This window comes from Phacochoerus africanus, chromosome 5 (genome assembly GCF_016906955.1).
Source record: "Phacochoerus africanus isolate WHEZ1 chromosome 5, ROS_Pafr_v1, whole genome shotgun sequence".
Lineage (NCBI taxonomy): Eukaryota > Metazoa > Chordata > Mammalia > Artiodactyla > Suidae > Phacochoerus > Phacochoerus africanus.
The window spans coordinates 105063220-105135181 of NC_062548.1; the positions used below are offsets into that span (position 1 = coordinate 105063220).

Genomic DNA, 71962 nt, shown 5'->3' on the forward strand with positions numbered 1-71962 from the left:
TAAGGAGATCTACAAACCAGGGCCTGGGCTTCAGATGCCTCTCCTTGGGTACTCATTAAAAGTCAAGGTAGCAGATACTCAAAGGGGAATATAAGTTTAGAAGGAAAAATGGCATTTGAAGAACCTAAGTGCTGTAAAACAAAAGACAGTAAATAGTAACATACAGCAAACAAAGCTGAAGTAATGGATTAAAAATTTAAAGTAAGCATAACATCAAGTATTGGTGACATGACACAGAATGAAGAATTTTAAAGAACCCGTGAAGAACCATGAAAGGCAATTTGGATACAGTGAAAAACTAACTTAGCTGGAAGATCAAGGCAAAGAACCATCCCAGAATTCAGGGATGAATTAATAGATGGCATATATGTGGGATATTATGAATATATTTAAAAGATATCAAAAATAAACTGTTACCATCGGTACAACAGTATACAACTGACACTTAACGAAGAGGTTAGGGGCACTTACCCTCCACATAGTCGAAAATCTGCATATAACCTTAGCCTTCTCTCCACATCTGCAGTTCCGCACCTGCAGATTCAACCAACCACAGATCATGTAGTAATGTAGCACATATTTATTTTTTTAAAAACCCACATGTGAATGGATCCATGCAGTTCAAACCCATGTTGTTCAAGAGTCTACTGGAAAGAGAGAATAAACAAAAGGAAGTAAAGATTTGCAGAATTAATGACTGACAATTTCCCAGAATTAAAGATGAAAGCCCTCACATTAAGAAGGAACAGAGAGTACCAAGAGCCAATCGAAGAGGGAGAAGGAAAAGAAAATCCAAAAGCTAGGCATCAATGAAGGAAAACTAAAGGCCTTCAAAGTCCAAGAGAAAATTCTGAAAGCTTCCAGAAAGAAAGAGCAATTCAACTACAAAGAATATGATTCAGATGATTAGTCTTTTCAACAGCTATACTAGAGACAGTGAAAACAATATTTTTAAAGTATTTCAAGAGAAGAATATGAAGTTAATGGAGTTCCTGTTGTGGCTCAGTGGTAATGAACCTGACTACTATCCATGAAGACGCAGATTAGATCCGTGACCTCTTTCAGTGGGTTAAGGATCCAGCGTTGCTGTGAACTGTGGTGTAGGTCACAGATGCGACTCAGATCCTATTCTTGCTGTGATTGTGACGAAGGCTGGCAGCTGCAGCTCTGATTGGACCCTTAGCTTGGAAACTTCCATATGCCCACATGCAGCCCTCAAAAGGCAAAAAATAAATAAATATGTAAATTTTTAAAAAGAACATGAAGTTAAAATTTTATATCCAGTAATTGCTCATTTAAATATAAGAAAGCAATCAATATTCTTGGTATGCAAAGCTTCAGCAGGTTTACCACACAGATCTGCTGTGATACATTCTAACAGAAAGAAAAAATACAAAGTCTGATATACAGGAATTTAGGGTCAGTAAATAATTTACAAGTTTTATTTTGCCCAAAAAAGCAAAATATTAAAAAATTAATACACATAATAATCCAGAGTTAAAAGAGAATGATACTAAGTGGCCTTTCTTCAGAAAAGAAACAAGTAGAAAAGTAGATGTTGACATCAGAAGTTAGACATCATTTTACAGACAAGAAAACTGGGGCACAGAGAGGTTAAGGAAACTTGTACAAGGACACAAAGCCAGATTCAATACAAGCAGTATGGTTCATTTCAGTCTTCAAGGGGAAGGTATAGATACTGATTAAATCAAGATTTATGAAAGGGGAAAAAAATAAAAGCTGGTCTTAAATTTTAGGTAACCACCAGATGAATTAAAGTTAAAAATATATAACTCTCTAAGCAGCATAAGAAGATTTGATTTCCTGATTGAAAGGAAGTAAAGGAAAAATTAATTGACCAAATGAAAGTATGACAAAGAGATAAGATGAATTAGATGGTCTCAATAACTCTAAACATGATAATAACTAAAATAAATGTAAATCATTAAACTAACCACAACCCAAAAGAAATAGGGTATCAGATTGGCTTAACAACAAAAAATTAGATGCAAAAATAAGTTGTCTACAGAACACGCAGATACAGAAAAGTTGAAAATGAAAGAAAAAGATGTAATAGTCAAGTGTGAGCCAAAGGAAAGCCAGACAAGCAATTTTAATGTCAGCTGAAAGTGAATACCAGGCCAATATAACAGGGAAAATATGAATATTACATACATATTAAAAGATATAGCTCAAAAGATAAAATGATTATATTCTTAAATGTACTTAACAACATCTCAAATAACAGTTTATCTACATTTAGTGCTCATCATATTCCAAGCAATATTCTAAGATCTTTACATGGATTAACACATTCAATCCTCCACAACCCTATAGAATAAATGCTATTATTTATTTTACAGAGGAAAGAACTGAGACACAGAGGTTTAAGAGTTTTACACAAGGACAAGCTCAGACTGACTCTGAGTTTACATTCTCAACCTCTATTTTTTGCTAACATTTTAACTTACAAAGTAACAACTGACAGATTTTTAAGGAAATAAATCAAGAATATCATGAACTTATTTGGAAATTTTAACAAACCCTACAGAAATGATAGATTGGGTCAATAACAAAGTCATAGAACATGGATCAACAAATTATGGTTTGCAGGCTGGCAGCCTATTTTTGCAAATAAAATTTTATTGGAAAACCGTTATACTCATTCATTTACATAAATTCTATGGCTGCTTTTGAATTACAACAGCAGAACTGAGTAGTTATGGTAGAGCCTATACAATCTGCAATGCCCAAAGTATTTACTATCTGTCCTTTTTTTTTTTTTTTTTGGTCTTTTTAGGGCCACACTGACAGCATAGGGCAGTTTCCAAGCTCGCTGTCAAATCAGAGCTATAGCTGCCAGCCTACACCATAGCCAGAGCAATGCAGGATCCAAGGCTTATCTGCCACCTGCACCACAGCTCACTGCAACACCAGATCCCAGACCCACTGAGCAAGGCCAGGGATCGAACCTGCATACTCATGCGTACTAGTCAGATTTGCTTCTGCTGAGCCACAATGGGAACTCCTACTAACTATCTGCCCTTTAAGGAAAGTTTATCAGCACCTGCCATAGAAGATATAAACAACAAAATTAACTAGTTCAAACAGTGATATACAGAACATTGTATACAGGGAGAAGAGACTCTACACATCTCCCAAACAATGTATCAAATTCATTACCTTAAAGCTCTGATTCCACCCTCCTTGCACAAAAACACAGATGTTCAAAATATAACCCCAATTACAATATTAGAGAATAAAACAAACATAAAGACCAGGTAAATAAGATGAAAATCAACACCTTAAACAAAAGCATTTGGGAGTTCCCGTTGTGGCTCAGCAGAAACGAATCTGACGAGTACCCACGAGGATGCAGTTTCAATCCCTGGCCTTGCTCAGTGGGTTAAGTATCCAGCATTGCAGTGAGCTGTGGTATAGATCACAGATGCCGCTCTGATCTAGCATTGCTGTGGCTGGGGCATAGGCCAGTGGCTACAGCTCCAATTAGCCCCCTGGCCTGGGAACCTCTATATGCAGTGGGTGTGGCCCTTAAAGAAAAGAAAAGAAAAGGCATTTGAATTTAACAATCAAATGCACAGAACTTTAGTGCTAATTTAAATGAGTGTAGAGGAATAGATTAGTCAAATTTCTCAATGCAACGGTATTAGCCAATAAATTGAAAATAAGCATTATTGTACAGTTACTTGAATCATCCACTACACATCCCTTGAAGGAGAAAGAGTGAGGATAGAAGGTAAGAGCCTGGGCATTGAGTTCAAGCAGCACTAATTCCATTGTCAGCTCTTCCCCTGAGCACTGTGAGTCTTTGGGAAAGTCACTTAACCACTCTGGGCTTGATTTCCTGATGTGTAAGATGAGGTTAATAACAGTATCCACCTAAGCATAGAGTTATTGGAAGTAGTAAGTGAAATGATGTAAATGAAAAGGACTTAGCATAGTCCCTAGCACATAGGAAGTTTTCAATCTATTGGTAATTGGGATATCACTCGATTAGTAACTGGAAAACTGCTATGACTCCATAAACAATGTACTACGAAATTACTTTAAGTTTAAAACATTTTTTTTCCTGTTGTATCATCTGTTGGACTAGTCATATTTTGAGAATAGAGGTTGCTGCTATCATCTTCTTTCATTCACTAAGAATATCCAAGTTTAGAAATAAGAACATTGGGGAGGATGGGCAGGGGAAGACTCTGATATATGTACTAAAGGGAGAATAGATTAAACATGTAAGGAAATCCACGTTTAGAAGACTATGTTGTATTTAGTTCTGCGAATATTTCCTAATAATAAATGTCATGAACAATGGTCAAGCCAGAGATTTTTTTTTTAATTATCGGTACCCTAGAAAGCAAGAGGTTAGCACCAAGTTCCTCTCTGATAGGAAAACCAATATTTAAGAATAGAAATCCAGGAGTTCCCATCATGGCTCAGTGGTTAGCAAATCACACTAGGAACCACAAGGTTGTGGGTTCAATCCCTGGCCTTGATCAGTGGGTTAAGGATCCAGCATTGCCATGAACTGTGTGTAGGTCACAGATGCGGCTCGGATCCCCTGCTGCTGTGGCTTTGGTATAGGCCAGCAGGCCAGCAGCAATAGCGCCAATTAGACCCCTAGCCTGGGAACCTCCATATGCTGGGGGAGCAGCCCTAGAAAAGGCAAAAAGACAAACAAACAAACAAACAAAAAAAAAAAAGGACGGAAATCCAAAGGATATTTTCTCTTAGGTCTAACTATAACCATGATGCTGTAGGTCAAAAAACTATATATCTCATTCTGATTAGGGCTAAAAAGATATAGAAGGCAGTGGTATCAGACTTCAAGAGAAATGAAAGTTCACCAAAACTCAGGGGGATTAATTGCTTATTATACAGTCATCAGAAATAAAGACAGAGCCAGAGAAACCAGCAAAGCTCATGACTCAAAGATCTGGTTTCATAGCAGAATTTGGACCTAGAACATATAATTAATGATGCTTTGTGGAAATTTTTAACTTTGCATATTAGATAAACATTTTGAATATTCATTTTGTAGAATTTAAAAAACCTCAGCTGAGGGAGTTCCCGTCGTGGCGCAGTGGTTAACGAATCCGACTAGGAACCATGAGGTTGCGGGTTCGGTCCCTGCCCTTGCTCGGTGGGTTAACGATCCGGCGTTGCCGTGAGCTGTGGTGTAGGTTGCAGACGCGGCTCGGATCCTGCGTTGCTGTGGCTCTGGCGTAGGCCGGTGGCTACAGCTCTGATTCGACCCCTAGCCTAGGAACCTCCATATGCCGCGGGAGCGGCCCAAGAAATAGCAACAACAACAACAAAAGACAAAAGACAAAAATAAATAAATAAATAAATAAATAAATAAATAAATAAATAAATAAAAAAAATAAAAAACCTCAGCTGAAATTGGAGTTGATAGAGCCTGTAGGCAGAGCGCTCATGCACCGCCATGTATCATCAATTACTCCAAAGAGGAAGAGACTTATGCCTATATCTGGACAGAAAGGTGTTGCCTATTTTGCTGTCCAGCAGGAAAAAGAAAACTTCATTCAGCCCACCAACAGTCCAGCCAAAGACTGTAGCAGCTCAGTTTGCAGTTTCTTCCAATGGTCTCTTCAGTTACTGCAACCACTCCCTAACTCCTCCATTTTTCCTATAAAGGTAAGTTTGCCTTCCATGTTCTCCAAATGGTCTATGGTCCACCATAGTTCACATATCCCAGACTGTAATTCCTTTGGCTATTTCTGAAAGTAAACTCACTTTTGCTGGAAAAATAACTGGCTATTCTATTATTAACATTGACAACTCAAAGCATAACCATAACCTCTGTAACAAAATAAGCCTAGAGAGGAAGACTAGAGTACATTCACCATTTTAGGTGAAGTTTCCTACAAGATCATGAGTCTCTCTTGTGGGAAATCTCTAATTGGGAATATTATCATTTATATAAATAGGACTGTTGGACTAACAGCTGATATTGGGTAGCATGTACCTGATGTGATCTGAGATCCTGTATATAAAATGCAGGAATCTTTTAAGTGATAACTGGAAAACTTTAAACCAATCTTTTTTCTAAAGACTTATTTCCTCTTGAGCCCGTATAAGTCCTTTTAGTGAAGTAACTTACCCTATTATCATTTCACGCCTCACCAGTAATTAACACAATTGGTCATTTTCATCTAGACATTATTTAGAAATAAACCCAAACTAAAATTCTGAAAAATTAATAACTTGAGTTGTATCAAGTTGTTCTTTTCAAATGTTGGAGTGGCTGAATTAAAACTTATATTTAAAAAAATTATATTATCAATCACAAAGGAAAAATAATTAAAATAAATTCATTAACAATCCATCTACAGATCCGCCTCTTCCTAGGATATATAAGAACAAGATTTTCTTTGGTTTTCAAATATTTTTATTGAATTAGGCCTAACCACATGCAAAATATATAGCCATGTTTATTTTCAAATCATAGAAACACCACCAAGCAACTTAAAATTTGATACAGATTTTCTTCTGACATTCACTGAAATACCTGTTTTCAATCAGAACAGTTTTTTAAAAAAGGAAATAAGAATAATATCACACACATCAAAAAATCTCATTTCTGTAGGCAATACTGGTATTAATTCAATCAAGTGAGATAAACAGAAAAAGCTTATAAAAATTGTTTCTAAGTGATGATTACTATTTTTAAAATGTTTTCCTCAAGTTGTATCTTATCACACTTCTGTTTACACTTAATCCAAGGTGTAAGATTGGATGATTTGCCTCTGTTGGATATTGAAGCCTGGGTAAAATAAAGAGTTTTCATTTGATGCCATAAAACTTCAGCATAGAAGGCCATCACAATAACTCAGGAAGGTAAATAAAACAGAGCACTCCAAACAGAACATTTTTTTTTTTTTTTCTTCTCTCACTTCATAAAACCAAACTGGGCTAAAACCACACGGCTATAAAACATCAACCAACCCTGGATCTGCTTGCTCTGCAAAAATTTTTTAATAAGCAAAATCTTATGATTATCAGGTAACTTAAAAGAGACCATGAGAATCCTCATACATTGCTGCAATTTGGCTAAAGGTGAAGCTGTGTCCCTTTCCATGGATATTTTTGCAAAAGACAGCCTTCTCCTTGCTTTTCATTTCAGTAATTTCTCTATTCCCTAGCCACTGCCCCTGCCCACCCCCACACACATACTCTACCCCAAGTACATTGAAAAAGGCTTTTCTTTAGAAAAACAAGCCAAGAGGTAGCTAGCAAAGAATTTTCCCCACTGGGATCCCTGTAAGGACCCTTATATTTAGTTCATAAGAATTAAATACCAATAATATTCAAGCCCTACTCTATACAGATCTTGGTAGCATTTTTCCTTTCTTCTTTTTTTTTTTTTTTTTTTTTTGGCCACCCCACAGCATATGAAGTTCCCAGACCAGGGATCAGATCTGAGCCACAGTTGCAACCTAAGCCACAGCTGCAGCAAAGCCAGACCCTTAACCCACTGTGCCAGGTTGGGAATCAAACCTGTGTCCCAGGGTTCCCAAGTTGCCACAGATTCTATTGCACCACAGTGGGAACTCCTAGGTATTTCTTTAAATAACTAGTTTTCCATCATTGTCTCAGAAGTAATTTTTTAAAAGCTTTCTAAACTCTTTACATAAAAATTAATAATTTCTGTATCTGATTTTTATAAATATCTCTAACTGTTAATTGAGGTAAAATCTAAGGAAGACTCGTAGGAGAGATTAATTCCTATATCTGTTTCTTTCCCCCTCTTTGCGTTCCTGGTTGGTGGGGAATTAACTAAATTGCTACTAAATTGACCAAAACAAACTGGAGAGCAGAGAGTTGAAAAAAGTGGCACCTGCCATGGGTTAGAAAGGAATGCCCACAACTGGTTGCATCCCTTCCCCATTCCCAAATAGAGCAATGTGCTGCCATCATAACATCCTGCTAGGTCTAATCTTCCTAAAATAAACTGAACCCAAAAGGCACAGGGAAATCCCATATGCTTATTAACTGACAAATGAACTTCCTTCCTATTTTAGGAGGTGAAGTCCGTAGGCACAGGCCTTTTCAGGTTGGTTCATGGCCATATTCCCAGCCCCAAGTATAGACGTAATTATGATGTTTCAGAACCATCGTTTTTAATTCTGTAAATTCAAACTACAGAAAGTAATGCCAACTTTTGAGTTCCAAAGATTATACACCATAAGACATTTGATGAGAAGATGGACAGGAGGATGTACAATCTCCACAAAATCAAGGATCTACCCCTTTCCCCTGATCTGTGGCCACCAGGTATAAACATCACCAGCCCTTTGCAGAGTACACATTGGTTACAGTACATATTCAGAAAACAAATCTCATACTTAAGGTTGTATTTCATTCTCTGTAATGATGCTTTTATCTGAGTATTTAAAGATATATCATCTTGGCATTTCTGGTGGGCCTCAGCAGGTTAGGAACCCAACACAGTGTCCGCCAGGATGCAGGTTCCATCCCTGGCCTTATTCCGTGAGTTAAGGATCCAGCGTTGCCAGCAAGCTGTGGCTTAGACACGGTGTAGACACGGCTCAGATCCTGTGTTGCTGTGGCTGTTGCAGCTCTGATTCAACCCCTAGCCCAGGAACTTCCATATGCCACAGGTAGTATAGTAAAAAGAAAAAAAAGAAAAAAAAAAAAGATATGTTGTGTCAAAAGTAAAGTCAATGAGGGGTCTGCTTTCTTCACTGAAGTCTTGCTCTTTCCCACACTTCTGACCCACCTTAGCCTGTTTTATTTTTTGATAGCACTTCTCACTTTCTGACATTCCACATATCTTGTTTATTATGATGATGGTTTCTTTCCTTGCCTCTCTCAATCCCCGAGGAGAATATAAATGTCACAGGTGTATTGTTCAAGACAGTTCTTTGTTTTGTCCACTAATGTTTCCCATATGCTTAGCTAAAAAACATGCCTGGCATAGGGTCGATGCTCAATAAATATTTGTTTAATGAGTAAATGTGGTTTTTTTCATTAAAGATGCCATGCTAACATCAATAACTGGAAATAAAAAAACATAAATGGAATTAAAGTATACCCAACTTTGGTTTGTTTTTAATAGTCACACCAGGGGATGTTTTATGGGAAATATCACCAACTTTTTGGTAATAGTAGCTGTAAATTCAGGCTAATACTTTTAGAATGATTGTTGTTTTGTTTGCACCTACAGCATGTGGAAGTTCCTGGGCCAGGGATTGAACCCATGTCACAGCAGTGATGACCCTGAGTCCTTAACCAGTAGGCACTAGGGAACTCCAAATAGTTTTACACAGGTTTTCTGAAAAGCATTTTATCCTAGGGATTTATCTGTATCCAGTTAGTCTTTCATCTAAGGTACCCTTTGTTGCAACTGAGAATGCTTTTGTAATCAGGTAATGACAGAAGAGTCACTGTTTAGGGAGATTAAATTATAATGATATTTATTGTTTACTAAACAAGAAAGAGTAGAATTCCAGAGTTCAATAATGTTATTAAAGACCCAATTTCTTTCCAACTTTCTACTTCCCCATTCTCAATTTTTTGTTTTGGGGGGCTTTGTTTGTTTGGTTGGTTTGGTTTGGTTTTGTGGTTGTAAGATGACTACCATAGCATAAGGTAGATCCAAAAGAGAAAAGAGGAAGATGCCATACCACTGACTTCTCCAGTAACTTTCCTTTTTATCAGGAAAGCAAAAAGAATTCCAGAAGACACAGTAGAAATGCATTGGCTGGAACTAGGTCACATGGCCAAACGCAGAGATTAAAAAGCCAAGAAAAGCAAAGATCTGGCAAAAAACAGCATTGCCTGACAATGGTTCTCTACCCTAGTAAGAGATTTTTTTTTAATGCTTTATGCCTAGGCCCCACCACAAACTCATTAAATCAGAATCATGGAGAGGGGAACAGGAGTCTTTATTTTTAAAAGCAGTGTAAGTGATTGTCATGTGCATGCAGAAATGAGTATGACAGCCTGGACCATTCTAGAGTCATTGCTAGAATCAGCCACATTGTGATCAGGAATGAAAACTGGCTTTTGTTCGAAAGGGACGAAGTAAAGAGGATGGGTTAGGAAAGCAAAAAGTGTCAGCCACATCCATTAACTTAATGTTATTACCACAATTCTACTTGAAAAGACTTACTCTACTGTTCACTCTTGCTTTCATTGAGAAGACATTTATTAAGTTCCCTCTAAACGGAAGGCACAAGGGACAAAATATAAATAAATTCTTCACTTGGAGATGAATGAGGAAGATAAACGCGTAAGAGAAAAATAAAATCAATCCAATCCAATGTTCCCAGAGCTGGCAAGAGGGAGAAATGGGGAGTTGTTCAGTTTTACAAGATGAAAAATTCTAGAGATCTGTTGCTCAACAACATAAATATAATTACTACTGAACTGTACACTTAAAAATGGTTAAGGAGTTCCCATTGTGGTGCAACAGAATCAGTGGCATCTATGCAGTGCCAAGACACAAGTTCAATCCCCAGCCCAGCACAGTGGGTTAAAGGACCTGGTGTTGTGACAGCTGCAGAGTAGGTCACAACTGCAGCTTGGATCCTCCACATGCCGTAGGGCCACCAAAAAATTTTTTAATTTAATCTTAGGTTAAGATGCCTAAATTTTATTTATTGTGGTTTTTAATCACAATTTTAAAAACAAAAACAGGTTGTTACCTGCTAGCTCAGTGAGTTAAGGATCTGGTGTTGTCGCTTCTGTGGCTCGGGTTGCTGCTGGGCCATGAGTTTGATCTCTGGTCCAAGAGTGCCATGGATTCAGCAAAAAAATTAAAAAATAGCTTTTTAATAAAAATAAAAAACAAAGACTAAATGAAACAATCCTAATAGAGGGATAAGGCTAAAGAGCTTGTGGGAGAACAAAGGATTTTTTTTCACTTATCAAAATCTTCGGAAGTGAATAATTGCCCAACTATTCTTTTCAGTAACCATCTCTCTACTCGTCAACTTCACCCTGTATAACCTGATCTTGGGACACTTACCTTGTTTAGAATGTGATCAAAAAATAGTAAACTGCAAAGGCTAGACTTTGGACCATCTAGAAGACACCTTAATGGGAAAGGCATCAGTAGGTTAGAAAGCCAGAACATCAGACTATGCCACTTGAAGTCTCAAAGGGCTTTAAAGAGCTGAGTCCATGTGTTTTTCTCATTCCTTTTTATAAACAGACCAGTATCCCCCTAACGATCCCATTCATACATTTGAAGATACTTAAGGCCTTTCTTAAGCTTCCTTCATTTCAGCAAACAAAACCACTTCAACTCCTTATAACCTTCCATGTAAGATTTTCCTCTATTATTTTTTCCAAAACTTCTCTTCATATCCGTGTCAAAAATAAAGTTATTCTAACAAATGCCAGAAATGCTACATTAAATAAGTGTTAATGAATTCGCAGTTTGTTTATGGTTACCAAAGGGGAAATTGAGAGGAGGGATAAATTAGGCAGTTGGGATTAACATATACACACTACCATATATAAAATAGATAAGTAATAAGAACCTACTGTATAGCATAGGGAAAGCTACTCAATACTGAGTAATAATCTACATGGGAAAAGAATCTGAAAAGGAATGGATATATGTATAACTGGTTCCTTTGCTGTACCTCTGAAACTAACACAACATCGTAAGTCTGCCATACTCCAGTAAAATTAAAAAAAGAAAGAAAGAAGTGGAAACAAGTGACACTATGGCATGTGTCAATGTCACTTTCTCAATATTGATACAATAGAGATTACGAGCAAAACTTAAGGACACCTAGACCTCATTAGGAGAATTTAGAATATAATTGAATAGATGCTAAATGTACTACATGTGTGTGGGGAAGTCCACTGGTTGTTGTTGGAAACATAAAATTGTCATATTAACAATGAAAAAAATAAATAAATACACAGTTTGTGGTCAGTTTGGGGGTCCACTTTTAGGATTTAGGCTTATCACAGCTACATTTGGATTAAACTTGTGTCTAGCCAGTTGTTCCCCATTTTTTCCTTGCATTTGCCCCCATCAGATTTATCTTACTACTGAGTTTTTTTCTCAAGTTTTTGAACATCTCTGTCAGTGTCTGGGTAGAGAGACAACTATAATTTGAAGAAAAGCCAAGAATTTCCAAATCAAGTTATCACATAACACTGTTTTCAACAAGGTATGTATATAAATGTTTTTAATTCTGTCTATACCCATTTTAAAATAGCAAATGCCATTACTTATACACCTAGGCCATACATTTAAAACATATGGGTGTCAAGTTTATCTGGAATTGTTTGGCTTAACAATGGTTTTCGATATTCATTGTAGCTCTCTCTGTCTTCCAACTCCCCTCACTGGTACTCAGTATCCCAGGAAATCCATCTCTCCCAAACTGTGGCTGCTATTCTGAGCCCACAAAGAGTCTCAGGGTTCATAACAGCATTTCTACCCTCCCGCAACACACACACCCTCACACTCATACAACTTTAAGAACCTTTTTAAAAAAAAAAAATCCAAGCTCACAGTTAAGAAGAATGCTTCCAATTTAAAGAGTGTGTGTACCACAGAAGTCCAAAAATTCTGGAAAATCTGCATTACAATCTACATCCAATGTAAACAGCTAATACAAACATCCACTAAAAACCACATGTGATATCCAGATAACAAATCTGAGCAAGTCAGATTAACATGATTAATCCATGTGCTAGTGCAAAGCTAGCACTATTTTAAATTAAAAAAAAAAAACTAGAAGAAAATGATCATTCAAAAATACAAAATTGAGGGAGTGTCTGTCATGGCTCAGTGGTAATGGATCCGAATATTATCCATGAGTACCATGAGCTGTGGTGTAGGTTACGAACACAGCTCAGATCTGGCATTGCTGTGGCTGTGGTGTAGGCTGGCAGCAGTAGCTCCAATTTGACCCCTAGCCTGGGAACTTCCATATGCCATGGGTGCGGCCCTAAAAATATATGTATATATATTTATATTATATATAATATATAATATATAAATATTTATATATATATATAATAAATATATATATATAAATATTTATATATATATATATAATTGAGACTGTTGGGCCCAACTTTTGATTATAATCCCCATTAGTTAATCTGCCCTGGGTCACCCCAAGACTGCAATGTCTGCACCTGTCAATAATAAGAAATAAGCACTTAAGTATTAGACATTTGGTTTATGTAAAATCTATTGTTGCAGGTGAGGGATAAATTCAGACACTCTGGCTTTCTTTATGGGCTCTGCTCTGAGTTCTTGCTCCTGCTGACTTTACTCAATTAAGAGATTTCCACAATCCATGTTAAGGGCGCCACCCCTTTTCCACATCAAAACACCCTGATAACTTTGAATCCTAAAATACCTGAGGCAAAAAGCTGTTTTTGTCTATTTGTTTTACAGAAAGTTTGGGCCACTGGAGAGGGTTTAACACAGCACTAGAAACAAATTTAAGTTGAGTATTGAACATCCTTCTTTTTTTTTTTTTTTTTGTCTTTTTGCCATTTCTTGGGCCGCTCCCACGGCATATGGAGGTTCCCAGGCTAGGGGTCTAATCGGAGCTGTAGCCACTGGCCTACGCCAGAACCACTGCGCCACGACGGGAACTCCTGAACATCCTTCTTAAAAGTCCTTCAGCTTCCCACCATAGGCGATCTCTCACGGGCTGCTTCTCCCCACTGGCCTCGGCTTCCCCACTGCTATTCCACAATCCCCTTCTCTTATCTGATCTTTCCCCCTCACCATAGTGGCCACCTCCCTTTGACTTCTTAAGCAGAACAGTTTAATTTATCCCTATATTTCTCTGGTCAATGACATGAAGCCTCACTGAACTCCATCAAGGTATCTTCTTAAACAGACTGTTATGTACCTAGGATAAATGCTGAAGCCAGCTTTTAAGAGTACTTTTCCCAACCTGGCTACATGTAGCTTTTGAAGTTTGTGAGGCAGAAGATCTGTGTCATCCAAGTTGATCAGAGGGACATGGCAATAAAGCAACATATGTGTAGTGATTAAAGATACAAATATTATTGTCTGTACAGAATCTAGAAGCTCCTCCAAGTAATTTCTGGCATTACATCCTATTCTGAAGGTATTTTGTGAAAGAAACAAATGATTGCCTAAGTTGATGCTACAGATTGCATGTTTTATATTGTATCTATATTGTTTTTTCTGTTAAGCCAAGTAATTAACACCATTATTAAAAATTATAGCATTAAATGTAAATAGAATATTCTTAATTATTAAATTTTAAAGTTTTTTAAAGAAAATTATTGGAAGGCATGCCCAATAATATGTGCATATATATACCAGAAAGAACTTTCCAAAGTGCTAAAAAATGTGTTTTTCCAAACAGCATAAAAATGGCCATGGGCAGCAAAGAATTATCACACTTCAACAAAAAGAAAAATAGAAAGACACAAATACATAGTAAAGTTTGCTTGTTCTACAGTCCACTTTCAACTGTTCATACCAACAAGGGGAAAAAAATTGACTGAATTAAGCCTACATTTTAATAAAGTCTCCAGATTCTATTCTGCCAAATACCATCCACATTAAAACAGGATGAGTCTATTTTTGGAGGAAATAAAATCTGTCCCTTGGTTGTTTTTGTTATTTGCAGATCACATCTGCTTGAGTTTTAAGGTGAATTTTTAAATTACCACTGATAAAGCAGGCAAAAATAAAAGCCCATCTACTAAAAAGCAGGAAGACTTACAGGAAAATGAAAGGAGGAAATATCAAAATATGGGCATCCTAGCTAGTTTTAGACAATTCTGAAGCTTTCTTTGGACTATGAAAGATAGGAAATAGCAAATCTCTGAAGGAAAATAATTCATAGTAAACATACCCATAAATGCAATACAAGAAAAGGAATATTAAACCAGCAATCAGAGTGAGGTGAACTTAACTGCCAATAGAAAATGCATTTTATTTGGATAACACAGTTTATTCAAATAAATTGAAGACAATTATAGATTCAGTCATTCATTCAGTCAGCAAATATACAGAAGAAATAATTTCCATATTCTCTTCAAACTGGGGCATTATAAGGGTCTATCAGATATAAATACGGGTTTATGGGCTCAAAAAAACATTTAAACAAATAAAATCACATCAAATACCCTAGTGTTTTGGAATATCCATTAAACACTCGGCACGCTTTTCTGAAAAAGCACTGGATGCTCTAGGTTTATTTATATATCAAAATAATAATTTCATGCACTGCTTAACTAAAGGAAGGTAATGCCTATAAAAGAATTGTCTCTCTAGATCAAATCATCTTTGGTTGCATCTTTTGAATTCTGATGCTACGTTTAAACTGCAGTGATATAAACTTTAATGAATAAATAATGTTTTAAAGGCAGTATTTACATATACAATGCAACAATTTTCTGCTAAATTTCTTTTTTTGACTGTACATTCAAAAAAGCACCATTCAAAATGATTACTGTGTGCATGCAAGTGGTTCAGATGATCAGTATGTGACCAGTAGCTTTTTCCCAAATTGCTTTTGCAGTTGCAGACATACAAAATAGGTTGATTCTTTCACAACCTGCACTGACTTGGTTGGAATGTGTGTGTCCAATAGACTTCTGCATCTGTATCTGACATTTTACCACAATGCCGAAATTCAAATCAATTCTTAAAAAATTTTTAAAATCCTACTCCTTGTAAGTTATTGTGCTGGGCTGTGCAAACAGGAGTTCATCATACCTCCACGGTGCTTAGCAGCTCCCTATCTATCTTGAGAAGGTGAGCTCCCAAAGGCAGAGAATATCCCAACTTGGCAAAGATGCTCAAAAGGAGCTAAGGAGTCACAAATGCTCATTCAACTTCAGAACAAGTTCATCTGTTCAACCTTATTTTTTAAGTGCCTACAATAGGCCAGGCCCAGTTGATTTCCTTTCCTTCCTATATATCACATTGTATTGTCATTCTTTATATGTCTCTTGGCAATTCAGTGCCATCACATTAACTCCCATTAACCGGAAAGATTCTCAAAGGCTGGGACCTTGTCCTATCAACTGACACATTGCCAGGGACTCAATGAATGTTTATGAATGAATAAATAAATGATAAAGGGAGAAAATGTTATGTAGAAAAGGCAGAAAGAAGAGCATCATGGAAGAAGTGCCATTCTGGCTTAACCTTAAAGAAAAGAAATGGAAGAGAAGAGGGTTCTAGACAAAAGGAACAGTACAAGCAAAGGCCTGGGACAGGGGGAAAGAGTGAGCATTTTGGAGAAGTTAGCAGTTGCACTGGCTGGTGTAAAGTAATGGTTCCTTTCTGGAGAGAGGGGCCCTGGCTCGCCACCAACCCCACTCACCTGTACCAGACTATAGGAGAAAGGGGATGGCAAGCCCAACATATTGAAAAGACTCCCCAAGTCAGTCTGAGGCATGTTCCTGGTTAATAAACATTATTTTTAAAGTGTGTGTGGAGGACAGAGAGGATGAAGGAGGAAGGAAGAAGTAACAGGCAAAGTTGTGAAGAAGTTTGTCTTTGGGTCCTCCTGTGCCCTTAATTCCTTTCACTGGCATCAGTAATCTACCCTCACCCTGGTGTCTCACTCACAAAGACCCCTCCTGATATGGTGGTTATAGCAATCCTTCCTAGCTGAGGGGGACTTCCTAGCTGAGGGGGTCTCCCACTTAGTCACAATTCCATCCAATTTAGCAACCACTGACTGCGAGCCACCACACACAAGCCAGTGTGCTCACTGTGGATGCCCAGATGAATGCTGTCATCCTGTTTTAAAGGATCTCATAATCTAAAGCATTTGCATTAATATCTAAGTACATACATCAAATGCTTTTAAGAACTAAAGGAATTGCCAACAGCACCAAAATAGAGAGAGATCTTGAAGCAGAAAATCTTGCCCTAAATTTCTAAAATACCCCAATTAAAAGTGTATCTGTCCTCTAAAATTGCTCCTGCCAACTTTAAACTTCTTATATGTTGAATGTGCAACATTCAAATACCAAAACTCAACTGGATACTTATACAACTATAGGGATCTGCAGTTCTTTTTATTTTTTGAATTAAAAAAAATTTTTTTTTGTCTTTTTGTCTTTTTAGGGCCGCACCCCTGGCATATGGAGGTTCCTAGGCTAGAGGTCTAATCAGAGCTGTAGCCACCGGCCTACACCACAGCCACAGCAACATCAGATCCTCAACCCACTGAGCGAGGCCAGAGATCGAACCTGCAACTTCATGGTTCCTAGTCGGGTTCGTTTTCCGCTGAGCCATGATGAGAACTCCTGCAGTTCTTTTTCAGTAGAGACCTTTTTTTTTCTTCTAAAACAGAGAGACTGTTTTTTGTTGTTGTTGTTTTGTTTTGTTTTGTTTTTGTTTTGTATCCTCTGCAATTGGAAGTTCCAGGCTATGGTTCAAACTGGAGCTGCAGCTGCCAGCCTATGCCACAGCAACAGCAATGCTGGATCTGAGCCCCATTTGCAACCTATTCCATAGCCTGTGACAATGCCAGATACTTAACCCAATGAATGAGGCCAGAGATGGAACCCATATCCTCATGGACACTAGTGCGGTTCTTAACCCACTGAGCCACAGTGGGGTCTCTGAGACTTTTTTTTAATGAGAAGCAGAAATGATGGATGAAAGGGTATTTGCATAATAGGAGGAGAATTCCAGGCAAATGTTCTCTCAGAAAACCAGTCATTTTCTCCTTAAGGAGGCAACACTCCACCTATTTCATCTCAAGCGTGGTGTGAAAAGCATAGTTGGGAGGCCAGTGCTACAGCAGGGTCCAAAGGTGAGTAAATGCACTTGACTCCCCACTGGAACAAAAGTAGCCCCTCACCTTGCTGACCCAAGGCTCCTAGGGGGACCAAGACAACAGAAGAAGGGAAAAGTGAGGAGAGGTAAGAGGAATATTGGCTCTAGAGGACTGCAATCTCAACTCAGCCTTAGTTCTGTCCAGGAATTGGTGGCCAGCCCAAGGCTGGAGAAGTTATTTCTGAATCTGTCTTGAGCAGCACTGCCTTAATCTGCTCCTACCCACCTCTCTACCTTTACCTCTCATGACCTCATCTAATTTATGGTCTAATAATACCTAACTGCTATTATAGCCTTTCTGTCACACACACACACACACACACACACACACACACACACGCTCACATTTGCACCTGCTGCTCCATCTACCTAAAACACTACACCACTACTACACCGCCACCCCTACCATCCCCAGTAAGTCATTTCACTCACTTGCCAGAGAGATATACATTTGATAGTGTCTATATATCTGATTCATAAAACTACAGAGTTAATTCAATGCTGTTCATTTTATAATATTTATAAGAATTCTGTTCTCCCCAAGTAACATATTCATTGTCAATTTAAAATTCAGAGTTTTAAAAAATCCCTTTAAATACTGTAAAGAGAGTTAATCAAATTAGGTGGCCCAGACTGAATGTACATTCATTACCCTGATGGTTAATTTAGTGCATGAAATGTGACCTGTGAACATAAACACATTTTGTTGGAGAGCAGGAATTTCTGCTCTTTTGCCTGAGGATTCCCAGTTTGGGTGTAATGCTTGGTGAGGACAGAGCAGGGCTTCAAATGTGAGAAGAGTAGGGGAAATGGTGAAGGAGTAGAATGGAGGGAGTTGGGAAGAAGGAAATAAAGCTCAGTATATTAGATATAAAGATGGCTAGGCTCCAGTGTCAGCTGTGCCACTAACTCATGGTCCCTTGCCTTCTCTAGGTATCAATTTCCTCAATCTGAAAAACAAGACAGATGAATGAGATGATATTATACACCCTTTAAAAAAAATCTTTCATGACTATATATTTTTAAATATCAGAGATATAATGTGTTTTAAAGCTATGCTAATGCATAGCATGCTTGATTTCTATTGCTTGTTTTTATTATTATTATAGTCAAAGGGTAGAAATGAGAGCACATGTTATGATGCCATATTATTCAAGTTCTGACTTCTGATGAACTGTCTTCTCTGAGGTACAAGAAAAGGGCCTATTACTCAGGTATCTTGATTTTGTTATACTCCTTTTAAGTGTAGCAGTTACAGATGTTAATTTGAAAACATTTTTTAACAGGTTATTCTTTTCATTTGCCAGCACTTAATCAGTTGGAATAGGATTTCTTATTCATACATCTTGCTCTTAGCACGAATCATCTTATCTCCTACTCACTACAGGAAGGGAATTAGGGTGAAACCTATTGGATATTTTAAGTAATGCATCAGTCTTTGCGGTATTCCATATTCTATGTTGCTTCCCTACTGACATCATTCATTTTCTTAACACTGTGAGGCCCTGAGCATCTGCGGCAAAGTTATGTCATGATACCATTTGCCAAGTACCTAACAATCAATGGCAGGCTTTATTCATTCTAAAGTGAATTCAGCCACCCTCTGTGAATACATCCTTTTTATATAACACAATTATATAGCTCAATCATTTCCCTTTCACCTCTGATTCTAAATCATTCCAGATGCCTAATCAAGGAAGTTTCACGCAGTTAACCAAGGAGATCCAAAGACGCCCCTCCCAGCCAATCTGACCCTCCCGGGACCTTTCCCGGGTCTTTTTAGACGACATCTGACCTTCCGGCCCCTGCCGGCACTTCCGGGGCCTCGGGGACGCGCCGCGCGCTCCCGAGGCCACGTGACCTCCCCCCTCTTCCAAAGCCATGGCGGCAGTGACCGGAGATCTCCACTTCGGGCCCGCAGCGGGCACCCGCTTCTTCTGCACCGCGAGCCGCGGCCTGGAGCCCTTCCTGCTGCGGGAGGTGCGGACGCGGCTGAGGGCCACGCAGGTGAGTCGGCATCGACGCGTGCCCGGGCAGGAAGCAAGGCACCTCCCCGCCGGGTCCGTCTCAGATCCCGGAAAATGACGCGAAGAACCGCGCGCTCGGCTTCCGAACCCACCGAGGCGACGTCCCAGCCCTCGGAGTTCTACTGGCGTATAAATATCCAATGTGCTGTAGTATATAGTGTGTAGCGTACTTTAAGCAAATATATTGGGTAAAATTAAGCTTTACTTTGTAATAATGTTTAATATATTAAACACTGCTACTTATAATAAAGGTAGGAACAGTAATTTTTAAGATACAATTCAACATACTAGAGGTGTCCCTAATGCCAGCTGGACAGAGGCCCTGTCTGATTAGTTGACCTTTATCAACCCATCTAGAAAAGATAACATTAACTCAAGTCCTGATAAGCCACCCAATTTTTACTTTTTAGTGGGTCATGATGATAGAGGGTAGTGGGCTTCAGCTAGGAAGATAGTCACGTTCTTAGTTATTTCATTTAATGGGATGATTGCATAAGAGTTTATTTGGGGGGTTTTTTGTTTTGTTTTTTGAAGATTCTCTGCTCCTCGTAGATTGGATACCTTTTTAAGAATTAAAATATATTTTTTAATTCTCCTAAAATGAACCAAAAAAGCTCACACACCACCTCAACTCCACTTAGCACTTTAAAATTAATTCCGAAATTAAATGGCATCCGTAGAATAAGGAAAAATTTGGTATCTCCTTATGTTACTGTACATTACGATTTTGCCTGAGCTTAAGCTTTTCATCTTTGTGTTACACTTGAATCCCTGAACTTTAAAAGAAAGGCAAAATGCTAACTGCTTAGACATGTTAGCGGATAATAACGCTGTTTTTACTTTAATAAAGGCTGTTATTTTATCTTCTGAAGTGTTAGACATAAAATCAGCTGGCTTTAGACACTTTGTTATGGTTTAATTCCAAATGGAAAAAGCATATTGTATATATAAATAAATTTTCAAGTAATAAATTCTAGGATGAAATACTCTAAAATGCCACAGTTCTCCCCAAGTGTTGTAATTGAATATGCATCAGTTAAAAGCAATAAAGTGAAGAAAAACGGTATCAGTAGCTTCAGCAGTGTTTGAAATTATAAATACCAAAATTCATTTCTCTCTACTACTTCAAGATATGATACTTTATCTTCACAAAGGATTAACCTTTAAAGTGTGTTCTTATATATGATTTTCACAGTGGCTTTCTACAATTTGTAAACTACTTTTGATTACATGCTCATCACTTGTAAAAGGAATGTAGGCCTAATGATAATTTTTTTAATAAAGAGAATAATGATGCTTTTGATTTTGAGAGTGTATTTGGCAGTTTAATGCCCCAACCCATATTCTAATGATTGGGCACCCCAAATAAAGGACCTTTTGGGTCCTCTTAATTAACTTGATTTTTCAGTTGTTTGTTTTCTACCCTCCATAAAGATATTTTTAGAGGAAGTTCATTTTATAAACTTTCCTTTGATATTCGAGTGAGAAAAGATCTTTGTACAAATAGCTAATGTAATGTCTAGCTCACTGACTACTTATCACTGGTCTACATGTTCGCATCAGTTTATAAGACTTGAACCTTAAAACCATACATTTCCAGTGAAATATTTCGGTTCCCCCACAATCTTAAGACAAGGTATTTCATGTATGTTAACTTGTTTTGTGATAGCTTGACATCAGCTCTATTTTTAGGTCAAGTAATATAAAATCTAAACTTTTAAAAATTTACTCTTTAGAAGTGTTCCCAAGTTCTAAACATCTTGAGGTAGTTTTGACTTTAGTCAAAGACCCACGGGGGCCCCTCCTTCCAGGCAATTCTGCCCTTCCCACCCGGGTCTCCTTCGGCAACCAGCTGCCTGCCAGCCCCTGCCCGCCACTTGCGGGGACGCGCCGCGCGCGCCCAAGGCCACGTGACCCTGAAAGCCATGGCGGTAGCGACGGGAGATCCCCGCTTCGGGCCTGCAGTGGGCGCCCGCTTCTTCTGCACCGCGAGCCGCGGCCTAGAACCCTTCCTGCTGCAGGAGGTGCGGGCGCGGCTGAGGGCCACGCAGGTGAGTCGGCGTCGCCGCGTGCCAGGCAAGAAGTCGGGTGGCCCTGTCCCCGCCCTTGGCCGTGGCCCCTCCCGCCAGGGGCGGTCGCAGACCCCGGAAGGTGACGGGAAAACCCGCGCTTTCGCAGTTCTGCTGGCATGTCCTTTAATTACTGTTGGAAAGAACCGCCAGTCATTTTTCCTAAACATATGTTATCAGCCGAAGTTTTTTTTTAAAAGGCCGGGTTTGAGTTCCTTGGTGGCCTGGCGGTTAAGGACCCGGCCTTGTCCCGGCTATGGTGCGGGTTCCATCAATGGCCTGGAAACTTCCTCCTGCCGTGGGCGGGGCCAAAACATGGGAGGGGTGGTTGACGCAAGTTATTTCCTACACTGTTTAAAAGAAAACGTTCGATAGTGCCTGTAATTAGAATTAGACCTGTCAAGAGACTCGCTTCTCCATCCTTTAAATGCAAATATAATCTTAAGGTTCAGCCACTTTTGTCAGTTTCTTATTTATTTCATAGGATTGTTGGGGGGAGCAAATGAAACAGGATATGTAAAGTACACCTTAAACAGGCAGTAAAGAGTAGCCAGAAAAATAATTTAATTCTTGGAGCCGTGAGAGACCAACTTCTGGGGAAGTCAACACTTGCAGGTATTTATATGCTGTTAATTTCAAAGAGATGAAAGTTGTAAATTTAGGTTCTAGGACATGCTGAGACGGTTTCTCGAAAACAGAGGAAAAAAATAGAAAAAGTCTCCAGTAACTAGATGGAGTATATATGACGGTGTGAATGATATGTTTTGGGGAAGTGAAAGTTTATTCAAACATATTGACCACTCCACTCCCAGGACCCCTGCAGTGTTAAAAGCCCACAAAGGAGTTTCTGTGATGAGAGGGTGGGGAGAGGAGGATAGAATCAAGAATGGCATCAGTCTTATTAGACTACCTGCCACTTGTGGTTTTGGTCAGAGAATTTCAGGGAGTGTTAAATATAGTTAATCTAAAATAGCAATGCTATAACAATTACTGGTATGGATTAAGCAATTAACGTGTATGGAGTTTTCATAACAACCGTATGTTGTGAGGTAGGCTCCACATTTAACAAAAATGGAAACTGAAGCATGGGTAAATTCAGTAAGTTATTCAAGTCATGGAACCAGAAAATGGCATAGCTAGTGTTCAAACCCAACTGTCTGTGAAATCAGGCACAAATGTGTTATCATGTCGAGCCCAGGCAAACTGACACCTGGGATCAGTTCCTTGACCATTGTGTGGCATGACATCACGCTACACTGGTTATTTTTTAAATGTTAGAGTTCTTGGTATGAAAAATAGAAGGCTTGACCCAATTTGATTATGCTGCATTATTAGAAGAAAGAAAGATGTTCTCTGCTTTTTCTCAGTCTTTGCCAGTTGCATCTCCATGGTATAGTTTCATATGTTCCTCTATCCTCTGTATTTCCTGTGTGTTGGAGTCCTGTAGGTTTAATCTAGTGCTTTGGTCATATTTAGGTGTGACTTTTTTCCTCCTAGTGTTGGGGTAAGCCTCTTTAGAGGTTCCTGGATATTTTTAAATATTTAATTTGCAGCATATAAATATCCTATATACTATAGTGTATAGAGTACTTAAATATAGTGGGTAAAATTGAGTTTTATTTTGTAATAATGTTTAATTATTAAACACTGTTATTTGTTATAACAATAAAGGTAAGAACAGTAATTTTTAAGATAAAATTCAATATAGTAGAGGTGTCCCTAATGCCACCTAGCCAGAGGGCCCTGTCAGTTGATTACTTGGCCTTTATAAACCCACCTAGCAAAGACTATTAACCCAAGTCCTGAATGAGCCGGCCAGTTTTTACTTTTTTAGTGCAGTCATGATGATAGAGGGTAGTGGGATACAGCTAAGCAGATTGTCAAGTTATTTCATAGTTATTTCTTTTAAAGCAATGATTGCACAAGGGTGAAGGTTTTTGGTTTTGTTTTTTGAAGATTTTCTCTAATGATGGAATGACCCACATAAAGTACCTTTTTAGTTCCTCTTAATAAACTTGATTCTCAGTCAAGTTTTTTGTTTTCTAAACCCCCCTCATAAAGATATTTTTAGAGGAAGTTCATTTTATAAACTGTTTCTTTTTTGATATTCAAGTAAGTGAGAAAAGATACGATCTGTGTACAGTCAACTTAATGTCTACATCACTGACTGCTTATCACACGTCTACATGTTCACATCACTTTATCTGTTTGTAAGTATGAATCTTAAAGCCATACATTTCTGGTAAAATTTTTTTTTTCAGTTCCCCAGAATCTTCATAAGACAAGGTATTTCACGTCTGTTAACTTTTGTGATGGCTTAATATTGGCTATATTTTTAGGTCAAAGTAATGTAAAATCTAAACTTTTAAAAATTTACTTTTTAAAAATATGTTTCCAAGTACTGGACATTTTGAGGTATATATTTAGGGTTTTGTTTTGTTTTGTTTGCTCTTTAGGGCCACACCTGCAGCACATGGATGTTCCCAAGCTAGGGGTCAAATCAGAGCTGCAGCTGCCAGTCTACACCACAGCCACAGCAATGCCAGATCCAGGCCGCGTCTGCCACCTACACCACAGCTCAAGGCAACGCTGGATCCTTAACCCCCTGAGCGAGGCCAGGGATCGAACCCTGCATCCTCATGGACACTAGTCGGATTCATTTCCGCTGAGCCACGACAGGAACTCCTGGTATATATTTAGTCTTGACTTTTGTGGAGACATGTCACCTTTATAATGAGAAAGAAGTAAACTGTAGAAATCAGAAGTACTTGTTTTGGTTACCTCATTATCCCCTTAAATATTGATTCCTAAACCTTCTTCTCATTCCCTACTTCTCCATCTTTCTTGGTCAGCTGTATTGCTGGTACTTAAGCTGTTTTGGGTGTTATTTTTGTCTATTTGTTTTTCCAGCTCTATTGGAATATAATTGTTTCATATAACATTATGTAAGTTTAAGGTGATTTAATAGATTTATGTATTGCCAAATGATGAGCATTGTAGCATTAACAAAAATCTCCATCCTTTCATTTAATTACCATTACTTTTTTGTGGTGAGAACATTTAAGACCTACTGTTTTAGCAGCTTTCAACTATATAATACAGTATTATTAGCTTTAAGCACCATGCTGTAGTTCAGAGCCCCAGAACTTGTTAATCTTACAACTGGAAGTCTTGGGGTTTTAATTTTTATCAACCTAAGGCTTCCCCAGCAAAGATTCTTCTTCATCACACTAGAGTGGTAATTCAGAAATTACCATCCCCAAAGCTTAATTTTAGATCAGGTCAGATCAGAAATACAACACTGGAGTTCAAGATCCCATTGAATGGGAGCTGCCTACACACATGGCCTAACGCAAATTCTCTGGCTGCCTTGGTTCTAGAAGATGACTTAGAATGTTAGTCATCCCATGGCCACTGCTACAAGGAGCATGCTAGGACCATGCACATCCATCCTGAACTGAAGGGTTTGGGTTTACCGGAAAGCCTTAGGTTTGAGCACCATTTGCCCTACCTCATTTGACTAAGCCTTTCTTCCCTGGCTTTTATTACATAGCCATCCTATTTCCAAAGCTTCTTTCTGTTCAATGCATACTTCTTGCTTCTAACCATTTTCCCTTTCCAACAGCCAAGTGGCTCATCATTTCTTCCTCAATAATCTACTTCTCCCTCCAGCATCGCATTCAACACTCAGTCCTTTACACCTCAAAGTAATTTTTTGGCCATGCCCACAGCATGTGGAAGTTCCTGGACCAGGGATCAAACAGGTACCATGGCAGCAGCCTGAGCTGCTGAAGTGACAGTGCTAGATCCTTAACCCATTGTGCCACAAGGGAACTCCATCAAAGTGATTTTTTTTTTTTGCCAGCTATAGTGCTGTGGTAGTTTTCATCAAAAGTCTGTAATGGTTGACCATTACCATCTGTGGTACTCCAGTTATTTCTTTTTTAATTTTTAAAATTTTATGGCCACACATGTGGCACATGGAAGTTCCCAGACCTATGCTGGAGCTGTGGCAACACCAGATCCTTTAACCTGCTGCTCCGGCTACTGCTGCTGCTGCTGCTGCTGCACCACCAAGTTAGGGATGGAAACCACGCCTCCCTCCGCAGTGACCAGAGCTACTGCAGCCAGATTGCACCACGGTGGGAACTCTGCACTCCAGATTTCATGACCATTCATCAAGCTGGCCTGGGCTACACCATCCACCACCTGACGCTGTCAGTCAGCATAACATAGCAAGTGTTGCTGTGCTGACTTACAGTTTACTTCAGCCCGGTTGTCACTCCCGCCTCTGTGTTCTTAGCTTTTGTTCTTTGTCCCAGATTTTATAGGATTTCCCCCCACCCTAGACTTTTACTAACAACGGCTTACATAGTTAATGCTAATACCTCCAACTTATCAGTGTATTTATGAATTTTTTAGTTTTATTCTGGGTTTAAGACAAGTTATTGTCTTATAAATCATACATTTTAATGTGTATGTCAGTGTATGCCTATTGCATTTTTATTCATCTTTAGGATATATACTGAGTGCTTCCTTGTGTATCACAAGGTAGGTGTTCAGTGAATGCCTGCTGATAATGCTACCCTTGGGCTAGACATCTAATTTCTCCTATCCATTATACCTTTCCCTTGCCCACTTTTAAACAGTGTGTGAGATTTGGTAATGTGATTACTGAGTATTTTGTTTTCTATTTTTCTAGTAGTACGTGTGTGCTTATATATAGAAAAGGTAACGTAAAATGGAAAGGTTATCCTGCTCACTGACTGTGTGATTTCATACAAATTATTTAAACTAAACCTCCAGTTTCTTAAACTGTAAAACAGAGATTATAAAATCTACCTTAGAGAGTTGTTATAAGGATGAGAGATAAAATACACTGGGTGCATTTTTGTGAGTGTCTGGCAAATAGTAGATACTTTAGAAATGGTCATTTTTATTACTGTTGGTCTAGATGCTATGTTTTAATTCACTAAGCGGGGAGGGAAATGATTCTTACTCTGACACTGGACTACATTAATACCTATTTTTCCTATCTCTAGGTTGAATATATTTCAGGAAAAGTTTTTTTCACCACCTGTTGTGACTTGAGTATGCTGAAAAGATTAAAATCTGCTGAAAGATTATTTTTGCTGATTAAAAAGCAGTTTCCATTTAATGTTTCTTCTGTAAGTAAAGGTATGGTGTATACATATTGCTTTTACCCACATGATGGATTGTACTCCAGAGTTCTCTGCTTGGTAATTAATATGTAGCCATTTCCCATTTTTAAAATTCGTTCATACCTGTGGGATCGTTAATTAGGTATTTTCTGTATTTCCTGAATATTATCACCCAATTGTGTCTCTTCTCTTTGCAATCTGCTGCCTTTGTTCTCAGATTTTGGTGTCCTAAGTCTCATTTCTTCTTTGAGAATTATGATCAGACACCTCTAGAAATATGAATGGTCCGTGCATTAATTTAGATTTAAAAGCATGTCATAACCCAAAGTGCATTGATTTAATAAATTGATCAGAGTTCCTGACATGGCTCAGTGAAAACAAATCTGACTAGCATCCGTGGGGACACAGGTTCCATCTCTGGCCTCACTCAGTGGGTTAAGGTTCTAGCATTGCTGTGAGCTGTGGTGTAGGTCACATACACATTGCTGTGGTTGTGGTGTAGGCTGGCAGCTGCAGCTCCAATTCAACCCCTAGCCTGGGAACCTCCATATGTCTAAGGTACAGCCCTAAAAAGATCAAAAAAAAAAAAAGACAAGTAAATTGATCAAAACTGTCACGTTGAAAATTTTAACTGCTGAGTGATATAATTAGAAAAATACTGCATAGTAAAATGTCCTGTTTGGGGAACTTTAAATGTTTTAAATAAACTTTTGCCCAGTTCTAAAGCATTAGAGTTAAAGAGAGCTTAAGATATTTCCTATCCACTCCCTAATTTTATAAAGATGCTGCTGAAATAAAGATCTTCTCAGCCACAAAAAAGGAACAAAATAATGCCATTTGCAACATGGATGCAACTAGAAATTCTCATACTAAGTGAAGTAAAGACATTTAATCTTTACTTTTTCAGAGAGAGAAAGACGAATACCATATAATATCACTTTTATGTGGAATCTAAAATATGGCACAGGAGTTCCCATCGTGGCTCAGTGGTTAACGAATCCGACTAGGAACCATGAGGTTGTGGGTTCAATCCCTGGCCTTGCTCAGTGGGTTGAGGATCTGGCATTGCCGTGAGCTGTGGTGTGGATTGCAGATGTGGCTCGGATCCCACATTGCTGTGTCTCTGGCATAGGCCAGCGGCTACAGCTCCGATTAGACCCCTAGTGTGGGAACCTCCATATGCCACAGGTGCAGCCCTAAAAGGACAAAAAACAAAAAAAAATTTAATTAAATATGGCACGGATGAACCTATTTACAGAACAGAAACAGACTCACAGACATGGGGAGAACATGGTTGCCAGAGGGGAGAGAGAGGGAGTGGGATGGACTGGGAGTTTGGGGTTAGTGGATGCAAACTGTTGTATGTGGAGTGAATAGGCAATGAGCTCCTGCTGTATAGCACAAGGAACTATATCCATTCACTTTTCATAGAACATGATGAATGATTAGATGAGAAAAAGAATATATATATATATATCTGAATCACTTTGCTGTACAGCAGAAATTGACACAATTCTGTAAATCAACTATAATAAAAAAATTTTTAAAAAGATCTTGATAAAACCCAACAGAAAAATAATAAGGTACAGCTGGATTAAACATTGCCTTAAACCTCATTTTGATTGCCACTTGTGCACAAGAGATCATGTCGTCATACAGTCCATAATAAACCATGTCAAGAAAGATAGAAATAGCAAAAAATCGAGATAGGGCAAGAAAATTGTTTAAAAGTAAATCCTAAGGTATTAATTATACTGTGCGGTCAACATTATTTCATCCCAATATTGCACACACTTTCATCTTTAAAGAACTACAGTAATTACTCTTGGGGCATCTTGATGGCCCTCATTCATCAAAAAAAAAATTTCATTTTATCAAGCATGGTTGGCAGTCCCTAGGGTATGAGTGGTTTGTGCATCTGAGTGTTACTTTACAGAAACTTATTTGATGATCGGTACTGATACTGTACGGTCTAAAATTGTCCCAAGATTCATTTGCTCTTTTTTTTGAGCCCTGTGTTTTGAAATTTATTATTTTTTTCAACTTAATTTTTATAGGCAAGATTAGCATTATTTCAAAGATCAGCACACTCTAAGTCTATGTGTATATTGAAGAGATTCATATATTACCACAGGACAAACGTTCTTGCTAATGTATATGATAACTGGAGTTCCCACTGTGGTGCAATGGGATTGGTGACGTCTTGGGAGTGCTTGGGAGTCCCTGGCCTGGCACAGTGGGTTAATGGCTCCAGCGTTGCTGCAGATGCTGCTTAGGTCGTGACTGTGGCTCAGATTTGATCTCTGGCCCGGGAACTCCATATGCCACAGGGGGACTAAAAAAATAGAAAAAGTATATGATAACTTTGTAGGAATTTTAAAACTGTTTTGAGGTTAAGTATGGGATATAAGAATGAACTTTATTCTGTACAATATTCCGTTAATTACATAAATTCCAGATGAAAGAGAAGTCACTATTTACATAGCAGTTTAATAAAACTTATTTTAAAGAAATAAAGGTAATGGAATTTGGGGGTGATGAATAGCTTCAATATAGGACAAACCGAGATTTTATTTCTTTAGGACAAATATTTAATGAAATGGAAAAACTTATAAACGATGATCCTGAAAATTGGTTGAATACTCTTTCAATCTGGAAAAATCTTCTTGAATTTGATGCAAAAGAGGAAGAACTTTCTCAAAAAGATGCTAACTCACTAAAAAGAAAAGTGGGAGAAGATGATAATACCATTGCTAAGAAACTAAAAACAGAACAAGTGCAGGAGATACACGAGAATAAGGAATGCCAGCGAGAAAAACAAACAGAAGAAACACTGGAGCAAGGAAACTGTATCACTCAAAGAGAAGAACTTCAAGAAGAAGAACTTCAGAATGATGCAGTGGAAGCGGTCGATACTCCTACTAAAGGGAAGCACTTGACTTTCAGAGTTTCTTGTCGCTGCAGTGGAGCCATTGCAAAGACCTTCACGACACAGGTACACTTACCTCCCAGAGTAGGTTCCCATTTTCTAAAAGAATTACTTCCTTCTTAGGTCTAAATTGAGATGAAAACCTTTCATAGAATTTATAAACAGGCCTTGAGACAAATACCTAGACCTAATCTCATATAATTAAATCTCTTACACATGAGTAGACCTTAATGCCATAGGATGCACTGATGGTGGAAGATGTAAAATGCAACCTAATTACCTTGAAGAGAAAATGCTATAGTGTAACATTTTAATGTCATAACCTTAAATTACCATCAGGTAGCCTGACCTGATTTTTCTGCAGGCTCTGTTAGTTTTTGCCCAATTTAAACTTAAATTTTTCACTTTTAATATTTTTATCTTTTCTGTAACTTGCTGTTTTTCCAGGAGATAGGAAGAGTAATTGGAATTGCTCTTAAGAAACAGTTTGGATGGAAAGTAGATTTGAGGAATCCAAATTTAGAGGTACTAAATGTTCATTTTATTTTATATGCTTATAATCTAATTCTTTGAAGACAATGCCAACTATTATTTTTTAAATTGGAATATGGTTTACGTAAAATATGTTTCAGGTGAACTACATAGTGATGCAACATTTATATACTTTACAAAATGATCGCCTTGATAAGTCTAATAACCATCTGTTCCTGTACAGAGTTATTACGGTATTATTGCAATGTCAGCTATTGTTACTGTGCTTTTCAATTTTGCTTTAGAGTTTTGAAAATCATGTCTATATGGATCCAGCAGTCTGTTTTCTCTTTAGCAGTGCAACATTGCAGATAATTTCCTAGTAGTTTTTACTCTGAAAATGTTTCATAATAATAGGACGTTTGGAATGGAATTGTGCAGTAACAGTGGAACTAAAAACCCTTTTTACAAGGTTGCAGAGATGCTCTCTGTAATCACTATAATACATAACAAGTCTCTAATAAATTCTAGCTAATGGTTTACAAGGAAAAAAAAATTTTAAGTGTGCACAAAGTTCAACAGCATGTTAATAGTGGCTTTCTTAGGGTTGTGGGATTATTTTTCTTTTCTTTTTTCTATTTTTAAAATTGATTTAATGAGGTTACAGAAGTTCCCGTTGTGGCTCAGTGGTTAGTGAACCTGACTAGTATCCATGAGGACGCAGGTTCGATCCCTGGCCTCACTCAGTGGGTTAAGGATCCAGCGTTGCTGTGAGCTGTGGTGTAGTCCCAGACAAGGCTTGGATCCCACGTTGCTATGGCTCTGGTGTAGGCCAGCGGCTACAGCTCCCATTTGACCCCTCGCCTGGGAACCTCCATGTGCTACGGGCACAGCCCTAAAAAGACAAAGAAACCAAAAAAAAAAAAGTGAGGTTACATAATTTTTAACTGGAACAAGGTAAACACATGGGAAACAAATTTTAGCTATAAAAAAATAGTCACTGTATTTTGAAAACCATATCATAAATTTGACAGAGTCATTTTCATGGTTCATTAACTAGTAGTTTATTGTTATACAGCTTTAAATCAGAAGATTTGTGTTGTTTTTTTCAATTTTGTCATTTGATATTTTTTGCTTTTAAAAAGTAGTGCCTGGCATATATCCTTTATTGCTTTAATACAAAATATTTTATCCCCAAGGGTGTTTTGGCATAAGGGTGTCTTCCCTCACGTCTCCCTTTCCAGTTCTCTTATCTTCTACTCTCCTGGCTTCCTCCTCGCCATCTCTCCCTGACTCTATCTCACTTTCTCAGAATTACAGTTTTCTCATAGTTTAGCTCATAAATAAACATATCTAATTGAATTTCTATTACCCATATAATGCAATGAATAATAGTTATTGGTAGAAATAATCAACACAAGGCAAAGGTGACAACAGTAGAACCACACATAATAAAATTTGTATGACCAAAAAAAAAACAAACAAACAAAAAATGTGTTGTTTTTTTTTAACTGTGTGGGCAGCATGTGGAAGTTCCCAGGCCAGGGATCGAACCTGCGCCATAGCAGCAACTCAGGCCACTACAATGATGATGCCAGATCCGTAACCCACTGAGCCACAAGGGAACTCCTATGAAGTTTTGGGACCTCCAGTTTTGGTCCTGTGTGACCAAAATTGACAGGAAGAATCAAAGCTTAACAATTTTCGTTATGCAATTAATAGAAAAAACTTTATGGTGGGAAAAGCTATTCTTTAACATTTTATATATATATATGTGTGTGTGTGTATATATATATCAGCATGTCATATCTTTAATATAAATTTTAAATAGAAAAGAATCCCAGTCAATAGTTTTACTGAAATGAACGATATAAAAAATTGGAACATTTAGCTTCAGTGATCAAGGAATTAAACTTACTAAATGGAGATCATTCCAGGTTATTCTTTTCTTATTAAAAATTTATCAACATTGAAATAATTTTGATTAAATTAAAATAACTTTGGTGGTGAAAGTGTCAGGAATCAAATGTTCTTGAGATCAAACAGCAGAGTTTGAATATTCCATAAACATCATCAGGCTACAGAAGTAAGATTCCTTTGAAATTTATATGGGCTACTAATTACAACTTGAGACATTTAAATCCTCATTATGGCCTATCATGGTGACTATAACTAATAATACTGTATCATTTATAGGAAAGTTGTTAAAAGAGAGTAAATCCTAAGAGTCCTCATCACAAGGAAAAAAAACTTTTTTTTTTCTCTTTTCTTTTTATTGTATCTATATGAGAAGACAGATGTTAGTTGAGTCTATTGTGGCAGTTTTTTCACAATATATGTATATGCGAATCACACCTTCATGCTGTACAGTTTAAACTTACATAGTGATGTATGCCACTTAGTTCTCAATAAAACTGGGGGGGGAGAAATAACAGAAGAAAGGTAATAGAAAGGAAAAAGCTCCCCTATAGACAGTAAGAAGGAAAAGGTCACACTTGCTATAATAGGAGTTCCCGTCGTGGCGCAGTGGTTGACGAATTCGACTAGGAACCATGAGGTTGCGGGTTCAGTCCCTGCCCTTGCTCAGTGGGTTAACAATCCGGCGTTGCAGTGAGCTGTGGTGTAGGTTGCAGACACGGCTTGGATCCAGCGTTGCTGTGGCTCTGGGGTAAGTCTGTGGTGTAGGTTGCAGACACGGCTTGGATCCAGCGTTGCTGTGGCTCTGGGGTAAGTCAACAGCTACAGCTCCTATTAGACCCCTAGCCTGGGAACCTCCATATGCCACGGGATCAGCCCAAGAAATAGCAAAAAAAGACAAAAAAAAAGGTCACACTTGCTATATTTCATCTAAAGAAAGCTTTCTGTTAACTGTGGCATCAAGTCTTATTTGAGATTATTATTGGGGTAGATTTAGGCAGTTGTCTCTAACCTAAAATGCTGAAAAATCTAATTTAGGCTAATTCAGAGAATCTCTGGGAAGAAAGTTCATCTTGAATTCTTCATCTGATTTTCAATATAACTAGTATACCAAATTAACCTCAGAATTTTCTGAGATGTACTTAAAATTTACTTTGCCTCTGCTCAGGAAAAAAAAATTACAGAACATTTTTCTAGACATGATAAATAGGCTTTGGAATTTCTTGTTAAAACATAGGTTATGGAGTTCATGCCGTGGCTCAGCAGTAATGAACCCGACTAGTATCCAAGAGGACGTGGGTTTGATCCCCGGCCTCACTCGGTGGGTTAAGGATCTGGCATTGCCTTGAGCTATGGTCTAGGTCAAAGACATGGCTTGGATCCTGCATTGCTGTGGCTGTGGTGTAGGCCAGCAGCTACAGCTCCAATTAGATCCCTAGCCTAGGAGCTTCCATATGCTGCAGGTGCTGCCCTAAAAAGACAAAAAATATATATATGTATAGGTTGTATAGGTTCAAAATGGAAGTTTTCAAATTGTCAATCATTTGGTAATGCATATCTTGTTCCATTTTAACTTCTATATTTGTTCTTTCAGATCTTTATACATTTAAGTGACATTTACTCTGTGGTGGGAATTCCTGTTTTCAGGTATTGTTTCTAAGCTTCAGGTTTGTCCCCTAGGAGAATTTGTCAAATTAAGAATTTTATGCTTTTATAGTATGAAACATTATTGTATTGGAGGAGGCCAAAGGCAAAGCATTTGTGTTCTTTGCTTGAGCCAGTAATGTGTTTTCTTGGAGCTTAGTGGATGTGATTTGATCTGACTAGTTGATTAAAAAAAGAAAATATAGCACAGTTCTTAAAATTCACCTTGAACATTCTTCCGATTTTATGGCAATTATTTTGTGGAGTGTAATTCCAGTTTTTCAAGTCTTCCTCAGGTTTTCTCCCTAGTTATGATGGGTACTACATAACAAATAAAAGTAAATGATTCATGCTTATTCAGCTATACTTATTGAATGCTTATCATACAACAGAAACTTTTCTAGATACTTTGGGTAAAGAGAGCTTGTTGGATGGATTTTTAGTTTCTTGGGAGCATGTAAATATTATTGGCATCTTCAAAACATTTTATATGCATGGCTCTGTTTACATAGTATAGAGTGATTTCAGTACCCCTTTCCTAAGTGATTCTGGGCATGGAATGTTTTTACAATTATAAAAGTCCTCTGGGAATACCTCACATTTATGCATGTGTAAGCCTGCATCAGGATGTAAAAGAGAATATTTAAATTTGTTGTAATAGCTTTTCTCAAATGATGAGCTATAGTAGTAGAACTGGCACAGTGCCAAGGACATTGTAGATGTTCAAGAACTGTTGAATGGTTGAGTTCTTACTATGTGCTAGTGACATGGTAGCCCCACTGGCCTCCACATTATAAAAATCATGAGCTAAGTAATATTTCTTGTAACCTTAACACACAAGGTGAGCACATGCCTCAATGTATTGTTGATTTCCCTTGGCCTCGCCTACTCCAGTATCCATATCCGACAAACTCCCAGACCAAACCAACCCACTCCTTTACACCCTACACCTAAAGCATGTCCAGGCTCCCCTTCTTCAGTGACTTTTGAAGTCAGTCCCAGGCCCTCACCCCTGCAGAATATTTCTAAAACTGTTTGACTTTTTAAAAACTATTTTGCCTACCTGGGTTTTTTAATTTCATTGACAGAAAAGGTGAGGGAAACTGAAAGATGTCCATATTTTAACCTGGTATAATTATTGATAGTCACCAGGACAAGGGTAAGAAAGACTAGTAAAGCAGTAAAATACGAAATTTTTAGAAGGATTCATAAAGCAGCTGAACATTTTTTAACACTTTGGTCCCTAAAAAGCTGAGCTGAAGTGTCTAGAATATTGATTTATGAAGAACATTTCTTCCCCAGCAGTGCTGACTGACACAGGCCAAATGTATTTAGATTTTTTGGGCACCAAAAACTCACTTTTAATTTGTAATTATATATAAAAATGCTAAATTTCATGCTTTTTATTATTTATATATATGTTTCATATTAATGTTTTTAAAAGATACACAGTTTTATTTAAGGCTTGCTAGAACATTTAAGAAGTAATGTTTATGGCATCTCAAATAATACCTGGTACTTTACCTAAAAGTTGACGCATGAAAGGTATATATCTGAAAATTAAGGTTCAAACACTGAATGAACAGTGGTTGAAGATACAATTGCATTAGATGCTCTGTGATTAGTCACTTTGGCTATCTCAGCAAAGGATGTGTTGCCTAAAAAGAACAATTCACCGGTGTGTGAGGAAAAGGGGGAATTGAACAGCAGATAGCAGTGGGCAAGCGAAGTGGTAGTAGAGGTCAGAAACTGCCCCCTGGTGACCCTGGCAAGAGAAGAAAGTCAGAATAATGGAACAGAGGCTAGAGGAGCTGTTAGGTTAAAAATGTATACCTCAGTCGTTCCTAAAGACATTGTACATAACAGAGCTCTTCTTTCTTTGCAGTAAAGAGCCGCTTGATATCAGTAGCTCCATAGGCATTCACTGCATCCAGCTCTGCACATCACCTAGTACAGTACAGCATAGTGGATAAGAACCGTGGACTTCACTTCCACCTTCTCCACAAAACAACCAAGTTTGGGCATGTAATCGCATTCCTCTGCTATAAAATCAGGAAAAGAACACTGTCTACCTCAGAGCTTTGTGGTTGGGATTAAATCAGATAACACACGTAAAAATGAGATTGTTTTTAAGATAAGTGAGTGTTGAATAAATTCAGCTTCATTTCTTTTTCTTTCTTTTTTTTTGCTTGTCAGGGCCGCACCTGCCACCTATGGAAGTTCCCAGGCTAGGGATCCAGTCGGAGCTGCAGCAGCCAGCCTACACCACAGCCACAGCAACACAGGATCTGAGCCACATCTTCGACCTACACCACAGCTCATGACAACGCCGGATCCTTAACCCACTGAGCGAGGCCAGGGATTGAACCCCGTATCCTCATGGATACTAGTTGCGTTTGTTACCACTGAGCCACAACAGGAACTCCCCAACTTTTATTTTTTTAACACCAACTACTCAGGGGGGTGGGGGAGTAGCATTGATCAGAATAAAATTAATAAAATTAATTCAATTAATTTCAGTTGAAATTAGCTCTTGAGTACTTACTCTGTGCTAAGCATTGTGCTAGATATCCAATGTTGAAAGATGAGTAAGATGGCTACTAAGCACGAGGAATTCAGTCTTGTGGCAGAATAGATACGTGATCAATGCTAGAGATAGAAAAGAAGACCTTACTGATGGAGGACAGGTGAGCAAAAAACCGAGGAGGAGTACCACTTAATGCACCACTTAAATGGAGAATAATAAGAGGATCTCAAGGGGACAAGTGAGAGAAGAAATCTAAGTGAGCAAAGAATTGCATTGGCAGAGGCTTGGAGGTGGGAGGAGCTTGAGCTATATGGGAAAAAGCAGATTGTTTTGGTGTTGATGAGACACAAAATGCACAGAGACAATGGCAGAAAATGAGATTGAATGATTAGGAATGAGTCATGAAGTGTCTTGTAAGCCATGTTAAACAACTCAATTTATTCTGGAAGCAGTAAGAATTTGAAGCAGAAGAGTGGTGTGATCAGACTTGTGATTTTGAAAAATTACCAAAGAAATTGTATTTTAATGTGAAAAAGAAATCAAAAGAAAAAGGGGGTTAAACTCTTTTAATAGTTCAGGCAGTAAATGATGAAGAATTGAACTAAAGGAAATTGGGGGTAATAAAAAGGAGGCCCTAGATTCAAGAAGAAGTTAAGGAGTCTAGAATAACTTCCAGATATCTGATTTTGGCAAATAAGAGATACTGTGTCAGTCTCTGAAGTATAAACTGTGGGGGGAAAGAGGTAGTGTGTGTGTTCAGTGAAAAATGTCCAAGTAGATTTTTTTTTTTTCAGCTGCACCCACAGCATGCAGAAGGTCCCAGGCCAGGGATCCAACCCAAGCTCCCACAGTGACAGTACTGAATCCTTTCATTCCTAGGCCACCAGAGAACTTGGATGTTAAAAGTTATAGCTCTGGAGTTCAGGTGACAAGTCTAGAGCTGGTATGTAGATTAGGATACCGAATATATAGATAGTAAGTAGCCTAAGAATATGAACAAATGTTTCAAGATGTGAAATACAGGGAAAGGAGGGTCTGCCTAGTTCATATCTATAAACTTTTGCAGTACTTCACCTCCAGGGAAAGATGTCTAAACACACATTTAAAGATAAAGACCTGGGATTTAGGAGACGAATCTAAGCTAGAGATGTAGGTGAGAATGACTTGAACTTGGTGATAGACGTTATGTAAGAGAATAAAGAAGAAATGCATATGTGTAGAAAAGAGGGTCAAGAACCACATTTACTTTTGTACTGGGGGAAAAGCCATCTAAACTCTGGTTAAACACATCACCCAGATTCTGTGAAAGTAGAGAATTATTTATTTTCAAGGAGTTCGTTTCTGAACATTTCCTCTGAAATAATGTTATTACACTGATGTAATAGGGCCCTTTCATTGAAGTAATAGATTATTTTTGCCCAGGTTTAAGCACAATGAGAACACATCCACTTTGCTGTGTATTCAAAGAATTGGTTCCCATAAAATAAAACCTCTGTTAGTAAAAATGTGCACGTAATGATCAAAAATTTCAAAGGGTCTACATAAAATCTCTGACACTTAGAAAAGTGCTTAGACAGACGGTTTTCCATAACAGTTCTCTCTCTCTCTTTTTGTGTGTGTCTAGAATGAAAATAATCTCTCAATTTTGGTTTTAACTAATGTTTTGTAGCAAGGTAATTGCTACGCTTAGCCTGCAGAAGCAAAAGCCATTGATCCAAATATTTTATAAGTCTTGCTGTCTGCAAAATTTATATCCCAGATTCCAAATCAATGGATACAGTACTATATACAATGTGAAATTTTATTTCCTGAAAAACCTTTAAAAAAGTAAAACAACTCTCATATGTGGCTTTGAAACAAGCCTACCCTTAAAACTATTACGCACTGATTCTTGAGATCATACTGTCATATCTTTCCAACAAATTGCATAAATAAATAGCAAAGTGCATTGAAATTTCCAAGGAAATGCATGTTCATTGCGAGAAACAGAAGACAACATTTTGAAAATTTGTATCAAATCTAGAAACCCTGATAGTAGCAATGATGAGGTAAAAGTGTAAAGTGGTACATGATGGAGACCAATGAACTCACTGGGAGGTGTCTCTTTCAGCCTTTCATTCAATAAATTGTCTTAGACAATGCAGTGTCATGCTTCATTCGGTCCTTTGAGAAATTTGCAAATGAGCAAAGAGCAAACTTACAAAGGGAACCTTTTATAGAAAACATATTTCAGGGGTCAGTGTACATTAAACCCTGCTTCCTGTGCTATATCACAAAAGTGTGCTCCTCCTGATGACTTCAGATCAGCAAGAAAAAGTCTATTCCATATGGAAAGTCAGGGAGGTATATAAACACTTTAGAAAGATTTCCCTCATGTAATTACATTATTGTAAGTTAAATATATAAGGGTTTAAATTTCAGCTGTCTAAAAAATTTACCTTTCTGAAATACCATGCTGGCTGGTTGACAGCATGCCAATTTGAGAAGGTAATTTTGCAACAAGGTTAAATACTCTCTAACTTAGGGAATGTCTTAGTGCATATTGTATGAACATGTTAAACTGATACAGAGATAGCAATGGGCTATTTTTTTGTTTATATATCATGTTCTTTAATATACAGTAATACTGGGTATTCTTTTCTTTGTAGGGTTCCTTTAGCCAGCAGAGCTTACATCAAGACAGCTGGACTGAGATCCACCATAGCATGGGCAATGGCGTCTCTTGCAGAAATTAAGGAAAGGAAAATGTTTTCATTCCTGTTAATATAATAGCAAGGTCCTTTCTGTAATTAACTTATTCATTCTCTTACTGACAGGCATCTTGTTTGCTTTTTCATTTTTCTTCTTGCCGTTATACTTATGAACTGCAGTGATAGGTCTTTATATATTATTGAACTTCTGAGAGCATTTTGGCTACAAAAAAGCTCAGTCAAAGGATAGCTACATTTTTGCGTTTCCACTGTGGCACAGTGGGTTAAGAACCTGACTGCAGCGGCTCGGGTCACTACAGAGGTTCAGGTTCAATCTCCCGCCTGATGTAGTAGGTTAAAAGATCCAGCATTGGCACAGCTGTGGCTCAGTTTCAGTCCTTGGGCCTGGAACTTTCTTTTCTTTTTCTTTTCTTTTTTTTTTTCTTTCTTTTTTTATGGACTCACCCCCTGCATATGGAAGTTCCCAGGCTGTGGGTTGAATCAGAGCTGCAGCTGCAGGCCTCCACCTCAGGCACAGCCATGGCGGATCTGAGCTGCATCTGCGACCTATGCCACAGCTTGCAGTAATGTTGGATCCTTAACCCACTAAGCAAGGTCAGGGATCGAAACCGCAATCTCATGGTTCCTGGTCGGATTTGTTAACCACTGCGCCATGACGGGAACTCCTACTATGTCTGTTTCTTAACCCACTGAACTACAACAAGAACTCCTGGCCTGGGAACTTCCATATGCCATGGGTGCAGCCATATAAAAAAAGATAGCTATGTTTTATTATTTCTGATTTTTTGTCACAGTCATGTAGGCTGTACATCCAAGATCTTAATCAATTTTTGTGAATCTCCCATGGACAGAAGAAAATAATCTTATTTTCTAGTCAAGAAATTATCTCTATCTTTACTTACTGTTTTACTACATGCTCAGTTCTGAAAGGTATTTTGAAATTTATTGTGTTACTACTTTTTTTTAAGATTTTGCATTTTTATCAGCTGTTACCTCATTCAGCTGCCATGTAGTTTAATATATATGCACTTATGACTGCTACATTGTGAATTGTGCATCTTTATTGCTACATAAAGTTTTCATTATCTTGATTTGTGAATTCAACTTAAATTTCACAATGTGTTAATATTTTCATCTTTTTCTTTGCATTTTTCTTTATAGTGGATCTTTCACACTGCTTTATTTTTAGCTTTGTAGGTATGTTTTTGTTTTTGTTTTTTGGCCACACCTGCTGCTTGCACAAGTTCCCAGGCCAGGGATCGGACTCAAGCCATGGCAGTGACAATACAATACCAGATCCTTAACCTGCTGAGCTCCTGGGGAACTCAACTTTGTTTTCATTTTTTAGTGTGTGTTGGGTTTTTTTGTTTTGTTTTGTTTTTTTCATGGTATACCCGATTGTATTCCTCCTGTTTTACTCTGATTATAACTTCTTACAGTTTACTCTTTTTATTTTTGCTAGTGTGATCTCAAGTTAATCATTCCATTGTTCTCCCTGAGGCTGGATTTTATGTTCTATTCCATGAATGGTTCCCTCCCCCGGCTCTCTCAGTTTAACACATGGGACTCTACCGTTACCTTCAATCAAGACATCAACTCTTTTCTTTGCCAAGATACTGTTTTTACACCAAGACACTCTGACCTTTCCCCTCTGGCCCCTCTTCCCTATTGTGAAATGAAACCTCTAGGGTCCTTTTTTTCTTCTCCTGTCCTACCTTTACTCCTCCCTGCGAGACCTTCATTACAGATACTTCCTTCACTATGCATTTAATTCTCCTGTTTCTTATTCGATTTTAATTTTGGAATGAGAAGAGAACTTGAGCATGCTCTCCTCACCAAGTCTTCCGACACATTGCAATCTACGCCCACGTACTTTGACTTGTCATCATGGTAATAAATGAGCTGTCCTTGTTCCACTCCATTACGTATGTACTGGATTTCACTCCCTCTTGCCTACTTAAGGACTTTTTTCTCTACTGGGTCATTCCCATCTGCATGTACACGCGTAATATCCTGCAACTTAAAAAAAAATTTTTTCCCCCGAACCCACATGCTCCATCAGCTTCCACCCCCTCTGCTTCCCTTCACACCAAAACTTAAAACTAGCTGTCCGTATTTGGTGTCTGCTTCTCTTCCCACTCTCTCGTGCCCACTTCCATCAGATTGTCATCACCAATACCACTGAACTGCTCATCTTACTTAACCTACCAGAATGTGGGCAGCATCATCACTCCTTCTAGGAATGGATGTCTCCGCTTTGTTTCGGGACCACTCTAGGTTCTCCCTGTGTCAGGATGTGCTGCTGTCAGTGTGCACCGCTGAATTCACCTTCCAACATCCGTACCTAGGAAGTCACTGGCATCCAGCCCCCAGACTTTTCTAACTTCTCTTTCTAGATGGTTCATCCAGTTTGGATGCTTTAAATACCACTTATAAACTGATTAACAACCACTGTTCCCAAATTTATATCTGTAGCCTAAACCTCTCCTCTGAACGCTTGAGTCCAGTGACTCAACTGACATGCTTGGCCTAAGAGGTGCCTCAGAATATCTCCTCTGCAGCTTTTCCTCCACAGTGCTTCCCAACTCAGTAACAGGTAGCTGGTGTTCCTGATGCTAAGGTCAGGAACTTCAGTCACTTCAGACTGTTGTCATTCTTTAACATTCCACATCCAATCCATCCTGTTGGTTCCACCTTTAAAATATACCCAGAACCCAACTACTTCTCACCACTTCCACCAATGTCATTCTTTATTCAAAACACCTTTTTCTCAGGCTGGATTCCCTGACTAACCTCCCTGTTAATACTCCTATCCTTTTGTGGTCCATTTTCAGCAGAACAGCCAGAATGATCCCTTTGAAATGTAATGTCATGTTACTCTCCTCTGTTCAAAACCCTCCAATAGTTTCCCATCCTTCAGAACAGAGTCAGAATCCTTATAACACCTACAAGGTCTGATGTGATGTGTTCCCCTAGATGGGAGAGCTAGTAGTTTTTTCCCCAGATTTCCTGTTCTTCCAGGTACAGACAAGGTGACAGGTTCCTGGACCCTTAAAATTGTATGTGTCATGTGACTGACATGCTCTCCCCAGTTAACTGTTGGTGGAAGTGATGTATCTCACTTCTGGATGGCACCTTTAAAAGCCAGTGTATATATAATTTGTCATGCTTTCCCCTCTACCACAGTGACAGCAGAGTTCCAGGTGGGGACCACGTCACTTCTGGCTTCCCAAGTGAGAAGCAGAAGCCCCAGATGTCATACTCTGGACATATAGCCTGAGCTCCATAGTGTTTAAACCTGTAGATCGTGGGGGTTGTTATTCCATGCAGCACAGTGCAGCCCATCTGAATGGAGCTGCCTGGCCACCTCTCTGAAGTAATCACTACTTTCTTCCTCTCACTCACTGTGCTTTCACCACACTGGTCTCCTTCCTAATCTTTAAACATGCCAAATATACTCCTGCCCTAGGGTGTTGACTACCTAAAATTCCTAATAAAGAATAGAAAGAGTCTTTACCCTGAAATGTTGATTCTTCAAGTTTTAGGTTTCTTTTATAATGCCTTTTAGAAGAGATTTAATGATGTCAAGTCAATATTTCTCTCTCTAGGCTGGTGCATTTGTTTTAGATCCAATGTGTGGACTTGGAACAATACTTTTGGAGGCTGCAAAAGAATGGCCAGTAAGTTCTAAAGTTTGGTCAACCAGGCAGTGTTTTACTTTAATCTCTCTGTGCGTGTGTGTGTGTGTGTGTGTGTGTGCGCGCGTGCGCGCGCGCACGCGCGTGCATGCGCTCACTTACTAATTATTTACAGGTAGATTATCTCTTTAGGGATTATTACTTTTTAATTATATGAGTTGCTATTTACTGTAGTCAAAATAGATGGTGAAGGGTTAATTAAATTGCTGTGTTATTTAAGTACTGTGATAAATTTAGGAAAATACAACAGAATTCCAATAATTAGTCATGATTTAAATGGTATAATTCCCTAAATATTTTAGTCATTTGTAACTGTAAAATATTAACATTTTAAATTTTTAACAAAAAGTTTTTAAGTTTTTGCTGTTGAATGCCATTTTAAAGAAATGCTCCTAGGAATTCCCGTCATGTGCAGCAGAAGAGAATCCGACTAGGAGCCATGAGGTTGAGGGTTCAATTCCTGGCCTTGCTCAGTGGGTTAAGGATCCGGCGTTGCCATTAGCTGTGGTGAGGTCACAGACGCAGCTCGGATCCTGTGTAGCTGTGGCTGTGGTGTAGACAAGCAGCTGTAGCTCCAATTCGACCCCTAGCCTGGGGACCTCCATATGCCACAGGTGTAGCCTTTAAAATTTGTTTTAACCAAATTAGATCTATTAATTTTATTTTCATCATTTGGAAAAATACAAGTAGGTTTTTACTACATAAACTTATGATGGTTTTATTTATACTTATGACTTTTTTTCCTCATAGGATGTGTATTATGTGGGTGCTGATGTCAGTGACTCACAGTTACTAGGTGCGTCTGACAATCTGAAAGCTGCAGGCCTTAAGGATAAAATCGAGTTACTTAAAGGCTCTGTTATAGGTAAGATATGAAAAGTGCAAACATTCGGGAAAATGAACATCTGTAAATATATTTAGGGTCAATAAGCAAGACTCCCTTTTCCTATATAAAAGTTGAATTGTTTGTACCTTGTAATAGACCTGTGGGGCCAATACTCAGTTTACTTCCATTATTGTAACTTTTATTTTTCAAGAGATTCATGCTCTAGAACATTATTTATGTAGTTTGCCTAAGCATTTAAATAAAAGCATGCCTTTTTAAGATGTGTTTGTTGCATCTGAACCATTTCTCATAACCAGGGATCACTTATTATAGGCATAAAGGGAATAAAATAATAATAATAGCTCTTCAGATTTCTTTCAGATGAACTACATGAAATATATTGAATTATCTTACCTTCTCCTTGCCTCAGTTAAACAGTATTCCTGTGATATAGGGAATAAGGTAACCACCCATCCCAGTTTAAAAGTAAACCAGTACTACTTGAGTGTTAAAACTGGGAGATTCTGGGGAAACCAGGACAGTTGGTCACCCTGGGAGGCAGAAGGAAACCATCACTCCCATTTTACTGAGGGGAAAATCAGCAGTGAGAAACATAACAAGGAGTCAAGTCTGTGAAGTCCGAAATATTATTTTCCTAAGGCCCATGGTGTTTAGACTGTTTCAGAAAAGCCTCACATTCCATCTTTCTTTCCTTTAGTGTACCTTTCTCCCTTAAAAGTGACCATCTTTAATTTCAGCTAAGACAACTATATTCTTTTGACACAGTGAGACTGGGTGATAGCTAAGTCCCAATACTGAACCTGTCATGTAGAGGAACAAACTATCATTTTAAAAGATGTTTTTTATTGTAGTGGGAAACTGGTAGAGATGAGTTACTCTCAGGAAGAAAATGTTGGGCGTTCCCTTGCTCAGTGGGTTCAGGATCTGGCATTGCCATGAGCTGTGGTCTAGGTTGAGGATGTGGCTCGGATCCTGTGTGCTGTGGCTGTGGTGTAGGCCGGCAGCTGTAGCTCCGATAAGACCCCTAGCCTGGAAACCTCCATATGCCGTGGGTGAGGCCCTAAAAAAAAAAAGAATGTTAGGATAACTTTTGTATAAATGTGTAACAACGCAGCCTCAAAGAAGAAATGGTATTATTGATTGAGATGTCATAGTTGTTTGGTGCCAATGACTATCCTTTCAGACTTTCAGTCCAGGTTTTTAATAAAGACTCTATGCATAAGAGACAAGTTTCTAGAGGAAGTTGGGGGTGATTACACTGAAAGCAAGTTTTCATATACCCTCATTTCTTGAGAAAAGTTTTTTTGGGGGGTGGGGGGGTTGAGAACTTCAGGAAAGATGGCATAGCTCTATAAATCATTCCTGAGCAGTGGTTTTTCAAAATCTTTACAGTCTCAAGAGTGCCTTGGCAGCATGAGGAAGAAGTACTGATTTGGCCATTAGAACTTGGCTGTACTACCAACTCCACTTTTGTCAGTTTTTATGTTTTGGGCATTTCCCATAAGATTTTACTTTTAAAAACAAGCCTAAGTGCTCACTTGGTTTTTTTTAAGTTTTTTTTTTTTTTTTAAGTTCTCTGTGATACCAGATAGCCAAATAAATCTTCATTTTTTTAAAAAGATCACTCTAACTACCATGTTAAAAACAGACGAATAGGGCACAGATGGAAGCAAAGAGACTAGTTACAAGATCATTGCAATAATCCAGGTAAGAAATGATGATGGGTTGACACAAAGTGGTATTGTCAGAGGTGTTGAAAAGAGGTCAGATATATACATATTTTGAAGGTAGAGCCAACACAATCTGTTGGTGAATTGAATGTGAGAAAAAGACTAAGAATGACCCTGAGCTTTCCGCCTTGGGCAGCTAGAAGGTGGTCTCCTTTTATTGAGTTGAGGAAAACTGCAGGGGGAACAGATTAGAGTTTAGGGCCCATTTAGTTCCACATGATAATTAGACACCATGCGCAGGAGATGTCGAGGTATTAGCTTGATATACACATCTGGCATTTAGGGGAGAGGGTTGCCATCACTGGTGTAGGTGACATTTAAATGCATGAGATCACCTAGGGAATGAGTAGAAGTAGAGAAGAAAGGCTTCCTCTGAGGATGAGATGCTTAGAGGTCTGGAGGGTGAGAATCTAGTAAAGGAACAACCAGCAATATAATAAGAGAGAATCTGAGGAAGAATGATCAGCTGTGTCAGATATTGCCAGTTGGTAAAGCAAAATAAGGCCTGGCCATTTCCATGGAGCAGCAGGAACAAAGTCCTGCCTGCCTGAGTGGTGGAGAGCATGGGAGAAGGTAACTTCACGACGGCTAGTGCTGATTATCCTCTTAAGCAGTTTGGCTGGTAAAGTGAGCAGAGAAACAGGGAAGATTAGGGATCAAGCCTGGATTTTTTGAAGATAGAAATCAGAATTCAGGAGTTCCCATTGTAGCTCATGGGATTATGAACCTGACTAATATCCGTGAGGATGAAGGTTTGATCCCTGGCCTTGTTCAGTGGGTTAAGGATCCAGCGTTGCTGTGAGCTGTGGTATAGGTAGGCCGGCAGCTACAGCTCCAACTGGACCCCTAGCCTGGGAACTTCTATATGCCACAGATGCAGCCCTTAAAAAATTAGAATTCATTTTTTTTTTAAGTACAACATTCCTATATGCTAAAGAGAATGACCAGATTGACAGGGGAAACTACTTGACACTGTAGGAGAGAGAAAACTGCTCATCCAATACTCTCACCGTCCCCAAGAAAGCATGGGACGCAGCTCACAGGTGTGGGGCAGGCACTCCCAGTGTCAGGGAAGGCTGAGCACATGAGGGTGGAAGTGGTAACAGAACAGGTATGGCCATTAGTGCACATTCCCTAAACCTTTGTTTAGACTGGATATTATCATTTCATTACAATTTTTTAAACTCTTTACCAATTTGATAAAAATTTATAAAATTTACCTTTCTTTACTAGTAAGGCAAAACTTTTTTCACATTATGTCATTTGTAGATTTTTCTTTTATGAATTAATTGCTTATTTTCAAGATAACCTTCTGGAGGAAAGAAACACTGTTTAAATTTGTTTCAACACTGCAGCCTTTTAAGATTGGAAGTAAGTCTGGGGGAATTACATATCTTGTGTACATAGGAGCCAATATTAACTATTTAATCATTAGCCCTTTAATGCATACCTCTACTTTAGAGGTAGACATTCCAGCGAGATACAAGTGTTGATTTTCTTCCTTAACTTGGTGTTACTTTTAAAAGCTCTCGTCGTAAATACAATTTAGAATTGTATTTCCACACAAGGATCTCACACCTTTTTACAGCAAGAATTAAAGACTTCTCTAAGGATGGATATATCTAGGATGTTAGTAAAACTCCTACCGTAATTTACACTACTGCATAATTGATGTCTTCATCCTCTTTGTGTGCTTTAATGGCTTTATTTTTTTTTTATAATTTTTTTTATTTTCCCACTGTACAGCAAGGGGGTCAGGTTATCCTTACATGTATACATTACAAGTACATTTTTTCCCCCACCCTTTCTTCTGTTGCAACATGAGTATCTAGACAAAGTTCTCAATGCTATTCAGCAGGATCTCCTTGTAAATCTATTCTAAGTTGTGTCTGATAAGCCCAAACTCCCGATCCCTCCCACTCCCTCCCCCTCCCATCAGGCAGCCACAAATGGCTTTATTTTTTCTACTTTTTTAGTAATACTCTATCTTATGACCCTCTACTAATATAAAATGAGATGATTCTTTAACATGCAGAAATTGCATGTGTTCTCAAGTTTTCATCATCATGAAAATTGGGAAGCAAATGAATATTATGTTGCAGGCTATCTTAGGAAATAATTAGTCATTGGGATTTTTTTTTAAATCTGCAGATATATTTACATTCTTAGTATGATATATATATGCAGATATGAGTAAAAGAAACACACATATGATTAGCTAAAATGACAAAATTATAGGCAGGTGAAAAGGGGGAATATTTTCAGTCCTTCCAGTTTTAGACATTCTATAGCCTGTCACATTCAGTGAAGGAGTATATATAATAAGATTATTGATAACAACTACAATTTGGTCTCAGGCACATCTCTACCCTTGTAGATGCACGGCATGCTTTTTTTAACACACCTGTAAGCTCTCCGTAATGTGGTGGTTGCATTTTCTTTCATATTAGTGTGAGTTTTCCTGTAATGCTATTCCTGCCCCTTGGCCTGGCCCCTGGTGTTCCAGCCAGGCGTCTCTTGTGGCCCACACCACATTCCGCAAGATTCATGAAGCTGCCAGGCTGCCCTGGCATTTGGGGAATCGGAAGGAAGTGTAGGAGGTGATAGGTTAGGTATACATGAAATATGTGCAGGATAAGAAATTCACCATAGAGAGTTTGTTTTTGCTACAATGGCTTTATCATTTATCATATAATATAAATCCCTTTTTTGTTTGGTAACACTGCTATTCTGTAACAGACTCTTTCAGCAGCAGTAAAGTTTTAAAAGTGCATATTTAGTGAAAAAGTTAATACCTAGGTACCATTTCTCAACAAAGCTGTTGATGAACACAACTTGAGTAAAATGTTTATTGACATCTGTCATCCACTGTGAGAGCTATGGTAGTATCACAGCCTAAGGAAATGCATTTAAATATCACTCTGGGAAGCATGACTTTTCATTTACATCAAATGAGCACTCTTCTAAATGAATTTTGCTCATTTTCAATTCCAAGTTTTCTGAGTTACGTAAACAAAATGAAATTATAGCTATTAATATGTTGGCTCCGTTAGCAGAAGACCTCCACAGAAAGTTAAATATTGCCCGCTTTCTATCAGTGTTATCTGATGCTCCAAAAAGAAAATCAGCTAAATCAATTCCAGTAGCAGTCTAGCTTCCCCGCCTTCTTGAAAATTTAGAAAGTTTTTTCTGTCAGAGATGAGACATTTTTCATTATAGTGAGTGCTACTGTAAATTCAGCTCAGCGCTGCACATGTATCTGTTTATACATTATTTGGTGGACCACAGCATCATGCTGAAAATTAATATTTTTATTAAATAAACCTATGAAGCAGAAAGGTACATGGAATTTGATGTGGTACCCAAATAATTCATAAGTACCTCCAAATAAGCTGTGACATTCTGAATTGAAAAAGAAACTTGAGTTATCAAAATAATAGACTTCTAAAAAAAATTTTTTAAATATACACAGTAACTGAACTGCAGTCTGTCTGTGATAAAGATGGTTGAATGCAAAAAAAAAAAGTAATTCAACATAACAGTACATGCTTTATTTGCTTGTGTGTTGGTAGCTGGGTTTTAAAATGTTTACACCTTGAAGAATTATTTTGTAAATCAGCCAGAGTATCTTACAATTGTGCTATAAACTTTATAATTTAACAAGTTATCTAGTTGTGGTTGTGTTTTCAAAACTCTTTCCAAATTGATAATCAAAGAATTCAACAAAGTGCTGAAAAACTTATGTTTTAGAAATTTTTGATTAAGTGCAGTTATTGCTAATAAAACAAAACTGGCAACAAGACATTGAAATCTATCCCTAAAAACCCCAAGGAAAAAAATGAACAAATATGGCCAACTGAGATGTCATTTTACTACAGAGATATTTTCAAATATAAAAAAGTTCAGGTAATACTTCACTAAGAAGAACTTTTGAAGAGGGAAAAATTAATAAAAAAATCCAGCCCTTTAAGAGGTGAATCAACTGAGGACTAGAGAAGCTAACGTAACGTGATTGATCATGAGTATTGAATCAACATACAACTAATTTTGAACAACTGAGAATTTAAGAATGCCATTGTTAAAAGCCTGGACTAAGGAAAGAATAACAAACAGCAGAAAGTACAATGAAAGAAAATAATAAAAGGGTGTGCCCACATAAAACTTCTCAAGCTTTCTTTTGTCTAAGTATACACATAGACACTCTGGAGGCTTTTAAAGCCTTTTGGAAGAAAACATCTTGGAGTTCCTGTTGTGGCTCAGTGGAAACGAACTCGACTAGCATCCATGAGGACGCAGGTTCAATCCCTAGCCTTGCTCAGTGGGCTAAGGATCCGGCGTTGCTGTGAGCCGTGTTGGAGGTCACAGGCACAGCTCCGATCCCATGTTGCTGTGACCATGGTGTACACGGCCAGCTGTAGCTCCAATTCGACCCCTAGCCTAGGAACTTCCGTATGCTTTGGGTTCGGCCCCCAAAAGCAAAAAAAAAACAAAGAAGAAGAAAACGTCTTAGGACTATAATCCTGGCTTTAAGCAGTTCTTACTCATTTTCTCCCAGAAGGAAAGAAATAGGACAATTCTTTTGCTCAAGACACACCGTTACTTTAATTTTTTTTCATCCTGAAGAGATTTTTAAAAGATTATTCTTGTTTTGAGCTATGTATTTCAGAATTGTATCTCTCTGATTACAGACTCTTTGTTCACAGACAGGTTAGGCATTTGATAATTTGAGCGATTTTACTGTGTGTTGAATCTTATGGGTCAGATGCTCATGATGTTAGGATTTTCTGCATCAGAAACCCTGGAGTTCGGGCCAACAGTTTGTGGTCTACCAGGCCTTTCAGATGATTCTGATCACACTAAATAGGTTTGACTGGAGACCTGAAAATTTGCGTTTCTAATTCCCAGGCGATACTGATGCTGCTTGTCTGGGGACCATACTTTGAGAGCCACTGCTAAAGGGAAGTGGTTGCCCCACTTAGGCCTTTGAACACTGTGAGAAGGAATTGCAGAGTTCCACAGAGCTTCTTGGAAGGATTCCCAACCCACTGGTCTCCACCCGGCTGTCATCTCCCTGTACACATCGGAGAGGACATTGTAAATAATAACTACAGCCATAGCTGATGGCTACCGAGTGCCTGCTGTGTGCCCCAGGCACTCTTCTAAATACCTTGAATAAATTCCTCACTTGGTAACTCCTGAGATAGGTACTCATCCCATTTGACAGATGAGAAAATAGCAATAATGTCCCAAAGTCCCATGGCTAGAAGGTGGCAGAGCCAAATGCAAACTGTCTGACAAGAGAGCCTGCACAAGAAAAGCCATATCAACAAAAGCTTAGACGATACTATATTCTCTTGGAAAATGACACCGCTTTTGTCAATTTTGTCTGTTATAAGCAGTTTGTAAAAAATTACTCTCTTCTATCTAGGTGAAGTTTTCCTTCAACTTCTAAAATGATTTAAAACAGTTCAGCAAACTATAAGATAGATAGAGGCTGACCAAAAGGGGAGGAAATGTTACCAAACCTGAACATGGGCTAATAATGTATATGTGTAGATAGAAGACTTGGGCTCAATCGCAAGAGTAAATGACTGCCTGTTCTTCATAAGCTGTTATACATCGTTGCTTTGATTGTCCATCATCTTCAGTAATTTTGTAGAAAGTATATGGTTTTCAAATTAATGCGTCTGATATCAGCACCCTAAAATCAAGTGCATGAAGTTAAAACATGACTTGGAAAAAAGATTTCCTGCCTAGCCCTAACAGAATATCATCCTGGTCCTTGTTTTCTAACCACCCACTTTCTTCTACTGATCTCAGATAACTAGGAAAGATTAACAAGTGTTTGTTAGACTTTCCTAAATAACAGGAATTTTTTTGTCTTGTGATTAAATTTCCTGCCTACAAAAATTTGTATTGTATTCAGAACAAAGATTATTTAAGTTATATTGCATTTCTTTAGAATTAGATGATCTCCGAAATGAAAATGATTATCTAACTTAATGTAGGTGATATTGGAAGTAAAATAAGTAGAAAGTGAAAAGTATACTCAGAAAATGTGTAAGTTAAGATTGGATGTATTGAGTTCCTGTGTGGCTCAGTGGAAACAAACCCAACTAGTATCCATGAGGATGCAGGTTCGATCCCTGGCCTTGCTCAGTGGGTTAAGGATCTGGCATTGTTGTGGCTGTGGTGTAGGCCCACAGCTATAGCTCCAGTTAGACCCCCAGCCTGGGAACTTTCATATGCCTCACCTGTGAGCCTTAAAAAAAAAATTTAAAAATGGATGTATTACCTTATGGTAATCTTATTTACAAGAATAAAATGTAAAGTTGACAAATTTAGATTCAGTAATTAAACACTCATTTTATTTAGTGATGGTATTCATTTTACTTATTATTGATTGTTTAGCCTTTTCTCTAGTCTTAGGACTTAAATAGATATTCTTAACCTTTTGGGTCTCCTTAAAATGAGACCTATGGGCATCTCTCTTAAAAACTAATACATCTACAGACGGGTGGCCAAAAAGCACATGAAAAGATGCTCAGCATTACTATTTATTAGAAGAATGCAAATCAAAACTACAATGAAGTATCACCTCACGCCCATCAGAATGGCCATCATCAAAAAGCCTGCAGACAATAAATGCTGGAGAGGGTGTGGAGGAAGGGGAACCCTCCTACAGTGTTGGTAGGAATGTAAATTGGTGCAGCCACTATGGAGAAGAGTATGGAGATTGCTTAAAAAACTAAACATAGCACTACCTTATGATCCATCAATATCACTCCTGGACATATATCTAGAGAAAAACATAATTTGAAAAGATACGTGCACCCCAATGTTCATTGCAGCACTACTTACAATAACCAAGACATGGAAGCAGCCTCAATGTCCACGGACAGAGGAATGGATAAAGAAGATGTACATAAATGCAATGGAATATTACTCGGCCATAAAAAATGAAATAATGCCATTTGCAGCAACGTGGATGGACCTAGAAATTACATACTAAATGAAGTAAGTTGGAGAAAGACAAATATCATATGAGATATGTAGAATCTAATAAAAATTTATTAAAAGAACTTATTCACAGAACAGAAATAGACCCAAAGATTTCAAAATCAAACTTAATGGTTACCAAAGGGGAAGCATAGGGTGGAGGGATGAATTGGAAAGTTGATGGAATGAATGAGTAACAAGGACCTACTCTAAGCACAGGGAAATTTACTCAATACTCTGTAGTGACCTATATGGGAAAGGAATCTGAAAAGTAATGGATATTTGTATATGTATGACTGATTCACTTTGCTCTACACCTGAAACTAACACGTTGTAAGTCAACTATACCCCCAGTAAAATCTTTAAAAAAAAAAAAGCCAAATCTGATAAAAATCCAACTACAATGAACAAATCCACATTTATCCCACTAATTAATAGCTCATGGAGATGAAAAAATTTTAAAGAAAATTCAAATAACCTTTATCTAATGACCAAAAAAACCTAATAGGTCTACACATGCAAAATTTTATATATAACCATGAGAAGGGAAATGAAAATTACAGGATGTAATTTTGTAAAAGGTTTTGCTAGACAGCCTAATATGTTTCTTCTTACTTCTAGCACCTTTTTATCCATGTAATATGTTTAAAGAGTTGAATTTTCTGGTTAATTTACAATTCTGCTAACTTATGTCGTATTTTATTATTACCTAAAAAACCACTTTTCAAAGAACAGAATACAAAAACCATACCATCTATCTTCAATGATTCTGAAAGCCTTTCAGGATCTTGATGTTCCTTAGAAACAATATTAGCAATCCTAAATTTTATTTAATATGCAAAAACAATCCTTCATTTTTTTTCATGTTGAGTTGTATATGTTTGAACTTGCTGTAATAGGATATTCTCATTTTTGTATTCCAGAATTGCCATTACCTTCAGAAAGTGTTGATATTATTATTTCTGACATTCCATTTGGGAAAAAGTTTAAGTTAGGAAAAGATATCAAAAGCATTCTGCAAGAAATGGAAAGGTAAGTTGTTGAATTTATTTCCATAATTTTTGAACTGTGGCACTTTTGTTTTTGTGTTTTTGTCTTTTTGTCTTATTGGGGCCGCACCTGCGCACGTGGAGGTTCCTGGGCTAGGGGTCTAATCAGAGTTACTGTTGCCAGCCACAGCCACACCAGAACTGAGCTGTATGTGCAACCTACGCCACAGCTAACGGCAACGCCGGATCCTTAACCCACTGAGCGAGGCCAGTGGTCGAACCCTCAACCTCATGGCTCCTAGCCAGATTTGTTTCCGCTGTGCCATGACAGGAACTCGGAGTGATTGGACATTTAACCAAAACATATCATAGCTGTTCAGTTAAGATTTGATTGCATTTTAGTAATTTCCCAGACTTTTTATAGCTTAATTTTCTAAGGTTTCAAATCAGAAGTTTTTAATTGAAATAGTTATCCCATGTCATTGTATAAGTTTTGTTTAGGAAATAAATTAATTTTTCATTATTGCCTGAAATTTGGATATCTAAAATAGTGACCTGTATTTCAGTCACTAAGCTAGTTACGTATTTACTTCTAATTCTCCCCGTACCCTGCCCACTGTGTGTTAATCCCCTACACTTTATAGGAGAGAAACAGACCCAGAAAGACTCTCTTTCTCAAGATCACAGAGGCTACTGAACCACAGAACATAATTTACATACAGAACATTCAGTCACAGAATGGACACCTTTATTGTTGATTTGAAATGAAAGTGCAGAGGTGCTAGTCATGTTGTGTTTTAAGGTCAAGCCCAGGGAATATAATTCAGTGAAAGTATTTCTTTGAGAGGTTCAAATAGTGAGGCTTGAATGTATATTTTCTGGATATTTAAGTCGATAATAGGAGAGAACCTAGAACACACAGAGATGAAAGGATATGGATAAGGGGTCAGTTCGAATTAAATCATCTTAATCAGCACTTGATGGCGCGGGACAACATATACAGTCAAGAGCCTTACATAACCCTGTTCCACAGTTACCTAACTTGGGACATCACTGGGCTCTCTCTCTGCGCAGCACCTGTAATTCAGACATTTCCTGAGCTCCTGCCTGGTAGCACATTCCTGAGATTTCAGAAACTTTTGGAAAAACACTGGTGCCGGTTCTCTACTCCTCCCCACTGAGGCTCTGATTAAATTGGTCTGGGGTGGAACCTGGCCATTGGTATTTCTTAATCACTCTCGAGGTGATTCTGCAGTACTGCCAGGGTTAATAACCACAGCCTTTGAGCCTGGCAAGGTTACTCACCAGCTCTACTATTAAACCAGCGCATGGTGAGATAATATGTGTGAGCACATTACACTTAATGTGGAACTTTACAGAGATGGTGGCTTCACCTGCCTGATGACCTAGTGCTGCATATTTCAAACATCTCCATAAGTCAGTGGAGGGCAGTGTTTGGCGTAGACACACCTTTCAGAGCCAGTAAAATTATACTGGCTTTCTCTAGGCCAGTTTTTGGGTTTTATTCTAAGTAACTGAAAATGAGACAATAGTAGATATGACCGCCCTCACATTGTTTCAGTAAGTTTAAATATTTACCTTAGAATTAGGAAAATATTCAGAATTTCCCACATGATTCAAGTGCTCCCATAGAGTCAGTTCAAAGTTTATGTATTTGAACATAAGGAATGTCTCCTCCTGTGACCAAGCTTCCTTGCCACCTGCCGTCAGCCTTTATGGTTTGACTTTGACTTTTTCTGGTTTGAGGTTTTACATGGGAAGTGTAGCATGATGTAGTGATGAAGAGTACAGGCTTTGGAGCCAGAATATCTGGGCTCTAATCTTGGCTCTGTTACTTAATAGTTTTTCTGTCATAGGCAGGTTGCTAAACCACTCTGTGCCTCATCTTTATTCAGTACCTACTTAATAGCATTATTTTGAGGAGTCAGTGGTCTTCAAGGTCTTAGGACAGTGCTGGACACTTAGAAGGCACCCAGTAACTGTTAGCTCGTACCTGATGTTTTAGTATAAACCACTCCAGTGCTTTGGGGAAGTAGGTGGGGATATAGATAAATATATCTCTAAGTGCACATAACTTTTTTTCCCAGTAGTTTACCAGTACTTTGAGGCTCTAGATAGAAAGTAGAAGGGAATGGAGGGGGACCTGTGTTAGTAAAAATAAAAAATACCAAATAAACCTGTTTATAATAGGCAGTGGAAATAACTGGGTCCTGAATGTAGCAATATAACACTGTATTCTTCAAGAAAGAACATGCAGTCGGAATTTAGAATTGTCGGACAGATGATCGATAGCTCTGGTGGTGTGAGCTATGCACTCTCAGCTCAGTTATTTCTTCCTTATTTGGGGAATAACAATTTCCTGTATGCAAAGCTCTGTGAAGAATTAAGTCTCATATTTGAGCTTTCCTCTCAGCTATAACCATGTAAAACAGATAAGCAAAGTTAGAAATTCAGCTTGCTCATCTGGAAGGAGGAAGTCACTGTATCTCCAAAAGACATGAGTTGGATTCATGGAAGAAGCATGATTTCAGTGAAATTCAGAAATTTGCAAAGAATAAAAAAGGAGCCCACACCATGTTCTATACATAGACATATTCAGCAGGTATTTCTTGAGTAAGTAATGAAGCAAAAAGTGTGTTCAAAAAAACAGAGTATACCAGACTGCTTGGAACAGAAATTAGTGTTAGAAGGTTAAGGCTTCATGCTCAAGTTCAAGTAATTTGGGTGTTTGTATCATCTACTCTTGGTCTTGTGGGTCCACATGCAAAAGAGAAACCTCTTTTATCTTGTTTAATAGAATTTCCCCAACTTATTAACCACATAATTCTTGTTGAGTTGTTGTTTTTTTTTTCCCCCCACAGGAAACAATCATACTACACTAGTGTTCAGAGGAATACAGTTTTGGGAAATGTTGCTTTATAATTTCTGAATAGCTTTCTTAGTAAGAAATTATGTTTATATGAACATGGAGAGATGCCTAGAAGGATATTTATCAAAAATATTATCTCCGAGTAGCAGGATTTGGGGCGATTTTTTTACTTTATTTCCTCTATTATTTGAAAATTTTACAATAAATGGTGAAGTTATTCTAATGGACATCATTCCATTTATGTATACACATAGATTCATGTTCTCAATTTTACGCAAATAGGATCATCCTTAGTTTACTGCACTGTATAACCTTTTCTTTTTTCACTCAAAAATATGTCATGAATCTCCTGTCTAACTAGCTGTTATAATGTACATAGCTTTCAGTGGTACCCATAGTATTGCATTACAGGTATATACCATTATGTAGCCAGTACTTATGGATGAGCATTTAGGTAATTCCCACTTTTTCATTTTAATAAAGAACAATGCTCTGAATATCCTTGCAATTTTTGAAACTTACTATTTGACTAGGTTACTTAAAACCACAGTGCCTCAGCTTCTTCATCTGCAAAATGGCAATGCTAACAGAATATACTTGAATTCTCTAGATTAAATGGTATATAGTACAAAGCATATAAAACAGTGCCTAGCACATAATAAGCACCAAGCAAATATTAGCTGTCACTGCCATTGTCGTCACTATTAATTCTATTGCTGCTACTGCTTCTACTTTTACATCTTGGAATAATTTCCTAGAAGTGAGGTTGTTGGGTCAAAGGTTAGTATACTTCATATTTTTATACATTATTGCTAAAACTACTGTCCAAAAAAGTTAAACCAGTTTTTGTCTTCGAGAGTACTAATTCTCCCCTAATCTTGCCATCCGGAGTATGGTAGTCTTTCTATTTTTGTTAACATGGTAGGTAAAAAGTTATGTGTTTAGAGATACTTGCATGTTTTTTGTTTCTGTCCCCTGGTACAGCCCTGTTCCATCTCGCCCTCTCTTCTCCTGTAACCAGGGTTTATCCACTTGGTTCCTGCCTCCTCACAGATTGTTCTCTGCCCACTTCTCATTCTTATCCTCAGCCTGTTCATCTCATCTCTCCAAATCTAGCCATCCCTTCCCTGGGCCCTTTTGCAGCCTTGCATATCAACACACTGAACTAGGCATGTGGCTGTGAACAGAATAGAGTCTCTGCCCCCATGGGGCTGGCACTCCAGTGTGGGAAGATATCATGAATAATAAACAGGATAATTTCAGATCATGAATGAGACAATGAAGGAAATTAAAGAGGACTAAGAGAGTGACTAAGACAAAGGCAGTGGCTGCCTGGGATAGATGCTCAGGAAAGGCCTCTTCAAGGAGATAATGTTTGAATTCTGAGGCCTGAATGATGAGAAAGCACACAAGGGAACCAGTGTCAGTGCCACGTGAACAACAGGGCCGGATGTCCTGAGGCCAGAAGGAGGAAGGGCAGTGTGTGAGAGCATAGTGAGCAAAGGGAAGCAAGCAGACACTGAGTGGGAAAGCTGGGCGAAGGCTAAGTCATGTGGCAGCCCAGAATGGATGTGAAGTGTAGTGGCAGAGAGAATTTGCAGGGATTTACAGTTGTCCTCTGTGTGGAAACCTGGAAGAAGAGGTGGGGGATTGTGACAAGAATGGAAACAAGGCCCGTCCCGAGATGGCTGCGATGGTGCAGCCGGAGTACGAGCATAGAGTGAAGCGGGTGAATCTGTGATGTCGTTTGGCGACAGACTCCTGGATGGGCTGGCTGTTTAGATGAGGGAAAGCTAAGCTCCTGACATCTTTGCTGGGTGTGGTGGGTGGTGTGGGTCCCCTTTAAGTCTTGGTCCTCTAGCTGTCACCCTTTCTCCTTGCCTTTACCTCCAAACTTCTCCAGAGAAGAGTCTACACTTGCCATCTCTGCTTGCTCACCGTCCAGTCCCCCCTTGACTCCAGCAGACCAGCCCCGGCTCCTGCCCTGGACTGAGATTGCTGCCCCAGGGTTACTAACAACTTCTCATGATCCTCATCATGTGTTCGTCCATCAGCACTTGACACTGTTGAGATCATTCTTTCCTTTCTTGAATCTGTACTCTCTTGGCTTCCATGACGTCAGCATTGTCCAGACTTTCTCTCAGGCTCTCTGCTTCGTGGGCCCTTCCTCCTCTGCCCTCCTTGCGTGTGAAGTTTGTTCCTTGGCCCTTTCCTCTTCTCCCTATACTGCCACTTTGCTGTCATCCACCATCATGACTTTATCTGCCATTTCGTCTTGGAAACAGTGACTTCTCCACCTCCAGCCCTGGTCTGTCTTTCGCATCACCTCCAGGCTGTGTGTCCAGCTGTCTGTTGGCCCCACCCTCAACACGTGCCAAACCGAGATCTTGTCCTCCCACCTCCTCCTACCCCCACTGATTCACCCTCAGCTGAGCTACATTGAGCGCCTCCCCTGCTCCGCTTCTTCCTGACATGGTGACTTCCTCTGCATCCAGCACCCCCTTACTCCAGTCCCTCAGCCTGGCTCACTCCTGCTTGTCCTTAACACCCAGTATAGGTGATCTCATCCTCTGGGCATCTTCCCCACTCTCAGTGCCTGGCTTTGGGTCCTCCCTAACCGAGCTGTTCCCACCGCACCTCACACTCACCTTGATGGTGGCCCTGCCACACTCTTTAACTCTTTACTTGCCTCTCTCTCCCCCTGACCAGTCATCTCTTCAGCAACTCAGGGGACAGTATGCCTGTCATCACTTTCTCTACATAAGTTCCTTACAGACCCTGGTCATAGAATTAAGAACATGGATTTCCCACGAGCTGACATTTCTAGGTCTCCCCTTCTTTTTCTTATCTTCCCTTTTGCCCTTTCTTTGTTCATGTCCTCACTCCTTCCTGGTGACTTCCTTCTGCCATCAGCCTGCTGCCTTTCACATATGCTGATTCCTTAGGATTCTTTCATTTTGCCTTTCCTTTGTACAATCATTTATTAGACTGTGACTACAAATTACTTTGAGGTTTGCCTTTTAAATAGAGCAAAAATAGATAATTAAAGCAGATTTGTACTAGTGTTTCTATAATTACCATAATGAATATGCAGTCTGGGAGATACTACCTAATTATCAAAATCCTCGTATTTAAATAGATAAAATTAAATTTCAAATTAAAAACACCAAATATTTTAAACAAAGTGAGACTGTTTGTTGTCTACAAAGGAGGAAGTCCCCATACAATTATCATCTTTTGTCACAGAGTGCTTCATGTTGGCGGGACCATCGTGTTGCTGCTTAGTGGAGACCACCTCAGGCGCCTTAAAGGTTGTGAAGAGAGCAGCGTCTCCTTGTGTCCCAAGGGCAGCCGCACAGATGAACCTGGAAGTGAAGAATGCTTGAATCCTGAAGAGAAAGCTGCCGTACCAGAGCCAGCATGGTCTTCACTTGAAGCCAGTAACCAGGAACACTTGGACAGAATGCCACCCTTTGGCTCTTTAGTGCCAGTGGAATGCTACAAAGTTAGCTTGGGAAAACCAGATGCATTCATATACAAATATAAGAAGTCGCACTCCCCGGGGCAGTAGCAGGTCTGCCGGGTTCAAGTCCTCGTTTGTCAGCGGTACAGCCTAGAAGAGGGTGGTCTCTGGGATCTTGACAGTGCCAGAGGGTTGCAAGTAAACAGACCTCGATCCTCACAAGTTCGGGAATATGTACACTATCAGAATTTCTGAAACATAGAAACTTTTATGTTTTGTTTTGGTATCAACTTCTTTTGATATTAAACTTGATTTTTTGAACCTGTCATTTTGTTCTCCACTGGAATGAAAATAACTTATTTGCAATACATTTGCTATGTCCCATATTTTATAAAACATCAGTGGGAATAATAACCCTGTGAGTTAATAACCCAGTATCCCCCAACATGACGGAAAACAAAACTTTACTTTTTTTCTAAAAGTATTAATAAATTGACACCTACTACTTAAATGCATTTCTTATGTTCAGTACTTGAAGAAATAGGAAGTTGATAAAAAAATATGAGTTCTTTTTTTTTCATCAGCCTAATGTAGTGACTTAGCTTTGTGGCTGCTGTAGTACTATCTGAACAACCTTCCCATGTTGGGGAAAATTCTCAAACTTGTTTTCCAGCTAGGGTGTGGCATATGACTTAGGCCCAGTGTCAGGGTCCCCTGGTCAGTGTGGGGCGAGTGGAGTTTTTACCCGCACACAGCTCCCAGTAGGCCCAGTGGACTATAGCCTATCATGTGTTCATACGGTAAATGTTTATTGCATACCTACTCCCTGCCAAGGCTTGGAGCTTATCAGTGAACCAAACATATCCCTGCACTCATAAGACTCTAGTGGGAGTAATCTATTTGATAGGTTAAAAGATGACAAGTGGAAGGCCAGGAGGAGGGGAACAGAAGAGCTTTGCATTCTTCTCAAATAGCTCTGGCTTCATTGAGAATGGGAGATTTGAGCAGATATGTAAGGACATGGAAAAGTGTTCCAGGCATATGGAAGGGCCAGTTATAAAGACTGCAGAGAAGCAAGTGTGTGTGGAGTGGAGTTAGAGGGGGAGGTTGAGAGGTTAAAGGAAGTGTGAGCGGCAGGTCAGGGGACCAGGGCAGGTTAGACCACAGGGCCTTGAAGACCGACTTTGACTCAAAAGCCACTGTAGCGTTTTGACCTGACAGCAATCGAATACACATTTTACAGGATCACCGTGACCACTCTACTGTGAACCAGTTGTAGGGAGGCAGGGGTGGAAGTAGAGAAGCCAGTTGAGAGTTTCTTGCAATAATCCAGGCAAAAGAAAATGGTAGCTTTCCCCAGGGCGATAGCAGTAGTGGTGGCAAGAGGCTGCTGGATTCTGGATATATTTAGCAAGTAGAACCAGCAGGATCTGCTGATGTGTGGTATGATAGATGGAGAACAGGCAGAATGACTACAAGTTTTAGCCAAGCACCTGGAACAGTGGAGTTGCCAGTCAACGGGTGGGGGAAAGACTACCAGAGGGGCAGGCTTGGTGGGAGACATCAGAAGCTGACTTGCTCATTTTGGCATGCCCATTCGACATCCAAGTGGAGGTGCTGAGTAGGCAGTTGAATATACAGTCTGCAGGGTAAGCCAAAGGTCTGTTCTGAAGATATGAATTGGGGAATTTGCAGCATAAAGGTGCCATGAAACTGGATGAGATCACCAAAGGATTGAGTGAAGGAAAGAAAGGAAAAGAAGAAGGGCTGAGCCCTGGGTTCCTCCAACACTGAGGTCAAGAGAAAAGGAATCTGCAAGGGAGCCTGAGAAGGAACTTGTTTTCCTCCAGTGAGGCTGGAGGAAAACAAGAACGGTTGCCTGGAAGGCAAATGAACAGAAATATGGTGCAAGGAGTGACCAACTATTAAACTCTGCTCACCAGCCTAGTAAGAGAAAGACTGGAAATTGACCATTGGATTTAGCAAAGAGGAGGTCATTAACGACCTTGACAGTGGGAGATTTCGTGGAGTAGAGAAGGAGTAAAATCAGACTGGATTGGGCTTCATAGAAAAGAGGAAAAGAGCCAGAGGTAGCCACTGTATGCAACTCTTCCAACCAGTTTTGCTGAAAAGGGAGCAAAGACTGGAGGTAGTAGATAGAGGATGTGAGGTCAAGAGGATTTTCTTTTTTAAGACAGGAGAAGTAGCAGCATTTTTTTTTTTTTTTTAATGTTGAAGAGAATGTTCCAGGAAAGACGAAAAACTGATAAGCTAGGAAAAAGGATAAATACTGGAGCCAGGTCCTTGAATAAGGCAATGGAATGCAGTCCATGCTTGGAGGAATTGGCTTTCAATAAGAGCATGAATAATTTCTCCATGGTTACAAACGGGAAGAAGCATACAGACATTTCTGCAGTAACATGATAAAAGTACTCCTGAACATTTTTTCATTCCCAAATTCATGCACTAAAAATAACAGAATTTATGGGGAAAAATAGTGGTGGGACAGACCATTCCAAGGCAATCCAACCTTGCAAACTGCAAATGAACGAAAAAGCCAATAAACACAGTTTTTTAAACCTAATATTCCTAATAAATAAGTGCATCAGTAAATAAAGGGTTCTACTTTTCCAAGGAAAGGGCAAAGACAGCTCACTACAATTTGGTAGAAGGAAGGGTAGAAGCTGCTGAAGTACACAACAAGCACTTCCAAGACAGAACTTTTGGACAAACTGCACCAAGACAAGGAAGGTGCCATACACGGGTTTTATGTTAAGTACCTTATTTTTCAGTTTGTCCATCCAGCTCCTCCTAGGGAGTGGGGGGAGAATCCTTCACCTTCAGCTGCTCTTACCTGGTGGAGCAAAATATTAATGTGCTGGGTAAAAAAGTCACTTGTGATCCAACCCAATTTCCACCTTTCAGTGGTATCATCACCCTGCTTAGTGCTAATATTTGAGTGAATGCCCATTACAGAAACACGCGGGGAAGGAGAACAGACTGTATGTGGGAGCAGATCCTGGAAGGTGGGAGGATGTGCTGGTGGAAGACTGGAAGTTCTCTTCCAACTGCTTCAGCTTTCTCGGTGACAAAGCATGTGGTAATTCCCCCAGTTCCTGGAGCTGTAGTTGGAACAGCTCCCCTCAGCAGTTAACCCCCACAATGGCTTCCAAGCCGTGGGTTCAGAGCACCTGTTATTGGAGAGCTAAGGTCACATCCTCCCTAGGCTCCCCCTTCCTACCAAAATGGCCAAAAAAAGCAATACTGTATCTTTGTAGGAACTGCAGCTATTAGAGCCACTAAGAAGAAGGGGGCACAGATGCTCTACAGAGTTCTTCAGCATGGGAAGGCAGCCTGTGTCAGCTTGGGGGTCTGCTGCTTTGACTCATTTGTGTTTAATGGAGGCCTGGGCAAGAGAGGGCACTCCAGCTGGTCCAGGCCCACCGTAAGCAGCTCTGCACTTTTCCCTTATGATCCAGGGAATCTAATGATGCTCAGAGCGTCTGTGACCCACCTGGATGCTGTGTGGATGCTTTCCCAATAGGGAAAGTGCAGCTGCAGCCTCTTCTTAGCTTTTAGAGCAGAACTAAGCTCTCTTGTGCTTTCAGAAATCCTAGGTGACCGTGTGACCTAAACTGCCCATCTTGTGGTTTGATCCACCAGGAGAAAGTGGGCCCAGCCTGGCAGCACCCCCGCCATCAGGTGGGAGTGGTGTACATCAGCACTGAGTGCCCGTGGCTGACAGGTCTCAGGAGCCCTGGAGACCTCGTGCAGCCATGTGCCTTCTGCCCACTGCTCCCCTCCCTCACAACAATGGTCCCACGAGGAATTCCAATGAGCAGTTTGCCACAGAGGAGAAAAGTCAAATCTGATTTGCAGATGGCTCTGCCAGTTTAGCTATCACCTGCTGGCATTTTAACTACTGGGGCATTTATTTTAGCCACACTTGAAGCCGGGGGACAGTGGAGGAAGGAAATTCCCAGGGAGCAGAACCTGGAGTGGTCCACATTGTATACTTATATCTAGAGGGAGAGATGGGCTGAGATGCAGATGCATATGTCATGGACAGGGGCTACCAGTTCAAAAGGATGGTGAGCAAAAGGATGGAAGGAGGTCTGGGGGGAGAAATGTGGATGGACTTCTCAGAACAGGCCCCCCATGAGAGAATATCTGTGTCTTGACCGCTGGAAGGGTCAAGAGTTTCCACCATGTACAAGGTTTAAGTATGCTAGTGGCAGATTGCCTGCCCCGTGCCTTCCCTGTCCAGCCTCACCCAATGGCCTCATGGACAAAGTGTCCATGGTTTCAGAAACAGAGATGATGCATTGGCCCCAACAAGGACTTCTCCCAAGACTGATATGCCTACTGCCACTGCTGATCAACTTTCAACTTCATATAAACACATCCAGGAGGGGAATTAGAGTTGAGACCCTTCCCTTGTAGAGAGGGCAATAATTCATCCTCACTGGAATATCTGCTCACTCTGGACTTGGATTCTCCAGACCAGCCACACCTTTCATGGACTTACTTGCCTGTTCACCCTCATTTGTTTCCCTGCAACAACGCTTCTTACCAGAGTTCAGTTACAGTGGTGTGAGTGAGACAACAGACCGAGGCTCACACGAGGTCTAACCTTACCATCTATGCCATCGCCTGAAACAGAGGGCCTGATGGCAGGGTAGAGCAGTCTACTCAACGCTCAAGTACTGTGTAGGCTGAGATCCCTCCCTGCAGGATGCTGGGTGTGCTATGAACCAATGGCCAGTAGATGGTGCTCTTCCTCCCCAAGTCAGAATAGAGGGACCAAGGGGTGAAAGTGGGAAAGAGGCCTGTTACCATATCCCATCTGATTAAGCAGGCACCTTGATGGAAGCAACAGAAGTACCTGGCCTCAAGAGTCAGCAGGACAGAGGGCAGAATTCGGGGCTCAAAAAGCAATGGTGCATCTAATATATGGCACAAATGACCCTTTCCACAGAAAAGAAAATCATGGATGTGGAGAACAGACTTGTGGTTGCCGAGGGGGAGGGGGAGGGAGTGGGATGGACTGGGAATTTGGGGTTAATAGATGCAAACTATTGCCTTTGGAGTGGCTACACAATGGAATCCTGCTGTGTACCACTGGGAACCATGTCTCCTCACTTATGATGGAGCATGATAATGTGAGAAAAAAGAATGTATATATGTGTGTGTGACTGGGTCACCTTGCTGTGCAGTAGAAAATTGACAGAATGCTGTAAACCAGCTATAATGGAAAAAATAAAAATCATTATAAAATGGAAAAAAAAAAAAAAAGCAGTGGTGCAAACTAGTATCATGTGGAAGTCCTGTCACATAGGTTGATGGTGTTCCTTGTTGTATAGCCTCCCAGACTAATCTTGAACACCTTCATATATATATATATACACACACACACATATATGTATATATACATATGCTTTTTTTGGGGGGGGAGGGCACACCGGCATATGGAAGTTCCCGGACTAGGGGTCGAATCTGAGCTGTAGCTGCTGGCCTACACCACGGCCGCAGCCATGCCAGATCCCTAACCCACTGAGCTGGGCCAGGGATCAAACCCACATCTTCGTGGACAATGAATCAGGTTCTTAACCCAAATGAGCCACAAGAGGAACTCCCACCTTAAATGAACTCCTTTTCTGTTAAACTACCTAAAGTAGGTTCCATTGCTTGCCGCTGGGAGCCCTGTCCCAGTCCTGCCCCCCAGGTGCTATCCTCTCGTTCTTGGTGGGATGCTCTCATCTGTTGTGCATGTATCCTTTTGCCATATTCTCAAGGTCTCAATTTTATATTTTTTTCCACCCCCCACCCCAAATTACTTTTAGTGTTTTGACCTCTCAAAGATGTTGAATAATACAGTCTTTTCCTTCTGGGCCTAAGTCTTACCTGAATCCTGAGGGGGAAAAAAAGAGAAATGTGAGAAAGTGGACGTCTTTGTGCACGTAACCAAGATGCAGCAAATGGCAGATAGAAAATGTGTTTCTTCGTGGACTTGAATGACAGTGGTGGACATTATAAAAGGCAGTGGTTCTAACGACCTTAGCGTACTTGGCAGAATTAAATCGTGGTTTCAGTGTCTGCTAAAATAACTTAATATCAAATGCACAGATGATAAAGCTGTTTTGAGAATTTTCCAAAATTTGAGGCTGTCATCTAGTTGGAGGATTCTATGGTGTTTTCCCCCTTTGGCACAGGGTGTGGCCTCCAGAACAGTTAATATTTCTTCAATTAAACTGGCTCCTGTTAAAACGGAACAAATGGATGCCTATGGAGGACAGGGAATCAAAGGGACCCCCAGGCAGCCATGTGAGAGACACAGCTCTCAGGGAGACACCTACTTTCTACATAACCTAGAAAACTAAGCTTCCCAGGTATTCAACATAGATTGATTTTTCAAGAGGAACCACTTGTTTGGATATTAGGTAAATATGAGTGTTCAAGGAGCTGTGCTTTTGGACAAAAATTAGGTGTGACACGAGGTCTTCACTGAGAAATCCTGGTAATAAAGAAATCTTATGTGAGTCTTTTCATGCATATTATGCTAACACTACATATTTTCCCATCGTGTTTATAGCCTTTTCAGTTCTCATATTCTTTTGCTCATTCATTTGCTCCTTCATTCATTCAGCCTCCAAGCATTTCTGAGTGCCTGTTGCATGTCAGGCTCTGGGTTTGTCCTTGGTAAACCGGTATTGCCTGAAATGCTGCTGTGACAGCCCTCTAGAAGGAGAGATGGGCAGGGAGCAGGAGGATACCAGCCAGAGCCTGCAGGTACAACAGATAGGATTATCCCCGACCCCTGGCAATAGAGGGATAAAACCACTCTCTGAAAAAGCTCCACAGAGAGATATGAACAGAGTCCAGGAAAATATCTGAGAGTGAAAAGTAATGGATTTCTGGGGAGTCTGAAAAAACTAATTACATGTGTAGATGAGGTTAGTTCCATCTTTTAGTGACATTCTATGAATTTATGATGATCACGAGAATCAAGAATTTGAAGTATAATTTTGCCATCTGAATGCCATAATCAATATTGTCAGTTTTCATCAAGGTCTTTCAGTGTGCACTGCCTTCTCCAGTGTGTAACAGAGGAGAGCAATTACACCCATCTGCTCCCTGCTCTTGCATTTTCTCTGCCATTGAGGGGTCATCCTTCTCACTGCCCTTTTGTGGCCCCTGCCCTTGCTATGTCTACACTATTTGAGATTGAGTTCACCTTGGGACAGTGGGCGTATTAACCATGGGTTCTGCCGGGGGGCCCAAAAGCCCGCCCTGGCCTCTGGATATCAACATGAGAAGCAAAGAAAATGAATTCACTGGGCCAGAGGGGTTTTGGTTTTGCATTTTGGACATCAGCTGATACTCCCCTCTTGCTCAAAACCCTCCAGTGATTTTCTACGGTTCTCAGAATAAAACCCAGTACCTGCTCCAGCCCCGGTGCCCGTCTAGCACCATCTCTAACACGCTTCCTTTCATTCTGGCTCCTTGCTGACTGACCCTGGAATGTGCAGAGGCCTTTGGACTTGCTGGTCCCCCTCCCTGGACATTGCCACATACACCTGCACTGCTCTGACCCTCTGCTCAAGTGTGTCCCCTCATGAGCCAGGCCACCCCTGGCCTCCCTACCTGAATGAGCCACCACCTCGCCCTTCACAGTCTAGTCTCCTGGCTGTTTTTCCAGTTCTCTTCACATAGCCAACATGTTTGCTTGCTGGCCGTCTCCCACCATTACAGTGGCAGCTCCTTAGAGGCAGGGGCCTCGTTGATTGGCTCTCCATTTATCCTCTGTACTGAAGTCAGTCTCGGGCACATATCAGGCACTCGATACAGATTTGGTAAATGAAAGACCACATGAAGCTTCCTTTTCAAAGTCCTCTGCTAACTGGTGAACAAAGCCAGAAAGGCCCCAGAAGTTAGACCAAGCCTCCCCTCACCCTGACCAAATCCACAAACTCCAATGGCACAGAGGAAAAAAGAAAAAAAAATTCAATTTTTAATCCTGAAGGAAAAAATCCTGCCCCCTTTTTTTTCCTTTATGACATTAGAACGTACAGACTCATGCAGCACAGAACCAGCTGCTCAATCTTTACAAGGTAAAAGCTTGACATTTTCTGTGACACCCTTCTTGATTATGTAGGCGTATCACAGACCCGAAGGCGGGTTGCTTTTAAAAATAATGAAATTGTACAATACTTCACCTTAACCCATTGCATTCTTCACTCATCAGGTTCCCCATGGTAACTGGCTTTTTTTTTTTTTTTTTTTGACAAGGATGTGAGAAGAGGGCATCTGTGTGTCCCACCCCACATGGCTTCACATGACTCTGAGCCCCTCAGCCCACCTCACTCCAGCTCCCCTTCATTCTTCCCTCACCCTCACTTCAAGTGGCTGGGAAAACCATTCCCCACTCCTGTGAACACTCTTTAAACTGTTACTTTATTTGGAAAACTCTAAGAACTGGCTCATCCTTTGAATCAATACTGCATTAATCACTGGTGTTATCTCCCCCAGAATACCTTTCACACTTGGTTTAGTTTCAATTCCCGAGTCCACTTTATTTGAGGAACATGTTGGCACGATAGTGATTTACTCTTCACAGCAGAGGCATAGAAAGCAAAGGCTGATGCCCCATCAACAGCGTTGTAGAAATACAGACACTCACTTTGTCAACCTCAAAACCTAGTTAGCTCATCTGCTGGGGGTGGTGGGGTTAGATGCCTCGCCAGAGACTGGCTGAGAGATTTGAGTTAATGCTCAGAGTCTTGGTTGCCTCTATTACCAACAGGGATAACAAGCAGCACCTTCATATTCCTCTCAAGGCTGCTTCGGGGCATTCGGTTTGGTTTTGAAGTCAGCGCACAGTGACCAACCTCACCAAGAGAAAATATCAAATGAAGTACTCTCCTCAATTCCTAATAAAAAACTTGGAAGATCTTCTTTGACTCAACATCAGATGGCTTTATTTTACTGTTTGTGTAAAGTACATGCTCCATTTTCAAAATTAGTTCACATTCAACTTGGATAAATGAAAGTGTATAGAGATAGAGTATTTCCTGGGCTTCTTTAAAGTGTGGTTATTTGCCAAGATCCCTGGAAAGCACATCAGCTTGTGGATGTGGCCAGAGGTCAGAAGAGATGACTGACTCTCAGGACCACACATCAAGACAGTTACAAAACAAGGACGAAAATTCAAAAGTCTCAGTTCCTGTACCATCTCAAACCATATAGCCTCCTTCGTGAATAATGGCTTTCACTTAATAATTTTTAAAAAGCCATCGGAAATGCTTTCATAAGACCTAGGAAAGAGGACCTCCCGACTTAGATATTAATCTTTCAGCTTCCCTGGAAATGTGGGAATTTCTCAAAGTGTCCTGTGAGGGGAGTACCAAGAAGGTAATTAAAATTGCTGTCATACCTTTAGGCTACTGCAAAGTCCAGGGTCTGCTGAAGGTCATTCATGTACGGAGAGGTTCCGGGCTTACAAAAATAGGTCTGGCATTCTTTACAGAATTACAAAGGGCAGTGACTGCTCTGATTTAGAAGGGCAGCATCTTGATTAAAAACTGCAGAGGAATAACTTCCAAGGGGAACCATTGCAGGGGCAGGGAGGGAGGCAGGGGAGCTGTGAATCTACAGCGATGTTTGTACTTTTGAAAAATAAGCTCAGATAGTGTATTCGAGGTTAAAAGTACACGACTAGCATTTGTGCTGGGAGCAACAGGCCAGAACCCAGACATTAGCTCTGCCACTTGATACCTTAGGGAGGCTTACTTTCTCCACCTATAAAGTAGGGGCTATAAAGTCAAGAGAAGATTTGGAAAGAGCATGGACTGGAATAGTCCCTGAGGAAACTCAGACAGTCCCTTTGGCATCTCATCAATGTCAAGAGAATGGGAGAAGTCTTGAGAATCACAACTTTCTTATCTGCTTCTTATTTATAGCTAACATTTACAGGAACAAAGGAAACCCAGGAATGACAGAAACAGGCCTCCAGCACCATCCTCTTAGAATCAGTTGGTTTGAAAGTGGGAAGTGGTTTGGGGTTTTTTTTGAGCAACTAGTAGAAGCCAGAACAAGTAGAAACTGGGGCCTAGGGAGAGATTAGGAAACCACCAATTATGCAGGTGTCTGGGTCCCTTTTGGCTCCTGGGCTTAACAACTTCATCTGATGTGATGGGCTGTGATGTGTGATGTGTTTTCTGTGTGGGGAATGAATTTTTCTTTTTCTTTTTTTTTTTTTTTTTTTTTGTCTTTTTAGGGCTGCACCCATGGCATACAGGAGTTCCCATCCTAGGGGGTCTAATTAGAGCTGTTGCTGCTGGCCTATGCCACAGCCACAGCCACGCCAGATCTGAGCCACGCCTTCAAACTACACCACAGCTCATGGCAACACTGGATCCTTAACCCACTGAGCGAGGCCAGGGATCAAACACGCAACCTCATGGTTCCTAGTCAGATTCGTTTCTGCTGTGCCATGATGGGAACACCCAGAGAATGAATTTCAAGCCCACTGATGCCACAGCTGAGTGAAGTTGGGTTCAGGCATGACCAGATTTCTAAAGCAAGTATTTAGGTGCTCCTCACGGTCAACCAGACAGGCAAAGCCATAGGGAGAAAAATAAAAGGAGTTTTATGATTCAAAAACTAAACATCCTGAGTGTGACATCTGCGATTGTGAGAGACCTATTGTGTTATGCGGGAACTGTCAGTGGGGTCTCAAGCCCTTCTTGCCAGGACCCAATGGACCCTCCATAAATCTCTGCTCCATCAAGGCTTCCATGCATTTTTCCAGAATCCCCAGAGGATGTCCTCCACATCTATGCTGTATTGAGGGAATTATCTCTATGGTCCTGTGTAAACTTAGAATATTTCCTAAAGAGCCTGAGGGTACCATTCATCCATCCTCACAACCCATGCTCAAGATGGTGACAACGCCTGGGTCTTGCCCATCCAGAATGAGCAGGTGATGGGGCAGTGGTCTGTGCATTTTGTGAATGTCAGCCATGCCATCCCTGATACAGGATGGAAACTTAACAAAAGCAGGCCAATAGCCTATCAGGGGAGAGTTAATCTGGGGGCGGCCAGTGTTGACATCTGCCTTTCCCATTCACGGGCAATCAATACATCTGTTCCTCTGTGGCTGGACTGAAATCTTCCCAGTCACCACGAATTGGTCAAGTTCACATTCAGACTGAATCCTATTTTCCAACTCAGAAACCAAAGAGGACAAAGCTGGCCATTGGATCAATTAGAGAGAAGGTGCATCGGGGCCACTGGACCATAATTTCAACTATAGCTTTTCAATCCTGGGCTCCATTCACTTAAGGATTTATCCTAACCAAGGTGCCACCCTAGGCTACAGTGGGTTTGCCATAAAACTTTCTATGATTTCCTTTTTTCAAACTATGGCATCCCATTTTTGATACAAGATAAATAGTTTCATTAGTAAATAACCTAACCCTAAAATGACGCAGTTGTTAACCTTGATCATGTCTCTTCTTTTCTCCTCTCCATCTAATTTACTAGCATGTCTGGTCAACTCCATCTCTAAAATGTTATATGCCCACTTCTCTCCATCTTCATCACCATATTCACAGCCACCATTGTGTCTCCTGGCTTCCAGTAGCACCCCCCCACACACACACCGCCACCGACTTCAATGGGTTTCACCTCCTCCAGTCTTGCCTTCTTCCAATCCATTCTCCACATGGTAGTAACAATGATGCCGTAGTTAAAAGTAGAAATCCGATCCCATCGTTGTCCTTTAAAGACTGTCATTGCTTTCCACTGCCAGAATAAAACCCTTATGGTGGCCAGCAAAACTCAGCCTATCTTGGACATCTCACACGTTACACTGTCCCCTTGCTCTCACCCCTCTACCCATGGCCTTCTCTCAGTTCCTGTCTGCAGAGAGGCCTCACAAAAGTCCATGTGTAGCTCAAGGCCTTATACAAAGCAGGCAGTAGTTTATAAAATATGCTGACAGAGAGAAAAAATAGGAGACAAAGACAGAAAAGTATCTTATTTTTTAGCCA

The 71962-nt window shown here is 39.6% G+C and overlaps 1 protein-coding gene across 4 annotated transcripts; it reads left to right on the forward strand.

Moving 5' to 3' along the window:
• Positions 1-19683: 19683 nt before the first annotated feature.
• On the forward strand, positions 19684-60237 carry THUMPD2 (THUMP domain containing 2). 4 transcript variants are annotated; one of them, XM_047782220.1, is made up of 11 exons: positions 19684-19843; positions 21675-21914; positions 26975-27110; positions 29677-30089; positions 30471-30548; positions 34006-34058; positions 39231-39318; positions 42902-42973; positions 43742-43856; positions 53491-53599; positions 59693-60237. In XM_047782220.1, exons 1-11 carry the CDS (start codon positions 19718-19720, stop codon positions 60015-60017), a joined length of 1755 nt encoding a protein of 584 aa, XP_047638176.1. In that variant the 5' UTR covers positions 19684-19717; the 3' UTR covers positions 60018-60237. The 4 variants fall into 4 exon arrangements, with proteins under 4 accessions (XP_047638176.1, XP_047638177.1, XP_047638178.1 ...); XM_047782221.1 differs by lacking the exon at positions 30471-30548; XM_047782222.1 differs by lacking the exon at positions 21675-21914.
• The last annotated feature ends 11725 nt before the right edge of the window (positions 60238-71962 follow it).

Coding starts and splice junctions, on each gene's coding strand:
- THUMPD2 (XM_047782220.1), top strand. CDS start 19,718: ATGGCGGCAGTGACCGGAGATCTCCACTTCGGGCCCGCAGCGGGCACC. Junction 30,090..30,470: donor CAAAGACCTTCACGACACAG/GTACACTTACCT, acceptor CTGTTTTTCCAG/GAGATAGGAAGAGTAATTGG. Junction 39,319..42,901: donor CGTCTCTTGCAGAAATTAAG/GAAAGGAAAATG, acceptor TTCTCTCTCTAG/GCTGGTGCATTTGTTTTAGA.